Here is a 72089-nt window from a genome sequence, read left to right as displayed (position 1 = left end):
TACATCAGGTGTGATCAAGTGTGATCAATTTTCAATGAATAGCACCATAGCTTGTGGACTCTATAACTTTACAAAGACCAAATAATATACACTCATTTGGGTTATTTTTACCAAAGATAAGTAGCAGTATAAATTTTGGCCAAAATTTGTGAAGAAAAATTACTAATTTGCTAAATTTTATGACAGAAACAAAGAAAAATGCGTTTTTTCACAATATTTTCAGTCTTTTTTTATTTATAGCACAAAAAAAAAATCCAGTAGTGATTAAATACCATCAAAAGAAAGCTCTATTTGTGTGAAGAAAAGGACACTAATTTTTTATGGGTACAGTGTTGCATGACTGAGTAATTGTCATTCAAAGTGTGAGAGCGCTGAAAGCTGAAAATCGGTCTGGGCAGGAAGGGGGTGAAAGTGCATTGTAGGCAAGTGGTTAAACATGTAAAAAATCACAATACACGCCCAAAAGGGGCAACTATTAAAATACATGTCACACATGAGTGATATTATAGGAAATATCACTATGACATTTGTAGCAATTGACGCAGATATTATCCTAATTGCTGGTCACTAGCTGGTTGACCAGCAATTATAGGTGTATAGGTGTTCATGGTGATATTTCCTAAATAAATCAAGTCTGACATTTATTTTAATACTTGCCCCTTTTGGGTGTGTATTGTGATTTTTGACATGTTTAAATAAAGACAATTCTTTATACATTGTCTGTCTCATGTTAGTGCCAATAAAGTCCATCATAGCAGGACTATGTCTTGTTAATTTTGTTAGTATACACTCTACTAGGATGCGGCATTGGTAAAGGTCTCCCTTTTTTTACTTTTCTAAGGTGAAAGCAAGTTCTCGCTAAAGGTGCTTAAAATACTGAATGAACCCTCTCCACACTGCTATACACCCTTCTAGAAAACTTTACATAAAAACAGGGATTTTTAGTTCACATGAATTGTAATGCATTGCAATACATGTTTAAGCTGGCCAACTGCGTCAAAGTAATCCCTCTCTGGCCAGACCTACACTACACTATACTACTCTACACTACACTACTTTGCAATAAGCTAATCCCCTCCACCCTGCCATAATCCCTCTCTCTGTGCGGCCCTGACGGGCTTGCAACTCTCTCTCTGTTTCTTTGGCCTCACCAGGCTCATAGCTCTCTCTCTGTCTCTTTTGCCTCGCCAGGCTCACAGCTCTCTCTTTCTGTCTGCAGCCCAGCCGGGCTTACAGCTCTCTCTCTGTCTCTTTGGCCTCACCAGGCTCACGGCTCTCTCTCTCTCTCTGTCTCTCTGTCTCTTTGGCCTCACCGGGCCCACGGCTCTCTCTCTGTCTCTTTAGCCTCACAGCTCTCTCTCTGTCTCTTTGGCCTCACCGGGCTCACGGCTCTCTGTCTCTTTGGCCTCACCGGGCTCATGGCTCTCTCTCTGTCTCTTTGGCCTCACCGGGCTCACGGCTCTCTCTGTCTCTTTGGCCTCACCGGGCTCACGGCTCTCTCTCTGTCTCTTTGGCCTCACCGGGCTCACGGCTCTCTCTCTCTCTGTCTCTTTGGCCTCACCGGGCTCACGGTTCACTCTGTCTCTTTGGCCTCACCAGGCTCATAGCTCTCTCTCTCTGTCTCTTTGGCCTCACCGGGCTCACGGCTCTCTCTCTGTCTCTTTGGCCTCACTGGGCTCACAGCTCTCTCTCTGTCGCCTCGCCGGGCTCACAGCTCTCTCTCTGTCTCTTTTGCCTCTTCGGCTCACAGCTCTCTTTCTGTCTGCAGCCCCGCCGGGCTTACAGCTCTCTCTCTCTCTGTGGCCGTACCAGGCTCGCAGTTCTCTCTCATCGGCCCTGATATTTGCAGGAATGTAGATATTTATTGTAAACTTCAGTATACCTGTCGGGATTCGAACCCGTGACCAGCCACATCCCATGCAGTAGCCCTGCTTACTAGGCTACAGTCCTCTCTGCACATTCCTCCCTGAAGCCTATTATTCCACCCTAGTCTTGCCAAGCCTTGCTCATCACCCTTGATTCCCCACACCTGGTACTTCCCTATATAAGTCCAGCCCCTTGCACTCCAGCTTGCTGATTATTGAGCTCCTGAGCCTTGATCAAGCTTCTCCTCACCTGCTGCTCTTGCCTATTACCAGAAATCCACTGCTGACCAGGAATTGACTACTGACTACTCTTCTGCTTTGTCCCTACCTACTGAACCCTTCCGATCCCTATTGTCTGACCACGCTTACTGCTGCCCCCCCCCGACCTTTGGCCCGTCTGACTTCTCTCTGGTTATCCCTTGTCTGCTCCTCCACCTCCGGACCGAACCTGCACTCTGCCTGGCTGGGTGATCCTGGGGACCGCGACCTGGTGTTAGCTTGCAGCGCAGTCTATCCCCACCATCAGGGGCTCTAGTGAAAACCAGCTAGCACTTAGTTTCCGCACTTCAGGTGAACCTGTGTCCTCATCAAAGTACTAGGAATAAATCCTGCGAGCGACCCTGAGGCTCTAAATCAATCAGTTATTTGCCGCAGACGCTCCACTTCTCATAATAAAATATATAAATATATAGTGTTGCGCAAATAAAAAATTATTAAATTAATTAAAACAAAGTAAAGGAGAGTGAACCCCTACAACCAAAAGGTTGCACAATGGGTATGTGAAAGTGAAAAATCTTAATTAGATAATAGATGATAAATGAAAATCGAGTAAGTGCCCTCTGAAGCGTGAATCCCAACAACCAAGCAGGCTGTACAACGGGTATATGAAATAAAGTTGATAATGTCTGCTTGGTTGTAGGGGTTCACTCTTCAGAGGGCACTCACTTGCGTTTTTCACATCACTTCATCTATTATCTCATTAAGACGTTTTCTTTTTTATCTTAATTATTTATCTATAGGAGCACTTTTGTATATCATTTTAAAAGTAGTTTTATCATCAACTTTTATTTCACAAATAAGCACTTGATTTTTTACGGCTGCACATCATTTACATTTTTAGGATTATAGAAGATTTTAAGAAGTATTTATCTTTCTATTAGTTTTACTCTTATATTTATGGTTCATCCAGTAGGGACATATTGCGCTGATTCTTCCTTTTCTCTTTGACTTACTTTGTATGTGGTGACACTAAGGAATTAGCTGCGGAGTCCGGGTGCTCCATTTTGCTATCAGCCCCCTCCTTATCCCCGCTCTTTTTTCTAGTGGTAGCACATAGGTTTATTCTCCTATATATTTGTGTATTAAATTAATTAATTTTGTGCTTAAATAATTAAAAATCTAAAATATTCATATGTGTCCATATTTGGACTTTATTTATTGGCTTTTTTGCACTTTGCACACTGGACTTTTATATCTATATATTTTCTCTTTTCTATGAATATTATATTATATATTATATTTTACTTCTTTATTAGCACTACTGGCACTTTAATATTATGTCACTTCATCATTATGAATATTTTGGATTTTTAATTATTTAACCACTTGCCGACCAGTCACGTTGACCGTACTGCGGCAAAGTGGTTCGTTATCGTCCAGCGACGTAGTACTACGTCGCTGGACTCCTCCCCCTGTGGGCGCGCTCCCGCTGTTTTCATTCACAGCGGGAGTTGGGCCAGGGGAGGAGCGGCGGCAATCGCCGCTGCTCTTCCCCGATCGTCGGGGAATCTAGTTTGGAGATCCGCCCGCCTGTGTAAACAGAGCGGGCGGATCTCCTCAGTGACAGGGAGTGACAGATCGCAGTGTTCAGCATAGCTGAATATCCGATCTGTCCCTGACTCACTCAGTCACCTCCCCCCACACACATCAGTAAGCACCAGGCATACATTAACCCCTCCCTCTCCAATAAAATTAACCCCTTCCCTGCCAGTGTCATTTTTACAGTAACAGTGTATATGTATAGCACTGATTACTGCAGTAATGTCACTGGTAACCCAAAAAGTGTCAAAAATGTCAGTCAAGGGTCCGATCTGTCCACCGCAATGTCGCAGTCCCGCAAAAAAAATCGCAGATCGCCGCCATTACTCGTTAAAAAAAAACACCAAAAATGACAGAAATCTTTCCCTTAGTTAGTAAACGCAACAACTTTTGCGCAAACCAATCAAAATACGCTTATTGTGATTTTTTTTACCAAACATAGGTAGCAGAAAACAAATTGGCCAAAAATTTAAAAAAAAATTTGATTTTTACATTTTTTTGGGGGGGAATTTCATATAAAAAAATGTTAAAAATATTGTTATTTTTTCAAAATAAACGTTCTTTTTTTGTTTATAGTGCAAAAAGTAAAAATCAAATACCACCAAAAGAAAGCTCTGTTTGTGGGAAAAAAAAGGACGTAAATTTCGTTTGGGTACGGTGTCGCACGACCGCGCAATTGTCAGTTAAAGTCGCACAGCGCCGAATCGCAAAAAGTGGCCTGTATGTAAGAAAGCAAAATCCTCCGGTGGTAAAGTGGTTAAGCACAAAATTAATTAATTTAATAATTTTTTATTTGCGCAACACTATATTTATCTAATTAAAGTACTACCTGGTGTCCATCCTGTATCCAGTACAGCTACCACCGTAGCCAACCCGGATTGTCTGACCACGCCTCTGCCAGATTTCCTGCACCTACTACCAGGCTGCGGTCCTTGCCACTGGGCTCCACTCCTACCTCCGGCCAGCAGTCCTCTGACTCAGGTGAGCCTGTAGGATTGTAACAATACCACAGCACAGACCTGTAAGGGCAGGGAAGTAGGTGGTCCTGTCTTCCTGTTTCTTAATAACTCACCAGATGTCCTCTGATTTCAGGGATCTAAATAAACAGAAAAGATGTTAAAGATAGAAGACCACATTTGGATTTCGACGGTCAAAGTAAAAAATAAAACCTGGATTTCCAAATTCATCATATTCAAAGTGAAAAAGAAAGTTGTCGACGTCTTCTCCACGGGGCATGTCCCAGAAATCGACCCTCCGGTACACCCTTCTGGGTCCATCCTGTGGAAGAACAACATTAATCACTGCTCTGCAAAGGGGACATGAATTTCTTTGCTCCCTCCATGTTCCAATGCAGCTTGAATGAAATACATGGGAGCAGGGTAGGGTTGTAGTGTCCTCTCCTGCTTCCATTTCACTCAAGCAGATTGTACATGTGGGCAGCTCTTGATACTCCCTGGCCGGTGGTCTGGCTGGTGCTGGCTGGTCCTCAGCAATGATGCGCTCCCTTGGAGATCTACTCCTGTTGGACCTGGCGTTCTCCCGTTGCTGTCGTAGAGCAGTTCTTGACCGTGTGCGATGGGCAATTGGTGAATCCATGCCTGTAATAATAATGGATAGATTTCAGCATTTCTGTCATATAACCTTTTCTATCAGAATTATAAACCTTAAATGACTAGTGCAAATGTCTAATTTTTAACAGATTTCAAGTGTGATAGGTGGCTGTCTCATAGGTAAACCTGAAAATAGGAGATAATTTAACTACTTCAGCCACCGTGATGTACCCGTACGTAGCCAGATTGAAGTGGTTATACCGGGATAGGACCTGCAGCTACAGGCAACATTCCAGTATCTATTTTTTTAACCAGCAATGCTCTTTAATGTAAAAGTGATCCTAGTGGCTAATTTAGTGATAGCTAATTAGCCGCTGGATCGCGTTTACTGGCAGCGGAAGGGGCAATGTGGATTCTCCTGTTCCACTGGGGAGCCCTGGACTGAATCCAGCAGTTCCGCCAGCTAACCATAGGGATGATTGAAGATCGGAACATCCCCAGATCTCTATAAAGAGGACCTGGCACTGCTCCAGCTATCACAAGGGATATTGTTCATCCCTTCTGAGTAGCCATAAAAGTAAACAAAAAAATTGTAAAAAAAATTATTAAAATAAAAAAAAAAAATGGAAATCCCCCCTGTCCCCCCCTGGTCATGCGCAAAGGCAAATGCATATGTAGGTCACACACACACATATATCAATGGCGTTCCCACCGCACATCACACATGAGTTATTGCCTCAAACGTTGTAGCAAGAATATTATATGCAATGATTATAGCGCTAAGTGTCCTGTGTAACACTAAACTGGTAAACTGTAAAGGCTTTTAAAGCATCGTCTATGGATAATTTATTGTGTCGTTCCATTTGTTTGCTCAATTTTAAAGCTTGACATGTTAGGTGTCTATTTACGTGGCTTAACATCATTTATATTTGACCAAACCATTAGGTATTCTACGGTGTTTTTGTGCATTAAAATGCATTATTGCCCTCCAAATAGATTAGCAATTGAAAAACAGCTGCGCAAATACCGTGTGATATAAAAAAACTGCAACACCCACAATTTAATCCTCTCATGCCCCTGCTTTAAAAAAAATGTTTTGGGGTTCTAAGTAATTTTCTAGCAAAAAATGCTGATTTTACATATTTGCATCTGCCAATTTATAACTTACTACATAGTTATGACTACATAGATGGCAGAATTGATACTCGTGCCATTCAAGATATTGGCAGAGGCTCTTTATATACTTGATTATGTTTCTATATTGTATTTTTTAGAGCAATTAAAGTATTGTGTTTACGCCTATGTGCCCGCCTTTACAGGTGATTACATTAACTTGGTACACACCCTCTATTTGTCTTGTAGCACCCTACAGGTAGGTGCTAAGTAAGTATATAGTGGGCCTTGTCTGCCTAACAGCAGGGCTGTGATTTGTTAGGTAGGGTGTCAGGGCTTCCAGATGTGCCTGCTGAAGGGGAAGTATCCCCACTGGCTTCTGTTAGAGGCTTCTCATAGGGCAGTGTGGGAAGCCCAATCAGGGGACACATCCCAGCTTGTAACTACCCCAGAAGGCAGATTAGGCTGTGAATGATTCTGGGAGTGGGTATAAGTTTGGGGGAAGTGCATGACAGGGTGTCTTTGGGGGGAGCAGAGTCCCAGGAAGGAGAGTGCGGCTGTCTCTCCTCCTGTCTGAGGAAGGAGGATGTCGCGGGTTGTCGCCCGAGTATCCAGAGAGTGCTGAGTTGAGCTGAGGGGATCCGGTGTGCTGAGAACCTACGGAGAGAGAGGGGGGGGGGTCCAGTCCCAGGAAAGCCTACACAGGTTGTGAGTACTGCGGATTGTCCCTGGGGGTCTGCCTAGAGTGAGAGGGGACCACTCCGGGAGAGGTTCTGGGATCCAGTGTCAGCTAGTTGTAAAGGGGGTACCTAGGTAGAGGACCCTGAATTTGCAAAGGCAGTACATAGTCAGTGGACCCTGAAGAGTTCAAGGTCAAAGGGGGCACCTGCAGTTTGGGCCCTGAATTGTACAGTGCGTGCCAGTTACAGTGACAGTTATACAGAGTTCTACAATATACTACCTCAAGCTGTGCCAGGCGGGGGAAAGTATTCAGTGACTTTTACTGCACAACAGTATCAGGAGTTCTATGGTTCTCAGTCTTGGATCTACTGGACTATAAGTCAGGGATTCAACACTTCTTCTGCTATACAGAGTGTTCTCAGAGTCAGTGAGCGTTGGCTGGCGCCGGCTGGCGTCAAGGAGGCGCCAACGGGCATTTTCAGGATCAAAGTCCCAATTGTAATTAGTTTGAGCCTAAAGGAGTATCCCACTCATTCCCTTCTCTCATCCCCTTTAATTTATAATAAAAACCCAAAAACAAAGATGCTGGAGTTGTCGCTGCTTCAGTTGTCACACCCAGGGACTCAGCTCACATGGGCTGGAGAGGATTCCGCTACTAATGGCAGACCCACATCAGGCCAGAGGCCTGGAAACCAAGTTGCTACGGTCTAAAGAGTGCTTATGTCCTTTTTCTTTTTTTACTAAATGCACCAGCATTCTCTTTGTATCTCCTGTAATGTACCTGTGGTGAAAAGTGCATTCTTTGTGATATACAGTTTCTCTATAGGTTTTTTTTTTTTTCTTGTGTAAAATTTAGCGGCCTCTCGGCCCCTGGGCCTTAGCGCAGAGAGGCCGCATATTTGCGTGAATTGCAGTCAATATCGCTTTGCAGACAACGGATGTTTGGATGACATGACAGCCAACTACGGTGGTCATGTGATCTTAAGCTATGCCCCACCTCTGGGCATCTTAACCCTTTCATTCCTAAGCCTTTTTTGACACTTGTTGCTTACAAGTTAAAGCCAGTATCTTTTGCTAGAAAATTACCTAGAACCCCCAAACATTTTATATATATATTTCTCTATCATCCATTGACAGACGCAGCTCCATATAATTCTTCACCATTGGGTTATGCTATAATACATCATACTGTATATTTTCTTGAAAACTACACACAAACTAATTTTAGTGCACAAAATTAGACCCAGTTTTTCTGGTAAAATATAAAAGATGGCGCTGTGTCCGGTAATACGTCACCAACACCAAGACTGAAAATTGCGCACTCCTGTGAAATGGCAACAACTGCGGTACCTGAGATTGTCCATTGGCAACACTTTAAAAGCCTTTATAGGTTATCCGTGGGCTCTGGCACTAGAATGTTTTCTCTCACTATGAGGTTCATAGCGATACCTTACATGTGTGATGCAATCATTCTTTACATATGCATGCCAGACCTAAGCACACAATTGCATTTGGCATGATCATGGGGGCAGGCGGGAGTCATTTAAATTGTTCATTTTTAATAATAATTTTTTTATTCACATTTTTTTTTGTTACACTCTTTTAACCACTTCCTTACCGCTGGGCGTCATATGACATCCAGGGGTTTAGGTGGGGATATCTGAATGATGGGTGCAGATGCAGGCATCATTCAGATAATATTTTTTTCAGCCTGCGATTCCCTTCACCATAAGAACAATCATAGTGGCTGTTCAGTCGTTTGATTGTTCTTATAGGTGGCGGGAGAGGACATCTCCCCCTTCCGCCACCCTCCGGTGCTTCTACTGACTCTCCCGTGCCATCGGCTTGCCGGGGAAGGAATCGGCCGCCGGCGGAAGTACACCATAGAGACTGCTGAGGACCAGATGGTCCCCTGCAGTCTCTTTGACTTTTGAAGGCCAGGGCATGAGGTGATGACGTCACGCCTGGCCTGTCAGTTGTTAATACTGCTGTGACCTCGGTTGTATAGCCGAGATCGTTTTTTTTTATTTCAGGCTTTCCAGCCTGTAGGAGGAATCTGAGGTCTTATTGACCCCAGATCACTCCATAAAGAGAACCTGTCATGCACTATTCCTATTACAAGGGATGTTTACAGTCCTTGTAATAGGAATAAAAGTGATAAAAAAAATAAAATATAAAAAAAAAATTAAAAAATTAAAGTGCCCTTATCCCCGCCTGCTCACATGCATAAGAGAACGTAAGCGTTTGTCATGGCCACATATGTAATATGTAAATGGCGTTCAATCCATACATGTGAGGTATTGCCGCAAACGTTAGAGTGAGAGCAACAATTCTAGCACAAGACCTCCCCAGTAACTCTAAACTGGTAACCTGTAAACTTTTTTAAAGCATTGCCTATAGAGATTTTTAGGTACCAAGGTTTGGCGTCATTCCACAAGTGTGCGCAATTTTAAAGCCTGACATGTTAGGTATCTATTTACTCGACATAACATAATCTTTCACATTATACAACAAAATTGGGCTAACTGTAGTGTTTTTTTTTTTTTTTTATTTATGAAAGTTTGTTTTTTCCCATAAGAGCGCATCTGAAAAATTTCTGTGCAAATACCGTGTCGTGTGACATAAAAAGTTGCAATGACCACCATTTTATTCCCTAGGGTCTCTGCTAAAAAAAAAATATATAATGTTTGCGGGTTACAAGTAATTTTCTAGCAAAAAAATGATGAATTTTACATGTAGGAGCGGAGTGCCAGAAATGGCCTGGTATGGAAGTGGTTAAAATATATTTTTTCATTCAACTTTATTGCTATTACAAGGGGTGAACAAGACCCCCTGTGATAGCTTTGGCCGGTGACAGGCACTCCTCGTGGAGAAATCAAGGGTCTGTTAGATCGTCGATCCCTCCCCTGCCCTACAAGACAGCTGATCAGACAAAGGACTGATTTTTTTTTTTTTAATACACATTTGTTTTTTTTTGCTAAAATATATTAGATAATGTTGCATCAGGTAAATAGATACCAAACTTGTCATGTGCATGCTTGTGAAATGGTGACAAACTGCGCTACCTAAAATTGTCCATAGGCAATGCTTTAAAAGCCTTTAAGTGCCGGTTCACATTTCTGCGATGTGGGAACGCTGGGAATATACAGCGTGTTCCCGCATCGCATCCGCACCCCTGGCAGTTCACACTGCCATATGCGACAGGCTGGGGGTGTCAATTAACAGTTAACAACACCCCCAGATCAGATTGCATATCGCAGTGCAATCTGAAAGTTCGCACAGAATCGGATCGCACTAGTGTGAACCACCATGCGATCCGATTCTGCTGCGGACCAAAAAAGGGTCCTGTGCGAGTTAGGTGCGATTGCGGTGCAAATTCAGCCATACAAACTGTACCGCACAGAGATGGCATGTAATTTTAGGAGCAGTGCGCTCCGAATTACATGCGATCTCGGTGATCGCACAAATGTGAACCGGCACTTACAAAAAAAAAAAACAATATTTTTCATTTTCTTCTATATAACATTTCCAAAAAAAGAATAAAACATCAATTTTTTCATCATTTTAGGCCAATTTGTATTCTGTTACATATTCTTGGTAAAAAAAAAAATCCCAATAAGTGCATTTTGATTGCTTTGCGCAAAAGTTATTGCGTCTACAAACCAGGGGAAAGATTTATGTCATTTTTTTTCTACTAGTAATGGCGGTGATCTGCGATTTTTAGCGGGACTGCGACATTGCGGCAGACAGATTGGACCCCTAACTGTCATTTTTGACACTTTTGGGGGGACCAGTGACATTACTACAGTAATCAGTGCTAAAAATATGCACTGTTACTGTAATAATGACAAGGGCAGGGAAGGGGTTAACCCAGGGGCGATCAAAGGGTTAAGTGTGAGCCTAGGGTAGTGTTTTCTAACTGTATGGGGGATGGGCTTGTGAAATAAACTCAGAGACCTTTGATCCTATATGGGAGAATCACAGGCACTCTGTGAAAATTTCAGAGAGAAGAACGGTCTACTGTCTTTACAACAGCTGACTGGTGTTCTCTATCAGCGGGGAGCCATCGCGGGTGCACAGCAGCAATCGCGGCCGCCGGCCCTGTTGATCGGCATCCCTGCTGCCTAGTGGGGGTGGGTGTGTGCCGGCGGCGGCATGGGCTCTCCCCCCAGGAGTGCTCCCGCAAACCGCTGTACAGGTACGGCGATTGGCGCAGCTGAGCCTGCCTGCCGCAGTATATATGCGATGGGCGGTCGGCAAGTGGTTAAGCAAGCTTTGGGCAGGGCAAACCTAAATCCTAATGAAAATGTCATTTAAACAAGTTGCTAGCAAGCTTCAGCAAGCAACCACCATTTTCCTACACAGCAAGAAGTGCTGAAGCTCCCCCAATTCTACTAGAAGCATGTTTAACCTCTCTGGCGGTCTAATTATGTACAGATTACTGTGCTAAAAGCGCTACATTGTTTTGCATGCAAATCTGTTCTTTTATATTTTAAAACTCACCTTCCCCTGCGATCCCCTGCTGTCCTCCCCTGCCGTCCTCCCCCCGCTGTCCTCCCACTGTCCTCCCGCTGTGTGCTCGGCCGATTGCTGACACCTGTCTTTCCGTTCCCTTCCCTGTGAGTGTTGCGACGCAGGGGGGTGGAACCGGCGGCAAATTCAAAAATGTAAATACACTAAATGAAATGATACAAAGTTGTGATCCTAACGGATTACACTGTATCATGCCATTTCACCACAGGATTTCACCTGGTGACTTTTCCAGTGCCCTGCCTGTGCTTTTCCAGTTCTTTGTGCCTGGAAAATAGAGAACGACCATGGCGTCCAAAAAGTTTTCTTTTTGCGCAAAAGCACTTTTAGACGAACTGGAAAACAGCAACAGCGAAACTGAGTTACTTGAAGAACAGAGCGATAGCGATTCATGGGAAAATTCGTCATCAGGTACGGAAAGTGACGACAGCGACGATTCTGATGTCTCTTTCTGGCGCAAAACTCTGTTGAAAATTCTGAAGAATCATTTGATATACTTCCCAAATTCCACAAGCTATGTGCTAGGAAGAGACATCAGAATCGTCGCTGTCGTCACTTTCCGTACCCGATGACGAATTTTCCCACAAATCGCTATCGCTTAGTTCTTCAAGTAACTCCGTTTCGCTGTCGCTGTTTTCCAGTTCGTCTAAAAGTGCTTTTGCGCAAAAAGAACACTTTTTGGACGCCATGGTCGTTCTCTATTTTCCAGGTACAAAGAACTGGAAAAGCACAGGCAGGGCACTGGAAAAGTCACCCGGTGAAATTCTGTGGTTAAATGGGATGATACAGTGTAATCCGTTAGGATCACAGCTTTGTATCATGTCATTTGGTGTATTTACACTTGAATTTGCCGCCGGTTCCACCCCCCCCCCCTGCGTCGCAACGAAGAGAACCGGAAGGCAAGTGCCAGCAATCGGCCGAGCACAGAGCGGGGAGAGAGTATGAGGACGACCGGGAGGATGGCAGGGGGGACGGCGGGGGATCGCAGGGAAGGTGAATAACATTCTGTGGTAATCCCAAGTGTGGCTCGGGGTTACTGCTTTTGGTACTGAAAGTTAACCCCGAGCCACACTCGGGAATACCCCCAGGGAGGTTAATGTGACAGTCAGCTCTCTGTGATGTGTGTATCACCTCTCTAAACTGGAGTGCTTTAAATGCATCAATAAAGCTGCTAGAAGTTGGGAAGAAGTTTGCAGCTCATACTGATCTTACTCAAGCTAATGCCTGTGGGAACAAGGCTTAAGCCAAAGGTCCCCAAACTATGGCAAGGTGGTTTCCATAGACCAGCCCCTGTGAGAAGGCCCTACATGCAGAGCTTTCTCATTGCAAGCTACTGTATTCAGAAAGCCTGAGGGTGGAAGGCAGATGGTTCCAGCACCTGGCATTATTTCAGACACCCTTAGGTGGTGTGAACTCCTTTCCAATGGTGCTTATAGGCCTGGTTGTGACCTCCCTATGAGGGAAAGCACAGGGGATGAAGTCTGCAAGTTGAGTCTCATAGAACACCAATGCTGGGCCACCTTTTCCTATTAACACAAGGACCCCATTCCTTCCACTGACATAATGGCATTCATAACTCCTAAAGACCACCGATCTGGTAGTATGCATTTTTTTACCCCCCCCCCACCCCCCCCCCACCTCAAAACAGAGTTGTTTGGAGCCTGTTTACAGAAAATCATTTTTTTGGGCTTTAGCACTTTCTGAGCCACTGACCTAGAAACACATGCAAAGATTTTCTGATGTCACTTGTTGCTCTGAGGCTGTGACTCCCATTGTATAGAAGTCAGAGAACCAACTGGACAGCTAAGTAACTAGCAGGAACCGGCCGAGATCGGAACCATGTATGGGCAGGCTGAATGTACCCTAGTTGATCGATCAACCTGGGTACAACCAGCCTGTCCGAGTTTATAGGTGATTATTGCTAGTGGCTGTTATAGCTGATAGCAAAAATCACTGTGTTCTCTCAGTGCGGCATCTTCCCCCGCCAGGAGAACACAATGGCTCTGTGGGAGTCGGTGTTGATGGGGAAATAGATCGATTTTCTTTATTGCAACCCATGTTTGCAGGAAAGAAGTTCGCTCTGTGTAAGGCTTGGCTTAGAAAATCAGTGCTCCTCATCTGACCCATTGATTCTCACCTTTCTAGTGCAATATCATTTGAAATTTATTATAAGAAGATCTTGGAGTAGCCATATAAGAAGGCAAAAATGACCCAACCCACCAGGATACACCTAGAAGGTAAATGTGACTTTTTAGTGGATTGATCCCTTTAAGTATATGATAGTTATGTCATGAATTACATAGTTGATCCTCAGTTACCAAAAAGAGAAATGGCTTTTCCTGAGTAGGTTGTATTCATCACAAGCATGTGACACCTTGTCCTGAAACCTACAACTCCCCTTTCCCTATTTATATATGTGAGCGATTCCCCATCATACTAGAGCAGAAACGTACTTTATATACAAACCCTGAACAGTGAAACGGTAACGCCATCATTTAACCACTTTACGTCTGCTCACAGTAATACTACTGCGGCAGAGTGGTTCGTTATCGTCTGACGACGTAGTATTAACGTCGTCAGACACTCCCCCTTCTGGGCGGCGCTTGCGCGCCGCCGGAGGCTCGCTCCCGCTGTTTTCATTCACAGCGGGAGTCGGGCCAAGGGAGGAGCAGCGGCGATTGCCGCTGCTCTGCCCCGATCACCGGGGATCTAGTGTGGAGATCCGCCCGCCTGTGTAAACACAAGCGGACGGATCTCCATAGTGACAGGGAGTGACAGATCGGACTGTTCAGCATAGCTGGACATCCGATCTGTCCATGACTCACTCAGTCACCTCCCCCCCTACACGTCAGTAAGCACCAGGCATACATTAACCCCTCCCTCTCCAATAAAATTAACCCCTTCCCTGCCAGTGTCATTTTTACAGTAACAGTGCATATATATAGCACTGATTACTGCAGTAATGTCACTGGTACCCCCAAAAGTGTCAAAAATGTCAGTCAAGGGTCCGATCTGTCCGCCGCAATGTCGCAGTCCCACAAAAAAAAATCGCAGATCGCCGCCATTATGCGTTAAAAAAAAAACACCAAAAATGACCGAAATCTTTCCCTTTGTTAGTAAACGCAATAACTTTTGCGCAAACCAATCAAAATACGCTTATTGCGATTTTTTTTACCAAACATCGGTAGCAGAAAACAAATTGGCCAAAATTTTTTTAAAAAATTGGTTTTTACATCTTTTTTGGGGGGAATTTCATATAAAAAAATTTTAAAAATATTGTTATTTTTTCAAAATAAACGCTCTTTTTTTGTTTATAGCGCAAAAAGTAAAAATCGCACAGGTGATCGAATACCACCAAAAGAAAGCTCTGTTTGTGGGAAAAAAAAGACGTAAATTTCGTTTGGGTACGGCGTCGCACGACCGCGCAATTGTCAGTTGAAGTCGCACAGCGCCGAATCGCAAAAAGTGGCCTGGACGGAAGACAGCAAAATCCTCCGGTGGTAAAGTGGTTAAGGAGGAACTGAACTCTGAAAGGTCTTCCCAAAATCGGCCAGGCAGAGGTGAAAGGAGCATTTACCAGTATTACCTGTGCTCTTCTTTTTCCATACAATGACAATCCTGTGTTTAGGCTCTTATTACTGCTATAGCTGACCTTGGAAGCTGCTACTAGCACAATTGTTCCCCCAAATTATGGCTCTAACAGTTATGTACTAAAGAAAAAAGACTTCACCAGGGGCTGCACTCCCCTCAGAAATAATACTGTGCAAGATTAAAAATCACAGAAATTGTTTGTGCTTAACCGCTTGCCGACCGCCGCAAGTAAATATACTGCGGCGGTCAGCCCCGGCCAGGCAAAGCGACGTATATATACGTCACTAGCCTGTGACCGGCTTGTGAGCCAATCGCGGGCGAGCGCGCGCCCACTAAGGCACGCGCCCCCCGGCTCGTTCACTGAGGAGTCCGTGCGTGTGACCGGCGGACCCGATGTCAGCCGGTCACTCTGCGATCGTCGGTAAAGAGGGAGAAAAGCAGGCGGCTAATGTAAACAAGCCGCCTGTCATTCTTCCCTGTGTAAAAATGGACATCAGACGGTTCTACTATGTAGGACCATTGATCTCTGTTTTTACACTAGTAGCCATGTCCCATCACAGTTAGAAGCACGCCCCTAGGACACACTTAACCCCTCCAATACAGTTAACCCCTTCACTGCCAGTGTCATTTTTACAGTAACAGTGCATATGTATAGCACTGATTGCTGTAGTAATGTCACTGGTACCCCCAAAAGTGTCAAAAATGTCAGTCAAGGATCCGATCTGTCCGCTGCAATGTCGCAGTCCCGCAAAAAAAATCGCAGATCGCCTCCATTACTCGTTAAAATAAAAACACCAAAAATGACAAAAATCTTTCCCTTTGTTAGTAAACACGATAACTTTTGCGCAAACCAATCAAAATACGCTTTTTGCGATTTTTTTTACCAAACATATGTAGCTTAAAACAAATTGGCCGAAAATGTTAAAAAATTTAGATTTTTACATTTTTTTGGGGGGAATTTCATATAAAAAAATGGGAAAAATATTATTTTTGCAAAATTGACGCATTTTTTTGTTTATAGCGCATGATCAAAAAACCGCACAGGTGATCAAATACCACCAAAAGAAAGCTCTGTTTGTGGGAAAAAAAGGACATCAAATTTGTTTAGGTACAGCATCGCACGACCGCGCAATTGTCCGTTAAAGTCACGCAGTGCCGAATCGCAAAATACCCCCTGGTCAGGAAGGGGGTAAAATCTTCCGGGGCTTAAGTGGTTAATAAACCTAAAAAGTTAAAGAAAAACCATTAAGGGCTCTTTCACACGGTCCGCCTCCGTAGGCGGATCCGTGTTGCTCAGTGGGGATCGATCCGCGATCCCCGCTGAGCCGGCGGATGACAGCTCCGTCTCCGCTTGCAGAGCGGAGAGGGAGGTGTCTCAGCCCCCGCTGCCCTCTATGGGGGATCGGATGAGAGAGGACCGCCTGTCCGCTCTCATCAGATCCGATCCGATTACTGAACGGATGGAAAAATAGGGTTTCCATCCGTCCGGATTTCACGGACAGGATCGGATGCGGGTGGCAGCGGGTGTCAGTGGAGGTGTCTCCGCTGACATCCGCTGCCCCATAGAGCTGCATGGAGGATCCGATCAGATCCACCTAAAAAACTGACAGGCGGATCTGATCGGATCGCCCGTGTGAAAGAGTCCTAAACCTTTCACTGCCAAGATTTCTGCTAGGAGGGGGAATTGGAGGGGGGGGGGGGGGAGTGAGTTGGGAAAAAGATTTGAACTGTGGGGGAGGGGGGCCCTGTCAGGTCAGCTGTTTGGGGCCCCTGTCAGGAGGCTGTTCTGGGCCCCTGTGATTTCTAATGGCAGCTCTGATCCTGAGTGTGAAAAAGTGATTTCTCTTCCCTCCAACTAGAAAGGAGGAGAGAAAACATTGACAGATCATTTACAGTACAAATCGGGTCCAGGTCTCTATTGTCCCCCCCCCCCCCCCCCCACACACACACACATATCCAGACACTGGACCCGACCTCACTGGTAAGGTGACATGACAGCTAATGACACTTACCGTCTCTCCTGGATACAGATGATTAGATATAGAAGCTGTAATGTCAGAAAAATCCGCTGTAGGGCGCTGTGACGGCAGTGACAGGAGACACTCCCTCTCCCTGGCAACCACAGTAAAAATGGCGCCGCTCTGCCTGCGCGTGCCATACGTCACATGATCCGCCTGCCCCCTGCACCAATCAGAGGAAGCGCGAGCCCACCTCCGCGCGCTGCCAGAGAGGCCGCTCATCCCCGATGCTTACTGACAGGAGTGAGAGAGCTGGGGAGAGGATTAGACTTTGTCCTCCCTCCAGCCTGCAGGTGGCAATAGAGAGCGCCGCTGTATAGTGAGGGAAGGCTGCCCGTCCTCCCTCTATCACCCTGGTCACATGGCTGGAGGGAGGAAAACAAAACATGCTTCCCGGTGTGGTGGTAAGTACAAGGGGGGAGAACTCAGCCCAAGACCTTCCCCCTCTCCTCCTCATCCTTAGAGCCCTCTCACCTACCCCTCTGCTCTCTTCCCTAGAACCCCATCTCCTCACCTACCCCCCCATCCCCTCACCTACCCCCCCCATCTCCTCACTTACCCCCCCCCCCCATCTCCTCACCTATCCCCCCCTCCATCTCCTCACCTACCCCCACCATCTCCTCACCTACCCCCCCCCCCATCTCCTCACCTACCCCCCCCCATCTCCTCACCTACCCCCCCCCCAACTCCTCACCTACCCCCCCATCTCCTCACCTACCCCCCCCCATCTCCTCACCTACCCCCCCCCCCATCTCCTCACCTCCCCCCCCCATCTCCTCACCTACCCTCCCCATCTCCTCACCTACCCCCCCCCATCTCCTCACCTCCCCCCCCATCTCCCCACCTTCCCCCCCCCCATCTCCTCACCTACCCCCCCATCTCCTCACCTATCCCCCCCATCTCCTCACCTATCCCCCCCCCATCTCCTCACCTACCCCCCCCCCATCTCCTCACCTACCCCTCCCCCCATCTCCTCATCTACCCCCCCATCTCCTCATCTACCCCCCCCCCATCTCCTCACCTCCCCCCCCCCCCATCTCCTCACCTCCCCCCCCCATCTCCTCACCTCCCCCCCCCATCTCCTCACCTACCCCCCCCCATCTCCTCACCTCCCCCCCCCCCATCTCCTCACCTACCCCCCCCCATCTCCTCACCTACCCCCCCTCCCCATCTCCTCACCTACCCCCCCCCCCATCTCCTCACCTACCCCCCCCATCTCCCCACCTCCCCCCCCCCCATCTCCTCACCTACCCCCCACCCATCTCACCTACCCCCCATCTCCTCACCTACCCCCACCATCTCCTCACCTACCCCCCCCCCCATCTCCTCACCTACCCCCCATCTTCTCACCTACCCCCCCCCCCCATCTCCTCACCTACCCCCCCATCTTCTCACCTACCCCCCCCCATCTCCTCACCTACCCCCCCCCCCCAGGCTTATATTATATGGAGACCAGAAAATGTCATTGGTAATCCTTGTTAAAGTCTCCCAGTAAATATATCAGTGCTTTTCCCATCAGCCTGTCAGTCTATTCTCTTTTTATTTATTGATTTATTTTACCATGAAAGCAGACATTTATTTTCTACATTTTCATCTTATTTTTTTATTTCCATGACTTTCTTGCATTTATAAAGCATTTCTCTGCTAAAGCCCCCCTCTGGACGAACCCTTCACCACTTTAGCCAAAACAACAGCAAAACCATAAATGTTGGCTTAGTGCCGCTTCACATTTCTGCCATCACAGAGATGGCATGTAATTCTGAGCGCTCCTAAACTAACATGCCATCTCTGTGCGCTGCAGATTCACCCATACAGATTGTATGACTGAATTCCCACCGCAATCGCACCCATCTCGCACAGGACTCTTTTTTTGGTCAGCAGCAGAATCGGATGGCATGGTGGATCACACTAGTGTGATCCGATTCTGTGCCAACTTATAGATTGCACTCTGATATGCCATCTGATCTGGGGGTGTCGTTAACTTTTAATTGACACCCCCAGTGTATGGCATATGGCAGTGTGAACTGCCAGGGGTGCGGATGCGATGCGGGAACACGCTGTATATTCGCAGCGTTCCCGCATCGCAGAAATGTGAACCGACACTTATACAATAATTTTTAATGTATATTTATGAAAATCCATGAGTAAAAATACATTGTAATTAAAAATAGCCAACAATAAAATGACTTTAAAAATATATTTTATGCATCAATAATAGTGGTGGGGGAGGGGATGTATGCTCAGAAATGAGGACACCCGTTGATTGAAAAGAGGGGGTCTCATGGATTTTGTATGCAGTGAAGTAACAATTGCCACCACAGTCCATGCAGCTGCTATGGTGCCTGGGTGGGGGGGGGCTGTTGGCTCTGACCCTGTACCCCCATTGTGATATTTCCAATAAAAAGAGCTGATGTTAGATATATAGGGGTCTTCAGGATCATTATTGTCCTTTGTCACTAATTCCCCTTTGCAGGCTGTGCAGTAAAAATAATTTATCTGTCTTAGTAGAGAACCCCCTCTCTTCCTCACCCCCTCTCTTCCTCACCCCCTCTCTTCCTCACCCCCTCTCTTCCTCACCCCCTCTCTTCTTTTGACCACCCCCCTTTCCTTAGACCCTCCCTCTTCCTCAGACCCACCCCTCTCCTATACCCCATAGCACACATAACATAGTGATGATGACGCGGAAGGGGGCGGTAACCGTTTCGGTAACCGCACCCCCGCCTCATCACGTTCATGCGGCCGGCCCGCCCTCCAGTGACGCTTCCGCTGCCTCATTGGTTGATAATCTCCCGGCTGTTACTGCTGCTGCTAGCCAGTCACAGTGTCTCCAGGCAAACTGCGGCCGGCCCTCCCCGCTGCCTGATTGGGTCATCTCCTCGGCTGCTGCTGGCCACTGACTGACAGTAAGGGCAAACTGCGGACCCGGAAGGACACCTACCTGTACCAGTGCTATACTCTGAATGTAATAATGCCCCCCCTCAGTGCTTTTTAGCCCCCCCAGTGTTCTTTAGCCGCACCCCCCCCAAGTGTTCTTAGTCCCCCGCAGTGCATTTAGTCCCCCCCGTGCTCTTAGCCCCCCCCGGTGCTCTTCAGCTCTCCACAGTGCTTTTCATCTCTTCCCCCCCCCCCATGCTTTCTGGCTCCCCCAGTGCTCTCCAGCTCCCTGGCTCCCCCCTCAGTGATTTCCAGTTCCCCCCCAGACAGTGCTCTCCAGTCCCCCCCCCCCCCTCTCCCCCTGTGCTCTCCATCCCCCTGGGTAGTCGACGCCGAATTAAAAAAAACTGACTGCATTCAAAACAGCCAAACTTGGTGTTTTGAATGCTTGTCGGTGCTGGGGGGAGGGGGGGGGGTTGGGTCTTTTAGACACCCATATCCCTCCACAAGGAGTACCTGCAGAAAAAAAAAGAATAAAAAAATACCAATATCCGATCACCAAAATATCAGTGTCGGCATTAAAAAAACGATATCCGTCGATCGCCACTAATTTTAACCCACCTCCCCTCTTCTGCATTTGTGGTACTGTCAGTACTAATAACCCCCTCCCCCCACATTGGTGGTCATGGAATGGGTTACATTTCAATGCCATTGACCACCAATGTGGGAAAGGGGGTTAATTATACTGACACCTGTGCTAGGGGTTAATAATGCAGCCTCTGACATCAATACTGGGGGGTTTAATGCATTCACTGACACCAATACTGGGGGGTTTAATGCGTTCACTGACATCAATACTGGGGGGTTTAATGCGTTCGCTGACATCAATACTGGGGGGTTTAATGCGTCCACTGACATCAATACTGGGGGGTTTAATGCTTTCACTGACATCAATACTGGGGGTTTAATGCGTCCACTGACATCAATACTGGGGGGTTTAATGCGTCCACTGACATCAATACTGGGGGGTTTAATGCTTTCACTGACATCAATACTGGGGGTTTAATGCGTTCACTGACATCAATACTGGGGGGTTTAATGCGTTCACTGACATCAATACTGGGGGTTTAATGCGTTCACTGACACCAATACTGGGGGGTTTAATGCGTCCACTGACATCAATACTGGGGGGTTTAATGCGTTCACTGACATCAATACTGGGGGGTTTAATGCTTTCACTGACATCAATACTGGGGGTTTAATGCGTTCACTGACATCAATACTGGGGGATCTTTAATGCGTTCACTGACATCAATACTGGGGGATCTTTAATGCGTTCACTGACATCAATACTGGGGGGTTTAATGCGTTCACTGACACAATACTGGGGGATCTTTAATGCGTTCACTGACATCAATACTGGGGGGTTTAATGCGTTCACTGACATCAATACTGGGGGATCTTTAATGCGTCCACTGACATCAATACTGGGGGGTTTAATGCGTTCACTGACACCAATACTGGGGGGTTTAATGCGTTCACTGACATCAATACTGGGTGATCTTTAATGCGTCCACTGACATCAATACTGGGGGGTTTAATGCGTTCACTGACACCAATACTGGGGGGTTTAATGCGTTCACTGACATCAATACTGGGGGTTTAATGCGTTCACTGACATCAATACTGGGGGATCTTTAATGCGTCCACTGACATCAATACTGGGGGGTTTAATGCGTTCACTGACATCAATACTGGGGGGTTTAATGCGTTCACTGACATCAATACTGGGGGTTTAATGCGTTCACTGACATCAATACTGGGGGATCTTTAATGCGTTCACTGACATCAATACTGGGGGGTTTAATGCGTTCACTGACATCAATACTGGGGGATCTTTAATGCGTCCACTGACATCAATACTGGGGGGTTTAATGCGTCCACCGACATCATTGCTGCGAGTTTTATTGTGCCCACTGAATTCAGTGCTGAGGGTCTTTATTGCATCCACTGACACCAATGCTGGGGGGTCTTTAATGCGTCCACCTGCACCAATGCTGGGGGTTATTAATGTGGGGGAGGAGTTTAATAATACTGACACCTGTGCTAGGGGTTAATAATGCAGCCTCTGACACCAATGCTTGGAGGTCTTTAATGCATCCACCGACATCAATGCTGGGAGTCTTTTTTGCATAGACTGACACTAATACTAGGGGGTCTTTATTGCGTCCACTGACATCAATGCTGGGGGTCTTTATTGCATCCACTGACATCAATGCTGGGGGTCTTTATTGCATCCACTGACATCAATGCTGAGGGGGGTCTTTGTTGCCTTCACTGACATCAATGCTAGGGGTGGTTATTGCCTTCACTGATATCAATGCTGGAGGGTCTTTATTATGTCCACTAATTTCAATGCTGGGGGTCTTCTATGCGTCCACTGACGTCAATGCTATAGGGTTTTTTAATGTATCCACTGTAATCCATGCTGAAGGGGGTCTTTATTGCCTTCACTGACCTCAATGCTGGGGGTCTTTATTGCCTTCACTGACCTCAATGCTGGGGGTCTTTATTGCATCCACTGACATCAATGCTGGGGGTCTTTATTGCATCCACTGACATCAATGCTGGGGGTCTTTATTGCCTTCACTGACATCAATGCTGAGGGTCTTTATTGCATCCACTGACATCAATGCTTGGGGTTTTTTAATGCGTCCACTGACATCAATGCTGGGGGTCTTTATTGCATCCACTGACATCAATGCTGGGGGTCTTTATTGCATCCACCGACATCAATGCTGGGGGATCTTTATTGCCTTCACTGACATCAATGCTGGGGGATCTTTATTGCATCCACTGACATCAATGCTGGGGGTCTTTATTGCATCCACTGACATCAATGCTGAGGGGGGTCTTTATTGCATCCACTGACATCAATGCTGGGGGTCTTTTTTGCCTTCACTGACATCAATGCTGGGGGGGTCTTTATTTCCTTCACTGACATCAATGCTGAGGGGGGTCTTTATTGCCTTCACTGACATCAATGCTAGGCGTCTTTATTGCATCCACTGACATCAATGCTGGGGGTCTTTATTGCCTTCACTGACATCAATGCTGGGGGTCTTTATTGCATCCACTGACATCAATGCTGGGGGTCTTTATTGCATCCACTGACATCAATGCTGAGGGGGGTCTTTATTGCATCCACTGACATCAATGCTGAGGGGGGTCTTTATTGCATCCACTGACATCAATGCTGAGGGGGGTCTTTATTGCATCCACTGACATCAATGCTGGGGGTCTTTTTTGCCTTCACTGACATCAATGCTGGGGGGGTCTTTATTTCCTTCACTGACATCAATGCTGAGGGGGGTCTTTATTGCCTTCACTGACATCAATGCTAGGCGTCTTTATTGCATCCACTGAGATCAATGCTGGGGGTCTTTATTGCCTTCACTGACATCAATACTGGGGGGTTTAATGCGTTCACTGACACCAATACTGGGGGGTTTAATGTGTTCACTGACACCCATACTGGGGGGTTTAATGCGTTCACTGACACCCATACTGGGGGGTTTAATGCGTTCACTGACATCAATACTGGGGGGTTTAATGCGTCCACCGACATCATTGCTGCCAGTTTTGTTGTGCCCACTGAATTCAGTGCTGAGGGTCTTTATTGCATCCACTGACATCATTGCTGGGGGTTTTAATGCGTCCACCTGCACCAATGCTGGGGGTTATTAATGTAGGGGGAGGGGTTTAATAATACTGACACCTGTGCTAGGGGTTAATAATGCATCCACCGACATCAATGCTGGGGGGGGTCTTTTTTGCATTCACTGACATCAATGCTGGGAGTCTTTTTTGCATAGACTGACACTAATACTAGGGGGTCTTTATTGCGTCCACTTTCATTAATTCTGGAGGGTCTTTATTGCATCCACTGACATCAATGCTGGGGGTCTTTATTGCCTTCACTGACATCAATGCTGAGGGGGGGTCTTTATTGCATCCACTGACATCAATGCTGGGGGTCTTTTTTGCCTTCACTGACATCAATGCTAGGGGTCTTTATTGCCTTCACTGACATCAATGCTGGGGGTCTTTATTGCCTTTACTGACATCAATGCTGGGGGTCTTTATTGCATCCACTGACATCAATGCTGGGGGTCTTTATTGCATCCACTGACATCAATACGGGGGGGTCTTGCATCCACTGACATCAATGCTGGGGGTCTTTTTTGCCTTCACTGACATCAATGCTAGGGGTCTTTATTGCCTTCACTGACATCAATGCTGGGGGTCTTTTTTGCCTAAACTGACATCAATGCTGGGGGTCTTTATTGCATCCACTGACATCAATGCTGGGGGTCTTTATTGCATCCACTGACATCAATGCTGGGGGTCTTTATTGCCTTCACTGCTGGGGGTCTTTTTTGCCTTCACTGACATCAATGCTGGGGGTCTTTATTGCATCCACTGACATCAATGCTGGGGGTCTTTATTGCATCCCTTGACATCAATGCTGGGGGTCTTTTTTGCCTTCACTGACATCAATGCTAGGGGTCTTTATTGCCTTCACTGACATCAATGCTGGGGGTCTTTATTGCATCCACTGACATCAGTGCTGGGGGTCTTTATTGCATCCACTGACATCAATGCTGGGGGTCTTTATTGCCTTCACTGACATCAATGCTGGGGGTCTTTATTGCATCCACTGACATCAATGCTGGGGGTCTTTATTGCATCCACTGACATCAATGCTGGGGGTCTTTATTGCATCCACTGACATCAATGCTGGGGGTCTTTATTGCCTTCACTGACATCAATGCTGGGGGTCTTTATTGCATCCACTGACATCAATGCTGGGGGTCTTTATTGCATCCACTGACATCAATGCTGGGGGGGTCTTTATTGCATCCACTGACATCAATGCTGGGGGTCTTTATTGCATCCACTGACATCAATGCTGGGGGGGTCTTTATTGCATCCACTGACATCAATGCTGGGGGTCTTTATTGCATCCACTGACATCAATGCTGAAGGGTGTCTTTATTGCCTTCACTGACATCAATGCTGGGGGTCTTTATTGCATCCACTGATATTAATGCTGAGGGGGGGTTTTATTGCCTTCACTGACCTCAATGCTGGGGGGGGGGGGGGGGGGTCTTTATTATGTCCACTAATATCAATGCTGGGGGTTTTTTAATGCGTCCACTGACATCAATGCCGAGGGGGGTCTTTATTGCATCCACTGACATCAATGCTGGGGGTCTTTATTGCATCCACTGACATCAATGCTGGGGGTCTTTATTGCATCCACTGACATCAATGCTGGGGGGGTCTTTATTTCCTTCACTGACATCAATGCTGGGGGTCTTTATTGCCTTCACTGACATCAATGCTGGGGGTTTTAATGCGTCCACCTGCACCAATGCTGGGGGGGGTCTTTAATGCATCAATAGACATCAATGCTGGGAAATTTGAATGCCTTCCCTGACATCAATGCTGGGGGGGGTTAATGCATCCACTGACATCATTGCTGGGGTTAATTAATGTGGGGGAGGGGTTTAATAATACTGGCACCTGTGCTAGGGGTTAATAATGCAGCCTCTGACACCAATGCTAGGGGATCTTAAATGCGTCCACTGACATTAATTCTGGGGTTTTTTAACCACTTGCCGACCGCCGCACGACTATCTACGTCGGCGGTCAGCCCCTCACAGGCAAACTAACGTAGGGCTACGTTGCTTGCTTGTGAGGGTCTAGGGAGCGAGCGCGCGCGCCCCCGGAGGCGCGCTCCCGGACCCCCCCGCGCGCGTGTGACCAGCGGACCCGGTGTCCGCCGGCCACTCGGCGATCGGCGGGGGAGAGGGAGAATGTCAGGCAGCTTGTGTAAACAAGCGACCTGTCATTCTCCTCGCTGTAAAGACACTGATCACATGGATCTACTATGTAGATTCGTTGATCAGTGTCCTTACAGCTCAAGCCACAGCCAATCACAGTAGAAAGCACGCCCCTAGGGACACACACAGCCCCTCCCTCCCAAATAAAGTTAACCCCTTCACTACCAGTGTATTTTTACAGTAACAGTGCATATATTTAGCACTGATTACTGTAGTAATGTCACTGGTAACCCCAAAAGTGTCAAAAATGTCAGTCAAGGGTCCGATCTGTCCGCCGCAATGTCGCAGTACCGCAAAAAAATCGCAGATCGCCGCCATTACGCGTTAAAAAAAAAAAAACAACAAAAATGACAAAAATCTTTCCCTTTGTTAGTAAACGCGATAACTTTTGTGCAAACCAATCAAAATACGCTTTTTGCGATATTTTTTACCAAACATAGGTAGCATAAAACAAATTGGCCGAAAATTTCGATTTTTACTTTTCTTTGGGAGGGAATTTCATATAAAAAAATGTGAAAAATATTGCTATTTTTGCAAAATTTACGCTCTTTTTTTTTTTTTGTTTATAGCGCGTGATCAAAAAATCGCACAGGTGATCAAATACCACCAAAAGAAAGCTCTGTTTGTGGGAAAAAAAGGACGCCAAATTCGTTTTTGTACAGCGTCGCACGACCGCACAATTGTCCGTTAAAGTCATGCAGTGCCGAATCGCAAAATACCCCCTGGTCGGAATGGGGGTAAAATCTTCCGGGGCTTAAGTGGTAATGCATCCACTGACACCAATGCTGGGGGGGGGGGGGGCTTTTAATGCGTCCACTGAAACCAATTCTGGTCAATTTTAATGCGTCCGCTGACGCCAATACTGGGGGGTTTTAATGCGTCCAGTGACGCCAATGCTGGGGGAGGGGGGGTGTTTACTGAGTCCCTTGACACCAATGCTGAGGGGTTTTAAAGCGTCCACTGACACCAATGCTTGGGGGTCTCTAATGCATCCACTGACATTAATGCTGGAGGTCTTTAATGCATCCGCAGACATCAATGGTGGGGGCTATTAATGTATTCACTGACATCATTGCTGGGGGTTTTAATGCGTCCACTCACTTCAATGCTGGGGGTTTTAATGCGTCCACTGACACCAATGCTGGGGTTATTTAATGCATCCACCGACATCAATGCTGGGGGTCTTTTTTGCATTCACTGACATCAATGCTGGGAGTCTTTTTTGCGTAGACTGACACTAATACTAGGGGGTCTTTATTGCGTCCACTGACATCAATGCTGAGGGTCTTCAATGCGTCCACTGACATCAATGCTGGGGGTCTTTATTGCATCCACTGACATCAATGCTGGGGTCTTTATTGCATCCACTGACATCAATGCTTAGGGGGGTCTTTATTGCCTTCACTGACATCAATGCTGGGGGTCTTTATTGCAGCCACTGACATCAATGCTGGGGGTCTTTATTGCATCCACTGACATCAATGCTGGGGGTCTTTATTGCATCCACTGACCTCAATGCTTAGGGGGGTCTATATTGCATCCACTGACATCAATGCTGGGGGTCTTTATTGCATCCACTGACCTCAATGCTGGGGGTCTTTATTGCATCCACTGACATCAATGCTGGGAGTTTTATTGTGCCCACTAAATTCAGTGCTGAGGGTCTTTATTGCATCCACTGACACCAATGCTGGGGGTTTTAATGCATCCACCTGCACATGAGTGCTGGGGGGGGGGGGGTCTTTAATGCATCAATAGACATCAATGCTGGGAAATTTTAATGCCTTCCCTGACATCAATGCTGGGGGGGGGGGTTTAATGCATCCACTGACATCATTGCTGGGGTTAATGTGGGGGAGGGGTTTAATAATACTGGCACCTGTGCTAGGGGTTAATAATGCAGCCTCTGCCACCAATGCTAGGGGATCTTAAATGCATCCACTGACATTAATTCTGGGGTTTTTTAATGCGTTCACTGACATCAATGCTGGGGGGGTCTTTAATGCATCCACTGACACCAATACTGGGGGATTTTAATGCGTCCAGTAACGCCAATGCTGGGGGAGGGGGGTGTTTACTGAGTCCCTTGACACCAATGCTGAGGGGTTTTAAAGCGTCCACTGACACCAATGCTTGAGGGTCTCTAATGCATCCACTGACATTAATGCTGGAGGTCTTTAATGCATCCGCAGACATCAATGGTGGGGGCTATTAATGTATTCACTGACATTGCTGGGGTTATTTAATGCGTCCACTGACATCAATGCTGGGGGTCTTTATTGCATCCACTGACATCAATGCTTAGGGGGGTCTATATTGCGTTCACTGAACTCAATGCTGGAGGTCTTTAACCACTTTATGACCGCCCGCCTCACGAGCAGGCAGCTAGGGGGCGAGCGCTTGTCAGTGGGAAAGCCGATGCACAGGGCAAGCGGCTCCAATTGCCGCCTGACACCCGCGATCGTTCCCCGCTGAGAGAGCCGGCCTTCCTTCTCCCTGGAATGATCATAGTGCCCCTGTGATCCTGCTATATAGGAACACAGGTCTCTGTGATCATTTCACAAGCAACGCCTCTAGGTACACATTTAACCCCTGATCACTCAGTGTTAACCCCTTCCCTGCCAGTGTCATTAGTACAGTAACAGTGCATATTTTAGCACTGATTACTGTAGTAATGTCACTGGTCCCCCCCAGAAGTGTCAAAAATGTCAGTCAGGGGTCCGATCTGTCCGCCGCAATGTCGTAGTCCCGCTAAAGGAGTAGAAAGTGCAAAAGAAGTTGCCCCGGCGCTACCTCTAAGTGACACCGGCCCCAATTGAAAAGTCCCCCCTTGTGGCACCCCCAATAAATCCTTCACGTTATAATATTTACTAGGGACGTGGTGCTTTATATCTGTTATAAATTTGTAGAGATAGCCTCTTTTCTATATACTTAAAATATATGTGCCATAGTGTGAATGATTGGGAAAACAGTGAGTAAAAATAAATGTATGCACTATTTGTGCACTATTTATTTATATTTATATTTATATTTATTTTTACTCACTGTTTTCCCAATCATTCACACTATGGCACATATATTTTAAGTGACAAGGTGTCACTTAGAGGTAGCGCCGGGGCAACTTCTTTTGCACTTTCTATTATCTTAACCCCTCGGGGTTTTGTTGCTGGCAGCTTACACCTGTCTGTTATATATTATCTATACACTTCCATAGCGCTGGTCACCCTTGCCTTTCTATCATGTCGTAGTCCCGCTAAAAATCGCAGATCGCGACCATTACTAGTAAAAAAATTAAAATGACATAAATCTTTCCCATAGTTAGTAGACGCGATAACGTTTGCGCAAACCAATCAAAATACGCTTATTGTGATTTTTGTTTACCAGAAATATGTAGCAGAAAACAAATTGGCCAAAAATGTAAAAAAAAAAATAGATATTTAAATTTTTTTTGGGGAATGTTATATAGCAGAATGTAAAAAATATTGTGTTTTTTTTTTTCAGAATTGTCGCTCTTTTTTTTTGTTTTAGTCCCCCTTCACACTGGGGCGACCTGTGAGGCGACCTGGTCGCCTCACAGGTCGCCGTAGGTCGCCTTCCATAGAGAAGCTGCGGACCCCTTCTAATAGTCGCTCCGACTTAGAAAAAGGGTCCGGAGCTTCTTTGGGGCGACCCGGAGCGACCTGCATAGACTTCAATATTATAAAGTCCGTGCCGGCCGCTCCGAGGTCGCGGCACGCTGCTCGCACCGCGACCTCGGAGGTCGCCCCTGGAAGTCGGATCGCCCCAGTGTGAACGGGGCCTTATAGCGCAAAAAATAAAAATCGCACAGGTGATCAAATACCACCAAAAGAAAGCTCTATTTGTGGGAAATAAAGGACATCATTTTTACTTATGTACAGCGTCGCAGGACTGCGCAATTCTTCGTTAAATCAACGCAGTGCCGAATCACAAAATATGGCCTGGTTATTAAGGGGGCAAATCCTTCCGGTCCAGAAGTGGTTAATGCATCAATAGACACCATTGCTGGGGGTTTTAATGCATCCATTGACATCAATCCTGGGCATTTTAATGTGTCCACCGGCACCAATGCTGGGGGTTTTAATGCGTCCACTGACATCATTGCTGGGGGTTTTAATGCGTCCACTGACCTCAATGCTGGGGAGTTTTAATGCGTCCACTGACATTAATGCTGGGGGTCCTTAATGCATCCACTGACATCAATGATGGGGGTCTTTACTGCATCCACTGACATCAATGATGGGGGTCTTTACTGCATCCACTGACATCAATGCTGGGGGGTCTTTAATGCGTCCACTGACATCAATGATGGGGGGTCTTTATTATGTCCACTGACATCAATCCTGGGGGTCTTTACTGCGTTCACTGACATCAATAATGGGGGGTTTTAATGCGTCCACTGACATCAATGCTGGGGGGAGGGGTCTTTATTGCCTTCACTGATCTCAGTGCTGGAGGTCTTTAACCAATTTACGTCCGCTTGCCGCAGTTATACTGTGGCAGGCAGCCACTCCTGGGCAAACCGCCGTAGCTATATGTCGCTCAGGCGCAGGCAGCTAGAGGGCGAGCGCTCGTCAGCGGGAAAGCCGATGCACAGGGCAAGCGGCTCCGGTTGCCGTCTTGACACCCGCGATTGTTCCCCGCTGAGAGAGAAGAACGGTCAGCTGTTGTAAACACAGCCGGCCTTCCTTCTCCCTGGAATGATCATAGAGCCCCTGTGATCCTGCTTTATAGGAACACAGGTCTCTGTGATCATTTCACAAGCCACACCCCCCCCCCCCCCCCCACAGTTAGAAACCCATTCCTAGGTACATATTTAACCCCCTGATCACCCACAGTGTTAACTTCTTCCCTGCCAGTGTCATTAGCACAGTAACAGTGCATATTTGTGGCACTGATTACTGAGGTAATGTCACTGGTCCCCCCAAAAATGTCAGTCAGGGGTCCGATCTGTCCACCACAATGTCATAGTCCTGCTAAAAATCTCAGATCGTGACCATTACTAGTAAAAAAAATAAATAAAAATGACATAAATCTTATAGTTAGTAGACGCGATAACTTTTGCGCAAACCAATCAAAATACGCTTATTGTGATTTTTGTTTACCAAAAATATGTAGTAGAAAACAAATTGGCCTAAAATGTTAAAAAATGCTAATGTTATAAAGCAGAATGTGAAAAATATTGTTTTTTTTTTTCTTTATTTTTTTCAGAATTGTCGCTCTTTTTGTGGGAAATAAAGGACATCATTTTTATTCATGTACAGCGTCGCAGGACTGCGCAATTCTTCGTTAAATTAACGCAGTGCCGAATCACAAAATATGGCCTGGTTATTAAGGGGGCAAATCCTTCGGGTCCAGAAGTGGTTAATGCATCAATAGACATCAATGCTGGAGAGTTGTAATGCATCCAATGCTGGGGGTTTTAATATGTCCACTGACATAAATGCTGGGGTTCTTTAATGCGTCCACTGACATCAATGATGGGGGTCTTTTTTATGTCCACTGACCTCAATCCTGGGGGTCTTTAATGTGTCCACTGACCTCAATCCTGGGGGTCTTTAATGCGTCCACTGACATCAATGCTGGGGGTCTTTATTATGTCCACTGACATCAATGCTGGGGGTCTTTATTATGTCCACTGACATCAATCCTGGGGGTCTTTAATGCATCCACTGACATCAATGCTGGGGGGTCATTATGTCCACTGACATCAATCCTGGGGGTCTTTAATGCGTCCACTGACATCATTGCTGGGGTTCTTTAACCACTTACCGCATAGTAACATACCGATACGTCGGTACACTTTGCGGGTTTATACCGGGATGATGCCTCTAGTTAGAGGCATCATCCCGGTACCGTGGTTTGAAGCCGACGGTCGGCTTTCCGTCGGTAACGACCGATGCGGCTCGGGAGCCGCTCGATCGTTACCCGGGGGGGGGGCGGGAGGGGACGCCCCCCCCCCCCCCTCCCGCCGCCTTCCGTGGCTTTGTCTGGGGCTCCCGTCCCACCGGGAGCCCAGAGTTCTCAGCCGGCATGTCCGCCGGCTGGATGGAGTCCCGATGAATGCCGGAAACGGCATCGATCGGGGCTCCAATGACGTAACCCGGAGGCGGCGTCCATGACGTCACTTCCGGGTTACTGTGCTGCAAAAGGCGGCAAATTTAAAAAACGGCTGTATGCAAAAATGCCGTTTTTGGCGTTTTGCATACAGGGAAGTGTAGTGGAGGGGTCTAGAGTCTTTTAGACCCTCGATCCCTCCATAAAGTGTACCTGTCGCACATATTGCTGTCACAAGGGATGTTTACATTGCTTGTGACAGCAATAAAAGTGATCAGATTTATTTATTTATTTTTTTTTTAAAAACCTGTAATAAAGTTTAAAAAAAAAAATAAAAAATAAATAGGAAAAAAAAAAAAATAAATTTGCCGCCCCCGTCACCGTTAGCTCGCGCACAAAAAGAAACGTATACGCAATTTAATCGCTGTTCAAACCCCACATGTGAGGTATTGCCGCGATCGCCGGAGCGTTCGCAATAATTTAAAAAAAAGAGCTACACTCTACCTCTAAACTGGTAACCGTTAAATAAATTTAAAGCGTCGCAGATTGAGATCTCTATTGACCGTAGTTTGTCGCCATCCCACGGGGGGGGGGCGCAATTTTAAACCGTAACATGTTGGGTATCTATTTACTCGGCGTGACATCATCTTTCACAATATACAAAAAAAAATGGGCTAACTTTACTGTTTAGTATTTTTTAAATGCAGTGAAATGTGATTTTTCAATTTTTTTCCAAAAAAATGGCGTTTTAAAGACCGCTGCGCAAATACCGCTTGACAAAAAGTTTTGCAATGACCGACATTCTATTCTCCAGAGTCTTTGCTAAAAAAATATACATAATGTTTGGGGGTTCTAAGTAGTTTTCTAGGAAAAAATTCTGGTTTTAACTTTAAACAAAAAGTGTCCGAAATAGGGCTGGGGCTTAAGTGGTTAATGCGTCCACTGACATTAATGCTGGGGGGTCATTATGTCCACTGACATCAATCCTGGGGGTCTTTAATGCGTCCACTGACATCAATGCTGGGGGTTTGTTTTGTCATGTTTTTGGGGTTGTGTTCAATATGTGCAAAGAGAGATCACACACATACTTAAAAGTATAACATTTATTAAAAGTAATGACAGATAAAGATAAAGAAAATCTAACAAGAATACTTAACTAAAGACGTTTCCTTCCATGGAGTCCCATTTGCTATTATGCAACATGGCACAGGTAATCAGGACCAGACACTTGCCTCATGGCTGTTCTGGGTGAGACTAAAGTCTTACCAGTTTGGGCAGTGGTATTTAGACTTGTAAATGGAAAAAAAACACCCCTGGCCAACACCCTTGTAAGCAACAATATGACATTCACATTCCTGAGGAGAAAGGGCTCGCTTATCCATTGTTTGGACAGTGATTTCACCTTTTAAGGGGAAGGGTGGGCTTGGTCATCCTGCATTCCTCAAGCCTTACATCAGAAAGGTATAAGCTATACATATGACCTTATATGGCTTCTTGACCAGGTTTTTAATGCGTCCGCCGGCACCGATACCGGGGAGTTTTAATGTGTGCACTGATGATCAATGGTGGGGATCTTTTTTGCGTCCACTGACACCAATGCTGGGGGGTCTATAAATACGTCCACTGACATCAATGATGGGGGGGTGATGTTATGCGTCCACTAACATCAATGCTGGGGGTCTATAAATGCATCCACTGACATTAATGCTGGGCATCTTTAATGTGTCCACTGACATCAATGCTGGGGGGTTTTATTGCGTCCACTAACATCAATGATGGGGGGGGGGGGGTTTGCGTCCACTGACATCAATGATGGGGGGGATTTTATTGCGTCCACTGACATCAATGCTCGGGGTTTTTATTGCGTCCACTGACATCAATGCTCGGGGTTTTTATTGCGTCCACTGACATCAATGCTGGGGGTTTTAATGCGTCCACTGACATCAATGCTGGGGGGTTTTATTGCGTCCACTAACATCAATGATGGGGGGGGGGGGTTTGCGTCCACTGACATCAATGATGGGGGGGATTTTATTGCGTCCACTGACATCAATGCTCGGGGTTTTTATTGCGTCCACTGACATCAATGCTCGGGGTTTTTATTGCGTCCACTGACATCAATGCTGGGGGTTTTAATGCGTCCACTGACATCAATGCTGGGAGTTTTAATGCGTTCAATGTCATCCGTGCTGCGGGTTTTAATGAGTCCACTGACACCAATGCTGGGGGTCTTTATTTCATCCACTGACACCAATGCTGGGGGGTCTTTAACCTCTTGCTGACCAGCAACTGCAGTATTACTGCGGCAGTATTACTGGGGCAGGGCGGCTCGGCTGCGCAAAATCACATAGGTCTATGTGATTTTGTGCACGAGGCCGAGGCATGAGGTGTTTAGACACAGCGGAAGGTGGGCCATGGGAGGAGCGGCGGCAATTACCGCTGGCCTCCCGCAGTCGTCTGAGAAACTGATAGAAGACCCGCCTGCTTATGTAAACTAAGCAGGCGAGTCTTCTGTCAGACAGGCAGGGAGAGATCAGGAGTTTCAGCTAAGCTGAAACCCCGATCTCTCTGTGCCTATCACAGAGCCCTTCCCTCCCCCCCCCCCCCCCCCAGTCAATCACTTTTAGGCATACATTAACTCCTTTGATCACCCTCAGTGTCAACCCCTTCCCTGCCAGTGTCATTTTTACAGTAACAGTGCATATGTATAGCACTGATTACTGTAGTAATGTCACTGGTACCCCCAAAAGTGTCAAAAATGTCAGTCAAGGGTCTGATCTGTCCGCCGCAATATCGCAGTCCCGCAAAAAAAATCGCAGATCGCCGCCATTACTCGTTAAAAAAAAAAAAAAAAAACACCAAAAATGACAGAAATCTTTCCCTTAGTTAGTAAACGCAATAACTTTTGCGCAAACCAATCAAAATACACTTATTGTGATTTTTTATTTTTTTTACCAAACATAGGTAGCAGAAAACAAATTGGCCAAAAATTTAAAACAATTTTGATTTTTACATTTTTTGGGGGGGGGGGGGGATTTCATATGAAAAAAATGTGAAAAGTATTGTTTTTTTCAAAATTTACGCTCTTTTTTTGTTTATAGCGCAAAAAGTAAAAATCGCAGAGGTGATCAAATTCCACCAAAAGAAAGCTCTGTTTGTGGGGAAAAAAAGACGTAAATTTTGTTTGGGTACGGCGTCGCACGACCGCGCAATTGTCCGTTAAAGTCGCACGGAGCCGAATCGCAAAAAGTGGCCAGGACGTAAGACAGCAAAATCCTCCGGTGGTAAAGTGGTTAATGCTGGTTTGACACCAAAAGGTAGTCACATCAAATATTGATTTGATTTAGATTTTTCTTCTGTTCTCTTACGTTTTAATTTTGTAAATTGATAAAAAGAAAGATTTGAAAATATACTGTATATTTTTTTTAAAGCGTTCTTACTTAATACAGCATTTCGTCACACTTGCCTATAACTTTTGCACAGTACTGTAACTCTAACACTCTACCTTCTGTCTTAGGGTATTCATGTCTACCTTGCAAAGAAAATGATAGAAGACCAGGGTAGAGATTATATGAATAACAGTGTTGCTAAGGTGAGTCCAGTCCTGTCAGACAGTCATTGTTGACATACACTATATCACCAAAGTATTGGGACGCCTGCCTTTACACGCACATCCTTTACACGCACATGAACTTTAATGTCATCCCAATCTTAGTAAGTAGGGTTCAATATGGAGTTGGCCCACCCTTTGCAGCTATAACAGTTTCAACTCTTCTGGGAAGACTGTCCACAAGGTTTAGTAGTCCCAGTGTGTCTATGGGAATGTTTGACCATTCTTCCAGAAGCGCATTTGTGAGGTCAGGCACTGATGTTGGACAAGAAGGCCTGCCTTACAGTCTCTAATTCATCCCAAAGGTGTCCCTTTGGGTTGAGACCAGGACTCTGTGTACGCCAGTCAAGTTCCTCCACCCCAAACTCTCTCATTCATGCCTTTATGGACCTTGATTGTGCACTGGTCTAAATAATTTGGTGGAGGGGGGGGGGGATTATGGTGTGGGGTTGTTTTTAGGGGTAAGTTTGGTCTTTTAGTTCAAGTGAATGGAACTCAAGACGTCAGCATACCAAGACATTTTGGACAATTTCATGCTTCCAAATTTGTGGGAACAGTTTGGGGATGGCCCCTTCCTGTTCCAACATGACTGCGCATCAGTGCACAAAGCAAGGTCCATAAAGACCAGGGTGAGCGAATCGGAGGTGGAAGAACTTGACGTATTTTTTTTTTTAAACTCCTTTCTTGCCCTTGTAGCCCCCTTTTGGCAGGGCTGGTCGAGAAAGGAGCCCTCCCTTAAAGGGTAACTCCACTTTCGTGGGGGGAATAAAATAGCAAATAAAGAAAAAACAATATAGCGTATACAACTGTGACACATTCATATTGTAATTGAATGTTATTAAAAATGACCTTTCCTTTTCAATCTGCAATCTTCTGAAAATGCAATGCAATATGGCTACCTGAAGCTGTTTTGTACACAGATTGTGTACTGACCACACCCCAAAAAAAAATGTCCTGCTTGTATGATTGGCTCACCAATTTTCCCAGAAGTATGCATAAGATACAAGTCAGATTTCTGGCATCCCCTGCAACAAAATTTCATTTTTGGTGAGATACTCCCAATAGGAACACGTCTAAAGGGATGCAGGTCCAGCGGATTTCCTCATTAGAGCCCTGCAGCTGCCACAGCTGACAGATAATTATGAAACCACTCCCATTTGATCCACTCATCACAGAGGCACAGAAGAACAAACAATGATTTCTTCAGAACAATAAACGTTAGAAATCTGCAACAATGTTTGTTAAAATCCTTGCAATGTACAGAGATTACCATGTACATTGCCATAACCCCGGTAATTAACATCAAAGTAGCTTCGTAAATACACAGTGGGCGGTCCGTAAGTGGTCAAGGATAAATCACCAATCATAACCGTCATCTATAGCATACTTGATCTGGTGAACAATTTTGTCCTTTGTCCTTCCCAATGCGTATCAGGTATACACATACACATGTCCTGGTTTCGTCATCACACGTCATTCCAATTCAATTTTCTGTTTTTTTGTTTTTGCCCTGTGTGTGTGTATATTAATATATTAAGTATCTCACAAAAGTGAGTACACCCCTCACATTTTTTTAAATATTTTATTATATCTTTTTATGTGACAACACTGAAGAAATAACACTTTGCTACAATGTAAAGTATTGAGTGTACAGCTTGTATAACAGTGTAAATTTGCTGTCCCCTCAAAATAACTCAACACACAGCCATTAATGTCTAAACCGCTGGCAACAAAAGGGAGTACACCCCTAAGTCAAAATATCCAACTTGGGCCCAAAGTGTCAATATTTTGTGTAGCCACCAATATTTTCAAGCACTGCCTTAACCCTTTTGGGCATGGGAGTTCACTAGAACTTCACAGGTTGCCACTGGAGTCCTTTTCCACTCCTGTATGATGACATCACGGAGGTGGTGGATGTTAGAGACCTTGTGCTCCTCCACCTTCGAGTTGAGGATGTCCCACAGATGCTCAATAGGGTTTAGGTCTAGAGAAATGCTTGGCCAGTCCATCACTTTTACCCTCAGCTTCTTTAGCAAGGCAGTGGTCATCTTGGAGGTGTGTTTGGGGTCATTATCATGTTGGAATACTGCCCTGCGGCCCAGTCTCCGATAGGAGGGGATCATGCTCTGTTTCAGTATGTCACAGTACATACTTCAGTATGTCATCTGGTACTCAAGGGGTCATCTGGTAAGTGGGCTGTGATTGCGGTGGAGGCAACATAGATGCACTAATCCCACTGGAGCTTATATCAAGTGTTGTTCATGGTCACTTTATTAAAGAGGAAGTAAACCCTCCTCTGACACTTTTACCTATAGGTAAGCCTATATTAAGGAATACCTATAGGTACTGTAAATATCTCCAAAACATGTACCGTTTAGGAGATATTTACCTTACATGCAGCCAGTGACATCACTGGCGCATGCGCTCTGAAGGAACGGCCGCTGGTGCCGTGACTGTCGGCTCCCACGCACGTGCGTGGGAGTGACGTCACCGCGGCATCTGGCCAATCAGATACTGGACATGTCGCCCGTCATACAGGTAAGCGGGCGGCACGGCGGGGCTCATTCTAAGGTAAGTATTTCATAATAGGCTAGTATGCTGTGCATACTAGCTCATTATGTGTTTCTCTTTCAGGTTGCAAAAAAAAAAAGTTGTATGGGTTTACAACCTCTTCAAGCACAAAGAGCACTTTTTTGGATTATCCCACAGAAGTTTACACCAAGTATTGTCACCTATCAAGCATAAGAACACTTTTTAAGTCAATTGAACATTATTGACTCACTTGTGATTAGTCACGATATATGCATGAAGGACTGATATAGTTAATTTGCAGTTTTGCACACAGTGCACAGTCACTTTGGAGTTTTATATATGTATATATCTATTTATAAACAAAAGCTTGGAATAATGATTCCCATAAAGGAACCACAGTGGGACCGCAGAGATGGATGAAGGTGGGTTTAGCTGTTAATGGCACAGTGCTGTAGTCTATTACCCAGCGCCTATGAGGTTTACTGTATGGGAGCAGCATCTGTTTATATGAGAGAGCCCCTGCGAGGCCGCCTGTGTGGATAGTAACAGCTTAACCCACCTTCATCCATCTCTGCGGTCCCACTGTGGTCCCTTTATTCCAAGCTTTCCTTTATGGTTATTTGGTAAGAGGCACGTTTATTTTGTTAACACGTGGTGTCACATTGAGTGTTGGGACGACACTGTGGCTCGTGGACCTTTTTCCAGTGATTTGATATAGACTTATATGCTAATTTTCGCTGGAAAGTCGGTAAGGAGCCATCACACTGCATTGTTTGGGTCACGTTGTGCTACATGGGATATCTGAACCTGCTGACCTTTAAGAAAGGATATATATAATATATGGAACACTTCAGTGAAGATTCACGTGTCACATTTAATTATTTTTGGAATTATTCACCTTATATTATATTTTAGTATAATGCATGTCATCACCCTTTACTTTTGAGGTGTTGCACATTTATTTTTCACCTGTATATTTTTTGTTTTTTTTCAACAATTTTTATTGGATGTGTTGATTTCTATTCCATTTAATTACTGAGCGCACTAGTTTAATTTTTTTCTCAACCAGCTAAATACACTTGTAAAATACAAAAACATGAATGGGTTCACCTGCCACAGTATTTGTATTTCTGCCCAGCCAGTATGTGTATAGCAAGCTGGAAGACAGCCACACATGGATATTTTTTCTCAAATGATCCCATTGTAGTCATTCATCATTCTCTCTTATAGTTGGGCAAAATAGAGATATCTAAAAGAAACACAAACCAGAGCGCTATATGGAAAATGACCACAAGATGGTGCTGTAATGTATCGATATGACAGTTGTCTGTGGTAAGATCTCACAAATCAATCATATGTTCAAATAATCCAAGATTAAATTAAATGTTTATTAGAATTCTAAGACGGCATCATAAGCCTTGTAGGGTAAAATCATTTAAAACTGTAAGCTTGTGTAAGCCTGTATGATGCGGGAAGAGCATAAGAAATTGCATACCAGCCCATAGAGGTGGAGGAAACCCCACCTATGAGGGTAACCTGGTAGCATGCCATCCAAGCCTTGTTTTGGTCCAGTGGGTGTGGCATCCTCCCAACTCTCCAGCAGTTCCTAATTGGTCGCTTCAAGCCCGCTGTGACATCTCCAGCGCTTTGTAGGCCACTGCTCCCCTTATCCATCCATTGGTGGGAACCCCCCCTGGAGCCCCCCTTAAGTTCCCCTGGGCATATCATCGATTGAATCATACAACAGTCCTCCTGGGTTTCCTCCACCTCCATGGGCTGGTATGCAACATCTTATGCTCTTCCCACATCATACAGGCTTACACAAGCTTACCGTTGTAAAATATTTTACCCTACAAGGCTCATGATGTCGTCTTTGAATTTGAAATTAACATTTTATTTATTTTTGAATTATTTGAACATATGATTTATTTATGAGATCTTACCACAGAGAACTGTCATAGCGATACATTATAGCACCATCTTGTGGTCATTTTTCATATAGCGCTCTGAGTTGTGTGTTTCTTTTGGATTGTCATTCCACAACTTCATGTGGAATAGTCTGAGCAGCTGGGTTAGTGACCTTTCTTCGGCTTCACACCCTCAATTACATCCTCTTAGCGCCTGGATGTTGGTAGTTTCAATATAGAGATATATAGAAAGTAACTATCGTCAAGGTCACACTTGCCACGATTTACGCCCCTAATGTTCATCAGGAGGTTTTCCTCCGCAGGTCGCTGAAGTCCTTGTTGGATTTCGCGGAGGGCAAACTCATCCTGGGCGGAGATTGCAATATCCCGCTGGATCCTCGCTTAGACACCTCAACGGGCCTCTCGTCGGTCCCTAGGGGTACGCGCAGACAGATCCATACCCTACTGCACGACCTTCAACTAGTCGACGTGTGGCGGATTCTTCACGCTGGTGAGAGAGATTACTCGTATTTCTCCGCGCCACACCAGGTTTACTCACGCATTGACCTATTCCTCCTTCCGCACAGACTGCTTCAGTCGGTCGTGGGGGTGGAGCTGGGCACTATTACCTGGTCGGACCATGCCCCGGTGACCCTGACGGTCAACCTCAGTGGCACGAACAGGGTTTCAGACTGGCACTGGAGACTAAACGAGAGCCTTCTGCAAGTGCCGGAGGTGCTTGCTGACGTCACTCAAACTCTGCGAATGTATTTTCAGACGAACGTGGAACCGGACAGCGACCCAAGTGTGCTGTGGGAAGCGCATAAGGCGGTGATCCGGGGGGTCCTCATCCGCCATGGAGCGCGCCTCAAGAGGGAGAGGGAAGCCACACTGACAGACCTATTGGCGAAGGTGGCGAGTCTGGAGGCTCGTCACAAGAGGGATCTTGACCCTGTGCTGGGAACGGAACTGACGAGCCTCAGGGATCAGATTGCTGACCTTCTGCGCTATCGGGCCAAGGCGGCGATCCAGCGCGGTGGAAAGATTAGCTATGAATCTGGGGACAAGTGCGGCAAGGTGCTGGCTCGGTCCCTCCGAGAGCGACAGGCTGTGTCGTACGTCCCCCATCTGATTGATGCTACTGGCTCTAGGGTGCACCTGCCTGCAGACATAGCACAGTGCTTCGGGACTTTCTACGCTACTCTTTATGGCTTACCTCAGCAGCCGTCCCGCCTGATCCCGCTCTCCTCCTATTTGGATGAGATTTCCCTGCCGCAACTCTCCTCTTCGGACAGAGAGGCACTGGACTCCCCTTTCACTCAAGAAGAACTGGTGGCGGTCATATCCTCGGCGAAAAAGGGCAAGGCGCCTGGACCGGACGGCTTTACAGTCGCCTACTACCAGACACTTCATCCCTTGTTGGCGCCCCACCTGTTACGGCTTTTTAACGCGGTGGGACGCACCTGTGCGTTCCGTGAGGAAACGTTGAGTGCTCACATCTCGGTCATTCCCAAAGAAGGGAAGGACCCCTCGGCGTGCGGCAGCTACCGCCCGATCTCGCTGCTCAATGCGGACTTGAAGTTTTTCACAAAACTTCTTGCCCTCCGCCTCCAGTCCTTTTTGCCGAGCCTGATTCACTGGGACCAAGTGGGCTTTGTTCCCACCCGTGAGGCGAGGGACAACACGACCAAGGTCATTGACCTGATCCATCGAGCCCGTGTTAGCCACACGCCTTCTATTTTTCTAAGTACCGACGCCGAGAAGGCGTTCGATAGGGTTAGTTGGCCCTACATGTTCGAGGTCCTGCGCCGTTTCGGCATTGGTCAGCAGATGATGGCCTGGATTCGGGGGGTCTATACCAATCCGGGGGCGAGGGTAAAGGCGAACGGGATCCTTTCGGATCCGATCCGCATCTTCAATGGTACCCGTCAGGGTTGTCCCCTTTCACCCTTGCTATTTGCCCTCTCCCTTGAGCCCTTCCTGGCTCGGGTGCGCGCAAACCCGAACATCTCCGGGATACGGGTTGGAACCTCCACTTGCAAGGTATCCGCCTACGCGGATGACCTCCTCTTCTCTCTCACCCAACCCTTGATTTCGTTGCCCTGTCTCCTGAAGGAATTTGAGACGTACGGGGCCTTGTCCAACTTGAAAATCAATTTTTCCAAGTCAGAGATCATGGGGGTGGCCCTGCCACCGGATCTACGGGATTTGTTAGCCAAAGACTTTCCATTCCGCTGGGCCTCGGAGGGACTCCGGTACTTGGGCACCTGGCTCTCCCCGGATCCGGCGGATTTGTTCAGATTGAACTTCCCGCCTCTCCTTTCGATGATTCGCTCTCTGCTCGACACATGGTCTAAGGGTCTCCATTCGTGGTTTGGCCGGTGCAACGTCTTGAAAATGTCAGTCCTACCGAAACTCCTCTACTTATTTCAGACACTCCCGGTTCACATCCCGGCGTCCTTCTTCGGCAAGGTCGACTCCGCCTTCACGCGTTTTGTCTGGGCCGGTAAGAGGCCCCGATTGGCCCGCAGACTCCTGGTCCTTCCCAAGAGGCACGGCGGTGTTGCCCTCCCCGATGTCCGCCGCTATTATCAGGCGGCACATCTGGCACGGTGGGTGGACTGGGCAAGACACGCCGACCTGAAACAGTGGGTGAGTCTGGAGGCCTCCTTGTTTCCATTATGTCTGTCCAGGGCTCCCCTGATTCTGAAGGACCTCCCGGCCGAAGTTAGACGACATCCCACCTTGGGCCCGACTCTTCGGTCGTGTGCCGTGGTGGTGGCCTCCAGGGGTCTGGTGAACAGTCACTCCCAGCTGTTCCCGGTGTTGGGAAACCCGCGGTTCCCCCCGGGCTGCGCAGGGGATAGATTTGCTGCACTACTGGCGGAGGGAGTCTTCCAGGTCTCCCACTTCAGGGAGGGCGAGTGGATGTCTCTCTCCCAGCTGACGTCGATGACGGGACGCTATCGCTTGACTCGGTGGCAGGCGTTACAACTTCTGCACTTTCTGCGGGAACTGGGGCCCCCGACGCGGTTCGGGGGGGACCTTACCTCGTTGGAACATCTACTGGTAACTGCGGGAGCTCTGCCCCATGCCCTCTCCCAGATGTATGAACTTCTCTCCGTGCCGCCGGAGGGCTTTGTCCTCCCGGGCATTTCCAAATGGGAAAGAGAGCTTCAGAAGACATTTACTGAATCGGAGAGGCGCAACATTATCAGGTTTTCTCTCAAGTCATCAATCTGCACCCGCATCCAGGAATGCAACTACAAAGTTCTCATGCACTGGTACTATACTCCAGACAAACTGTACCGCATCTTCCCGGAGGCGACGGATAGGTGTTGGCGTTGTCTACAGGACAGGGGCACCCTATACCACGTTTTCTGGAACTGCCCCCTGATACGGGGTTTCTGGTCGGAGGTCCGTAGGATCTCCCAGCTGATGACGGAACGCACCATCCCAGATGATCCGGCCTTTTTCCTGCTGCACTGCACTGGCATTGCCCCTAAGCGCTATAAGCGCTCAGTACTTAGACACCTGGCAGATGCAGCTAAATCCTGTGTAGCCCTCTGCTGGAAGAGCACGTCCCCTCCTACGATCCCTCTCTGGCTGCGTAGAGTCAAATGGCTTAATGAATTAGAGGATCTGGTCCTTACGGCTCAGGGCAGGAAGGAGCAATACTCCAAAACCTGGGCTTGCTGGAATTCTTTTATCATGTCTGCGGAGGGCATGGCCCTGGGCGGGGATGCAGGTCCGCCCGCGGACTGACCGGTGCGGTGGTCACCTGCGCGGGACGACTCTACCCGTTTCCTACAGGCCGCGCTTCCTCCTCCTCCTTTACCACCACCCTCTACTACATCTGTTTACTACTCCATTCTCTCCTCTGCTCCTCTGTCTCCTCCCACCCCTTCGTGAGCCCCCTCCCTCCTGTCTCCCCCCCCCCCTTGTCCCACCCGCCTCCCCTATCTGACCTGGGTTTTACTTAAGCGTCTCTGTCTGGTACTTATGAAGTGGTTAGCCCTATTGCATAAGTGTGCATTACTCCTTTTTTCTTTTTATGTGTCACTTACCTTGTGGTTGGCCATCATGGGACTTATAGTTATACCAGTTTACACCAAGTCATTGTTATGGAGCTCTACTTATGTATGTGTGTTTTGATGATGTGGTTGTTGATGTTAACCTCTGATCCTTCATGTAACCTACATATTGGACTTGTGTTCTAATGCATACTTTGTATGATGGTTATATTACATTTGATCAATAAAAGAAATTTGAAAAAAAAAAGAAAGTAACTATCAAGTATCAAATGTTCTCATTACTTCTCCTAAATGTTTTTTAACAGTTGGGGTTCATACACCTCTGCCAGACAGCACAGCAGACTGTATAGCAGGCTTTTATTATGCATTGGTAAGGCTTTAACCACTTTTGGATCGGAAAGGATTTCCCCCTTAATGACCAGGCCATTTTCTGTAATTCACCACTGCGTTATTTTACCGGACAATTGCGCGTACCTTAATAAAATCAATGTCCTATTTTTCCCACAAATAGAGATTTCTTTTGGTGGTATTTGATCACCTGTGCGATTTTTTTTTTTTTTTTTTTTTGCGCTATAAACAAAAAAAGAGCGATAATTCTGGGGGAAAAAAAACTATTTTCTCTTACGTCCTCCGACAGTCACTGCCTCTTCATATTCGTCACTATTGGGGTTATTGACCTTTGCTCCGTAGGAGTAACTAGGCAACAGAATATGTTAATATCAAAGCTTTTAGCATATCCCACCCCTAGGGGGTGGTCCCCTCAGTCAATACCCTCCTGCTTCCTGCATTCCTACCTCAGTTTCAATTTGCCTAGCTTAGGAGTTAGCTGGGTTCCTGTGCTGGGGCTTTTCAGTCTCAGCCTTCTATCCTTTTTTTTGATTTTATTTCAAGTATTTCTCTCTTTCTTTTACTTAGCTGTTATTTTTCAGCATTAGTTAGTTCTTCGGATGAAGATGATCGTGCGGTGCTGGGTCTCGGGCTGGCTTTCCAGGATCCTCAGGGTTCTCAGGGCCAGTGGCTTCCCAGCCTGCCATCGAGCGTTCAGCTCAGGTTTCCCTGGCATATTGAACGACCCATCCCTGTTTGCTGCAGGGATGCTGCGGTGAGGTGGCTACCTCACCGGACGCCATTTGCGGTTTCGCACCGCAGTTCCACTGCGTCCTGGCTGCTACTCTCCCTGTCCTTAGTGCTCCCCACGTCATCCGGATGGTAAGTGTATTCTGTGTGGGGACCTGTCTATTTTGGGTGTCAGTCTGGGACTGTGGGACCCTGCATGTCTGTGTAATATGTTGAGCTCCCTGTCAGGTATAGCTGCCTTTCTGTGGGCTGCAGGGGGGGGGGCTCTCCTGCTCTGCTCTGTGTGACAGGCTGTGTTATCTGTGAGACATGCGGTATGCTGTGTGGGACATGCTTGTGAGACATGTTTTGGGCATACTGTGCGGCGACCGCTGCTGCGGTCCGCCATTTTTTTGCAGCAAGCTTAGGTGGCCGGTCCTGTGTGGTAAGCGCGGCGATCGCTCAGGCCACATGTCAGCGCTGTTCTCTATCTACCTGTGAAGTCCCCTGCCGGCGGCCATGTTTGTGTAGCCTTACATAGGCTTTATAGGGGCGGTCAGTCTTGCATCACTTCCTTTTGCTCTGGGACAGCGATCGGTGCTGCAGCCTGTGTGATCTCTCCAGGTTTTACCTTTCCATATTCCTGTATTCCTTGCCTAGTATTCTTCTCCCTGTGGGGGTCAGTGTGTTCGGTGGGTGCGGTGGGCTACGCTCGCCGCGATCTTAAAGGGGCAGTACTCCTTTTTTTCCTAAAACACTGGGGCATGGATTCTCAGGAAAGCAAGTTTCCTCCCACCCTGGTGGGGGGCCAAGGGGCTGCTGCTTCCCCCGAGGGGGCTGATTTGGCTGCTATTGTGGCAAACCTAGCTGCTCAGGTGCAGATGCTTGTGGCTGATCGATCCACAAAACGGCCCAGAGTGTCAATTTCCTCTGATTCAGAGGGCGATGGGGCTGCTATGGCTGGTGGACCCTTCTCAGGGTCCCGTTCATCTCTAGACCTTGTGGGGTCTGAGGGGGAGGCTGAGGTAGAAAGGGTTGATAATTCCCCCCCTGGCTCGTCTGAAGAGCTTGCACTCATGGATGAGTTGGTTGCTTCTATCAAGCACACGCTGCATTTGGAGGAGGAACCATGTCCTCCTGCTTTGCTGTCCTCTTATGGGACGCAGAGGAAACGTAAAACATTGCAGGTTTTTTCCTTGCTCTGCGGAATTTCAGCGCGCTGTTGATGAGCAATGGCGCAATTTAAAGAAGCCTTTTGCTGTGCCGAGTAGGTTCAAGCTGCGTTACCCCTTTACGCCCGCTACTGATGAGCGTTGGTGTGTACCACCTCAGGTGGATCACGCGGTGGCTATTTTGAATAAGTCTACTGCTATTCCGGCGGAGGATACCCCGGTGTTCCGGGACCCCACGGACAGGAGATTAGAATCTCTTGCCCGTCATACTTGTACGGTTACTGGTTCCATGCTGAAACCTATTTTTGCTTCCCTTATGGCAGCCCAGGCTGTCGCGGATTGGATGCAGGTGCTCAGGCGCATCCTGGTGGCTGACTCTGCCCCGCCGACAACTTTGGCTATGGTGGATCAAATTCATCAGGGTGTCATGTATTTGTGTGATGCGGACTTGGATTTAGTCGCTTTGGCTGCATGCGTCTAAAGTGTGGTGGTGTTGACACGCCGTCTGATATGGCTAAAGTGTTGGTCTGTTGACCAAGCTTCTCGCAAGACTTTAGCTAATTTGCCCTATGCGGGATCTCGCCTTTTTGGCGATTCTTTGGATACTCTGATAAAGGGAATTACCGGGGGTAAGAGCACGCTCTTACCCCAGACTCGCAAGTCTAAAGTTGTTCGTGGTAAGAAGACTACCTCATTTAGACCCTCTCAGGGGTCCTTTCGTGCCTTTCGGTCGTACTATAAGGGCAAGCCCTTCAAAGGCCAAGGCTCCCAGAAGAAGCCGTGGGCAGGTAAGCAGAAGTCGGGCCAGTCCGGGTCCACTGCCCATAACAATGCGGCCTGAAGGGGCGCCCTCACCCAGTTCTGGGGTGGGGGGACGTTTGCTCGGTTTTCTTCAACCCTGGTTGGCCCGTGTTCGGGACAGGTGGGTTCAGGAAATCGTTCGATCTGGATACAAGATCGAGTTTCTCTCTCGGCCGGCGAGCAGATTTTTTCCCTCGAATCTTCAGCTATCTCCGGAGCGCTTGCAGGATCTGCACCTGGCGGTGCGGGACTTGCGGGCCCAGGGAGTGGTGGTTCCGGTGCCTCTTCGGGACAGGTTCCGGGGGTTTTATTCAAATCTGTTCACTGTGCCCAGAAAGGAGGGCAAGGTACGTCCAATTCTGGACTTGAAAGCTCTGAACCGCTTTGTGCGGGTTCGCAAGTTCCGCATGGAATCCCTGCGCTCGGTGGTGGCTGCCCTGGTTCCGGGGGAATTCATGGCGTCCATCGATCTGAAGGATGTGTATCTTCATATCCTCATTTTCGAGGGTCACCAGAGGTACCTTCGATTCGCCATTGCGGAGGATCACTACCAGTTCGTGGCGTTACCCTTTGGTCTCGCTTCGGCTCCGCGGGTGTTTACCAAGGTGCTTGCGCCGGTTCTGGCTTTGTTGAGAGCTCAGGGCATCTCTGTCCTGGGGTATCTGGACGACATTCTGGTTCGGTCTGCGACCAGTCAGGGTCTGGTGAACGACCTGTCCGTCACGATGCAGACTCTACAGGAGTTTGGTTGGACGATAAATTTTCCGAAGTCGATGCTGTGTCCGTCGGTTCGTCTTCCCTACCTGGGAATGATCCTGGACTCTGTTCAGGTGAAGGTCTTCCTGCCGGAAGACAAGCTCAGGACGCTTCAGGAAGAAGTCAGGCCCCTCAGGGACCGTCAGTGCTCGTCCCTCCGGACGTGTATGAGGTGTCTGGGGTTGATGGTCTCGGCTTTCGAGGCGATTCCCTTCGCCCAGTTTCACACGCGGGGTCTCCAAGCGGAGATTCTGTCCAGCTGGGACGGGCGACCGCAATCTCTGGATCTCCAGGTTTCATTGAGCCATCGCACCAGAAGGGATCTTCTGTGGTGGCTGCAGTCCCCGGCGGTGTCGGGGGGCAAGTCTTTTCGCCCTTTCTCGTGGACGGTGATCACCACGGATGCCAGCCTGTCGGGCTGGGCTGGGGTGGTGTTCTGGGCGTTCTGTCCGCCCAGGGAACTTGGTCGGAGGAGGAATCCTCCCTTCCGATCAACATTCTGGAATTGCGAGCGATAAATCTCTGCCTTCGGCATTGGACGGACAGACTGCAGGGCTGTCCGGTTTGGGTGCAGACAGACAATGCCACTGCGGTGGCCTACATCAACCACCAAGGGGGCACCAGGAGTGCCCGCGCGGCTCGGGAAGTGGCCGACATTCTGTCTTGGGCCGAGACACACGTCCCGGCGATAACGGCAGTTCACATTCCGGGGGTGGAGAACTGGCAGGCGGATTATCTGAGTCGCCAGACCCTGGACCAGGGGGAATGGTCCCTTCACCCGGATGTCTTCCAGATGTTGTGCGCGAAGTGGGGTTCACCAGATGTGGACCTGTTCGCGTCTCGTCTAAACTACAAGTTGGAAAGGTTCGTGGCAAGGACGCGCGATCCTCGAGCAGACGCGTTAGTGGCTCCCTGGCATCAGTATCGTCTGAAGTATGCCTTTCCGCCGATTCAGCTGCTGTCCAGGTTCCTTCGCAGGTTAGCCTCGGAACCGCACACGGTGATTCTGGTGGCGCCAGACTGGCCTCGCCGGTCTTGGTACGCAGATCTCGTGAATCTGGCGATCGACGCTCTGTGGCGTCTGCCTCTTCGAGAAGATCTCCTGTCTCAAGGGCCGATATTCCATCCTGCTTTACAGTCGCTGGCTTTGACGGCCTGGCTGTTGAAAGCGAGGTCCTGAAGGATAGGGGTCTCTCCCCTGAGGTCATTCACACTTTGATCAAGGCTAGAAAGACCTCTTTCGGGGAAGGTTTACTACCGTACTTGGAAGGCCTATTTTGCCTGGTGTGAGTCCAGGGGGTATTCCCCTCGCTCGTATTCGGTATCAAGAGTGTTGGCTTTCCTTCAAACGGGTGTGGACCAGCGTTTGGCGTTGGCCACGATTAAGGGTCAGATTTCTGCGCTGGCCGTTCTCTTTCAACGCCCTGTGGCGTCTAATTCCTTGGTTAGCACTTTTGTTCAAGGGGTGCGACATCTGGTCCCTCCTAGGAGGGAGCCTTTGCCTCCATGGGACTTGAACCTTGTTCTGTCCGTGTTGCAACATGCTCCTTTTGAAAGGATCAGGGAGATCTCGTTGTCTATGTTGTCCAAGAAGGTCGCTTTTTTGGTGGCGATCACTTCGGCTCGCAGAGTGTCGGAGCTGGCAGCTTTGTCTTGCAGATCTCCGTATTTGGTGGTTCATTTGGATAAGGTGGTCTTGCGACCTAACCCGTCTTTTCTTCCGAAAAGGATTTCGGAATTTCACCTTAATGAGGACATTGTCTTGCCTTCGCTTTGCGCGAAGCCTAAACATCCAAAGGAGGTGGCTTTGCACTCCTTGGATGTTGTTCGGGCGATCAGGGTTTATCTGTCGTCGACTGAGTCTTTTCGCAAAACGTATTTTCTATTTGTCCTTCCAGAGGGACCTCGGAAGGGCATGGCGGCGTCGGCTTCTACCATCGCCAAATGGATCAGACAGACCATTGAACAGGCCTATGCTTTGAAGGGGAAAGTTCCCCCCGTGCCTGTGAAGGCGGACTCTACCAGATCTCTGAGTAGGTCTTGGGCCTGTCATCATCGAGCTTCTGTGGCCCAGGTGTGTAAGGCGGCGACTTGGTCGTCCGTTCACACCTTCTCAAAATTCTACAAAGTGGATGTTCAGGCATCGGCAGATGCTTCCTTTGGCCGCAAGGTTCTTAGTGCGGCAGTGCCTTAGGGTCCCTTATTTTTGGGTCCTTGGCTGTTGGGATGTTTTTATCCCTAGGTTACTTGTTCTTCCTGGGTTGTTGCTCCTGTTGAGCAAGTTTTTTTCCTGTTGCCCTGTTGGTTTCCTTCCTTTGGTAAGGTTCCTTTTTTTCTGATGTGGGTACTGCGTTGCCTTAGGCGCGGCTGCGTTTTTTTCCCACCCCTCAGGTCTACACTGCTTTGGGACGTCCCCAATAGTGACGAATATGAAGAGGCGGCGACTGTCGGAGGACGTAAGAGAAAACTGAATTTTTGTAAAATCTTACCTGTAAAATTCCTTTCTCTGAGTCCTCCGACAGTCGCCGCCCCCGCCCCTCTTTTGGGGTTTGTTTATGTACTCTACTGCTATGCTACTGAAACTGAGGTAGGAATGCAGGAAGCAGGAGGGTATTGACTGAGGGGACCACCCCCTAGGGGGGGGATATGCTAAGAGCTTTGATATTAACATATTCTGTTGCCTAGCTACTCCTACGGAGCAAAGGTCAATAACCCCAATAGTGACGAATATGAAGAGGCGGCGACTGTCGGAGGACTCAGAGAAAGGAATTTTACAGGTAAGATTTTACAAAAATTCAGTTTTTCATTTTCTGCTATATAACATCCCCCCCCCCCCCCCCCAAATGTAAAAATCAATTTTTTTCATCATTTTAGGCCAATTTGTACTCTGTTACATATTTTTGGTAAAAAAAATCCCAATAAGTGCATTTTGATTAGTTTGCGCAAAAGTTATCGAGTCTACAAACTAGGGGAAAGATTTATGTCATTCTTTTTTTTTTACTAGTAATGGCGGCGATTTTTAGCGGGACTGCCACATTGCGGCGGACAGATCGGACCCCTAACTGACATTTTTGACACTTTTGGGGGGACCAGTGACATTACTACAGTAATCAGTGCTAAAAATATGCACTGTTACTGTACTAATGACACTAGCAGGGAAGGGGCTAACCCAGGGGCGATCAAAGGGTTAAGTGTGAGCCTAGGTGAGTGTTTTCTAACTGTATGGGGGAGGGACTTGTGAAATGAACTCAGAGACCTGTGATCCTATATAGGAGGATCACAGGCGCTCTGTGATCATTTCAGAGAGAAGAACGGTCTGCTGTGTTTACAACAGCTGACCAGTGTTCTCTCTCAGCGGGGAGCGATCACGGGTGCACAGCAGCAATCGCAGCCGCCGGCCTCGTGGATTGGCATCCCTGCTGCGTAGTGGGGGCCGATGCAAGGAGGCGGGGACACGCGCTCTTCCCCCAGGAGTTCTCCCACAAACTGCTGTACAGGTACGGCGATTCGCGCAGCTGAGCCTGCCTGCCCCAGTATATATGCGGCGGGCGGTCGGCAAGTGGTTAAGCAAGCTGTGGGCAGGGAAAACCTAAATCCTAATGAAAGTGTAATTTAAACAAGCTGCATGACCCAGAACCCTAGGCACTTTTTAGGGGCATTTATTGGGTTTTAGGGCTTCAAAATGGTGTCTTTTGATTCCATATATATATCTACATTACGGTCACCTTGGCATAGCAGAGTCAATTTACCCTAAACTACATTACGGTCACCTTGGCATGGAAGAGTTTGGTCACCCTGGCATAGTAGAGTCAGTTCACTCTAAACTACATTACGGTCACCCTGAGTTCGGTCACCCTGGCATAGCAGAGTCAGTTCACCCTAAACTACATTATGGTCACCCTGAGTTCGGTCACCCTGGTATGGCAGCAGGCTAAGTCAGCTAAACTTCATTAGGGTCACCTTGGTATGGCAGGGTCTGGTCACTACGGTCACCCTAACACTTTTACTGTCCCTACAGAAACGAAATTATTAAATCTAACTATAATGTTATACAGAACACTAACTACACTGCATATCCCTTTCCTCGCACTAAAAGAACAGCAGGAGTAACACTAATGCTTGCACTCTATTCCACAGCCCCTGTATTACTGTGCTAGAGATTTGGCGGGGCTAGGTTATATACTGGGGGGCGTATTCACTAATGATTGGCCTCTGGACCCCCTAGTCACTCCAATCAGCTTTTCCTAATGTTTCTGGGCCAATCACAGGCTTTTTAAGCCCATTTCCTGACCCAGGCATTTTGGGCCATTCTGGTCGCCGAATTCCGAACTTTTCCGGCAAAAAGTTTGAAATTCGGCCGATGTTCGGGTCGAACTGATGGTCGACTCAAACCGTTCGATCATCCCTACTGGCAACAGTGGACCATACCTGCACAAAGTGTGTGGGCACCACCACTTGTAGTCTCTACCAGGGGAGCATGTGACACTGATATTGCAGTATACAGGGATGTTATCACCCTATAACAGGTCCAAATAAGCGCCTTCATGGCAGGATCAATGGGAGTTATGTTAATGAAAGTTGCAGAATAAAATAAATGAAAACAAAATAAAAGCAATTTTTAAAACTACTGGAACGTGAAGGCTCTGAGGAAGAGGCTAAGCCTCGAAACGCGTAAGCCTTTCCAGCTTCAGGGGTTTGGCCTTTGATCTTGATGCGGATGACAACGTATCTATTTGATGTGCTTTTACCAAGAACTCGTTTGTGAGTATTTTTATACCTTTTATTTGAACAAATCTTTGTAGAGGATAATGCACTAGGCCAGTGCGCCCTTGTGTTTGTTTTTAGTTTTTAAAGCTTTGGTATTGTAAGAGGGCCACTTTGAGAGAAATAGGACACATTTTTGGGATTTATATGAATTTTGTGTCTTAGTACTTAGTGTTTAAATGAGAGTGCCCTTCCTTACTTAACTATTTATATGGCTGGATACCTGTCACAGGGTTCTTGCAAGCGTCACTCATCTCCATGTGCCTCTAGAGAGAGGAGGCTCCGCGTCATCACTCACAGCGTAATACAGTGGTCCGCACTGCAGGCGACTGCTGTCATCTGTAATCCCGCAAGGGTGACCGAAAGCGTGTATTGTCTTCATGCATGTAAGTGCAATTTTACTCTTCAATAAATGGTATCTATGATAATGCACTATTGGCGGTCCCTCTTCTTTCCCATTTTTATTGAGGACAAGAGCAGCGATTACCCATCAGGGATCCATCCATTGTCACATTCTAGTAAGGAGAGGAGTGTTCGTTTGATTACAGCCCTACACATATTTAAATCTGGTAAGAGGCTTACCTCCTCCCACCTCACCCGGGAGGCATTAGTGGATATCCCTTTTGCTTGCTTTTGGTGTGTGTTCTCTGGAGTGGATCTTCTCATTTACATGCCCTTATTATTCATCTTTCTGGTAAGAAGCTATGCTGGTGGTGGGATACTGAACACTATTCACTTGGCTTCCTCATCTTAACTCAGCGGTCTCATCACGGACATTGTCAATTGGATTTCATTTTGTATATTATTTGGGACTGTTTCTGTCACGATTTCATTTGTGTTGTCACCCAAATTTTTTGATATTCACTGGTGAATTCACGGCAATATTTGTGTATCAATGTTATTTGTACCAGCAGTTTTTTATTTTATTCACTGTTATGTATGACCCTTAAGCACATTTGGTCGGTTTTATTCCAGACCCTTCTTTCATGTTTGATATCATTCATGTGATTTCATTTGAACTTTTACACAATTTGATTGATTAGCGCACCTAAACTAACAGATCTGTCTCTCCTGAGAAGCAGAACAGAGCCACAAATGTGTTTTCCTAGCACCTATTTAGGAAGGTGCTACATCATTATAACACTTAATTATTCTTTGTTTTTTAACAGCACATCATTGCTGGATCTTTCACAATAGCGGCATCTAAGAACTCCAGTGGTGGCAAGGTGACTTACTGACCTCTGAGAATAGCAGAAAATATTCCATTATAACAAATATATAATGGTCAGGGGAGTGAACCTGGTTATCACTATCAAGAAGCTTAAAAAAGGCCTTCATTTGAGGGTGGTTTATCAATACGTATGCTTCCAATACCTGACGCGGTTTGACCCGCACCTCAATGGGGCAGCCCCTTCATGGCGACTTTGTGGGCACATTTTTTTGGCCAGTCATCTTGGTCGGGGGCCACAGGCCCCACTGCCACATTTACAGTTAAGCGGCGGTGTCGGGGTTGGGCTGTCCCCACCTGGTCATGACCTTTTCATTAAAGCAACTTGGAGCTTTATTTTCTTCAGCATACTGGATAATAGTTTAACTGTGAAGCTGTTTGAATATTTGTGGTTCACGACAAATGTTGCACCATTTTTTTTTTTTTTCCCTATGAATGTTCATTTTTTTTTGTTTTATTTCTGGATGTAATTAATAAATAAATAAAGATTGAAAATAAAAAAGGCCTTCATTTTGCATGGCATTTTGTAGAAGCTACATTTATTTTTTACATCCCAGTGTGTAAAGGCTAATTAAACTCCTCTACCCCCTAGACATGACAATGGAAGGGGAGGGGCCGCTTACAGTTAATTTTATTTATAAAACCGTCACAGTCTATATGGCAATCCTGCCCCATACCAGCATGCTCTAGAGAAGGACCCTTGCTGTCTGTGTGAAAGCAGTGGACTTTCTGCAGAGGTCCCACACACTCCCTGCTGAGCCAGAGTTGGAGCTCTCCAATCCATAGGGAGAGCTCTAGTTAAGTAGGGGGTAAGCTAGACCTTTTCAGAGAGAGCACCGCTTCCACACAGAGAGCAAGGCTCCTTCTTCTTCCCAGCATGCTGGCAGAGGACCAGCCTTTCTACTCAGGCTGTGGCTGCTTTGTAAAGAAAACAAAGGGTAAGCCCTTCCACATCTTTTGTTTTAATGCACCTCAAACATATTTAGCTGGTTAAGGCCCCTTTCAGATGGAGCGGATCTGTCCAAGCGGAATCCACCTGCCCAGCGGGAGATCTCTCCACTGATCCCTTCTGAGCGGGCGGATGACAGGTCCATGTCCACTCCACTATGCAGAGTGTACACAGACACATGGGCTCTAAGAAAGGGAGCATGTCTCCCGAAACGAGTCAGCTTTCCAACTGCAGTGATCTCATTTCCCCAATGCTGGAGTTGTGACTGATATGCTTTTTATCTTCTCATGTTTATAGGTATGTTTTTGGCATTTCCAATAAATCTTTTATGGTGTTAAAGGTAATACACTAGGCGTTTGCACCATCCTTTTTTTGTTTTTGGCGTAAACGGACAAAGCTCGCTCTCCTCTATGGGGCTGTCAGATGGAAATGGACTGCATGTCCATTTCCATCTGATTGTCATCCAATCCGCTGGACGGATGGCTAATGTATCGCCATATGTCTATTTTTAGGGAGCTTTATCGGATCAGATGCCTGGCGAGTGTCACCAGACACATGTCCACTGACATCCGCTGCCCCATAGAGAACAATGGGTGGTCTGATTGGGTCTGCCTGAAAAACTGACAGGCAGACTTGATGGTGTGAAAGGGGCCTTAACCACTTAAGCCCCGGAAGATTTTACCCCCTTCCTGACCAGGGCCTATTTTGCGATTCGGCACTGCGTGACTTTAACGGACAATTGCGCGGTCGTACGACGCTGTACCGAAATGAAATTTACATCCTTTTTTTCCCCACAAACAGAGCTTTCTTTCTGTGGTTTTTGATCACCTGTGCGATTTTTTTTTTTTTTATTTTTGATCATGCGCTTTAAACAAAAAAAGAGCGACAATTTTGCAAAAATAACAATATTTTTCACATTTTTTTATATGAAATTTCCCCTCCCCCCCAAAAAAATGTAAAAATCAAAATTTTTTAACATTTTTGGCCAATTTGTTTTCTGCTACATATGTTTGGTAAAAAAAAATTCGCAAAAAGCGTATTTTGATTGGTTTGCGCAAAAGTTATTGCGTTTACTAACTAAGGGAAAGATTTTTTTCTTTTTTTTTTTTTTTTTTTTTGCACGACTGCAACATTGCGGCGGACAGATCGGACCCTTGACTGACATTTTTGACACTTTTGGGGGTACCCGTGACATTACTACAGTAATCAGTGCTATACATATGCACTGTTACTGTAAAAATGACACTGGCAGGGAAGGGGTTAACTCTATTGGAGAAGGGGGGGTTAAGTGTGTCCCTAGGGGCGTGATTCTAACTGTGATTGGATGTGGCTTTTCATGTAACAGCAGAGATCTACGGTCCTACATAGCAGGACTGTATGATCTCTGCTGTTACACAGGGGAGAATGACAGGCGGCTTTGTTTACATTAGCCACCTGCCTTTCTCCCGGTGTAACCGACGATCGCGAGTGACCGGCGGACATCGGGTCCGCCGCTCACACGCGCGGGGGGGTCCGTGAGCGAGCGGGAACGCGCCTCCGGCGGCGCACGCTTGCTCCCTAGAGCCTCACAGGCTAGTGACATACCCCTACGTCACTTTGCCTGTGAGGGGCTGAATGCTGACGTAAATAGTCGTTAGGCAGTCGGCAAGTGGTTAAACTGAATGTTCAGTTCTGGCTTTAACCCTTATACTTCTGCAGTCATAAAGATTATAAAAATTCAAACTCCGGGCTGTTATACTTTTGTGTGACGATGTACCCAAATAACATTGATGTGCTTTTTTTCCCCCACAAATAGTTTTCTTTTGGTGGTATTTGATCACCTCTGTAATTTAAATTTTTTGCGCTATACACAAAAAAAGAGCGACAATTCTGGAAAAAAAAAAAAGAAAACTATATTTTTTACATTCTGCTATAAAACATTCCCAATACAAAAAAAATGTAAAAATCCCCTTTTTCTTTTATCATTTTATGCCAATATGTCATCTGCTTCATATTTTTGGTAAAAAAAAAAAAAAATCCCAATACGAGTATATTGATTGGCTTGGACAAAAGTTATTGTGTCTACAAACCAGGGCAAAGATTTATGTCATTTTTATTATTTTTTTTTTTTTTTTTTGCTAGTAATGGCTGCGTTCAGCGATTTGTAGCAGAACTGCGACATTGCGGCAGACAGATCGGACCCCTAACTGACATTTTTTACACTTTTGGGGGGACCTGTGACATTACTACAGTAATCAGTGCTAAAAATTTGTACTGTTACTGTACTAATGACACTGGCAGGGAAGGGGTTAACACCAGGGGCGATCAGAGGGTTAAATGTGTCCCTAGGGGGTGCTTTCTAACTGTGTGTGGGGTGGGCTTGCTGAATAACCACAGAGACCTGTGTTCCTAAATAAGAGGAACACAGGATCCCTGTGTTCATTATTGACAGAACAGCGGTCTGCTGTGTTTACAACGGCAGACCGCCGCTCTGTCTCCATGGGAAACGATCGCGGGTGCCTACTGGACATCGCAGCCACCGGACCCACTGCTTGGCTCCCTCTGTAGTCAACTGGCGTGTGTGCGCCCCCACTAGCGGTCCCGCAAAACGACGTACAGCTATGTCATTTCGCGGGACAGGGCCAACCTGCCGCAAGTGATTAAATAGCCTCTCCCATGATCGCCCTTAGCAGCTTGTGAGAGACTCAGGAGTCCAGTTATGGCTGAACACAGGACTACAAATCCCACAGTCCTTTGCTTCTTGGCTCAGAAATGTGATGCAAACAATCTAAGTGCAGAACTAGAGGGAAACAGGAGCAGACTGCAGCAATGAGGTCATGTCCACTGTATTCATACTATGATAGCCGGCACCTGACTACATTTATATGGCCATGTCCATATTTGGTCACTGACATCACAGGGTGACCACACCCCTTTGTTTACTTTATCAGTGGGGATTACCAGAGACGTCACGCGACACGCAGAAAGCGTCTGGATCAGTCAGGTGTGAGTTTATGCGGGTTGGCAGCCGTCAAACATTGTGATTGACGTGGACCTACATTCTTAGACGACATGATTGATAATAGTTATACATTGAGGGACAATTAAAAAAAAAAAAACATTAAAAGGTGTGTGTTCCTTAAGCCGGCCATAGACGAATCAAAATAATTTCTATTATTATTATTTTTTTATTTATGTTGGTTGAACTGGATGGACAAGTGTCTTTTTCAACCAGATTATCTATGTAACTATGAAATTCAGCCAGTTCAGCAGGCACCAGTCGAATTTCGATTCATCCATGGGCAAGCTGGTTATACTGAGGTTGATCTATCTATCGATCGACTTCAGCACAACCAGCCTGTCAGTTTTATTTTAGTGCGATCACTGCTGATGGCTATAGCCCGTTGTTGAATGATCATAGAGTGCCTGTGATCCTTCTATATAGGATCACAGGTCTCTATGGTCATTCCACAAGCCACGCCCCCCCCCGCAGTTGTTCCCCGCTGAGAGAGAGAAGAACGGTCAGCTGTTGTATGTAAACACAGCCAACCGTTCTTCTCCCTGGAATGATCACAGAACCTTTTAGATAGGATCACAGGTCTCTATGGTCATTCCACAAGCCACGCCCCTAGGTACACATTTAACCCCTTGATCACCCACACTGTTAACCCCTTCCCTGCCAGTGTCATTATTATAGTAACAGTGCATATTTTTAGCACAGATTACTGTAGTAATGTCACTGGTCCCCCTAAAAATGTAAAAAATGTCAGTTAGGGGTCTGATCTGTCCGACGCAATGTCGCAGTCCCGCAAAAAAAATTGCATCGCCGCCATTACTAGTTAAAAAAAAAAATAAAAATGACATAAATCTTTCCTGTAGTTGGTAAACGCAATAACTTTTGAGCAAACCAATCAAAATACGCTTATTGCAATTTTTTTACCAAAAATATGTAGCAATAAACAAATTGGCCTAAAATGTTAGAAAATTTAGATTTTTACTTTTTCTTTTTTTTTTTTTTTTTTTGAGAATTTCATATAAAAAAAATGTGAAAAATATTGTTATTTTTTCAAAATTGTCGGCCTTTTTTTGTTTATAGCGCAAAAAATAAAAATCGCACAGGTGATCAAATACCACCAAAAGAAAGCTCTGTTTGTGGGAAAAAAGGACATCAATTTCATTTGGGTACAGCGTCGCACGACCGCGCAATTGTCCGTTAAATTCACGCAGTGCCAAATCGAAAAATAGGGCCTGGTCATTGAGCAGCCAAATCCTACGGGGCTTAAGTGGTTAAGTGATGTTAAACACACACTATTTAATTGACATTTTCCCATCTCTTTCTGTATGTGGATGATGGCACTGTAATTATTTTAATAAGAAAAACATCTAAGTACCCTTTTCCTAATACAGCAGTCACATGACCCAACTCTCTCCTAGCCTGTCTAGACCCGGGCAGAGCCGCGGAAAGCGGCAGGAGGGGGGCGTCTCCTCCCACTCACTGGGGTAACAACCGAGCAGCTCCTGAGCCGCATCAGTTGTTACCACCTGAAAGCCGACTCTAAATAATGGTACCAGGATGATGCCTCTAGCTGTAGGCATCACCCACTTATTGCAGCCGACATAGAGCTACATCGATTTGCAGTAAGTGGTTAAAGATTGTCATACAAATCTTTATTATTTTTTGGCAATATAATGGTGTAGTCTGATTTCCACCAGTCACAATCTGTGTCACGCCCCTCCAGCCTGTGTCTTAGAATAAAAAGCAAGGTGAAGCCTCCATCAATCTACATATAGTATCCTGCCCCCATTGTGTTTAGCTGGTTAGTGGGCGTGAAGGTAAAGGGAGGGAGTGGGCTGTCATTTACCACTGTGTATAATACGCCCATATGTGTGACTCTATAGTCACATTGGCTGCTCTGATGTCATAGGGAGGAAATTCTCAGCATAGAAGCTCACTGAAAACTGAGCATGTGCAGAGTTGCCACCGCAGGTGCAAAATCTGAAATTGGTAATGTTCCGCACTACAGTGTGAACAAAATGGCTGCAGCAAACCTCACATATCCCACCTAGTGGGGTATGGAAATGAAAATAAAGAAGAGGTATAGGTGGCTCTAGCTGTATAATGTGTGCAATCCCTATGAAAATAAAACAGAAACAAGTGAAAAAAGTTATATAAGGGATAAACTAAATGTAAAAATGTGTATGTGTGGTCCTATTGCACAACCCCCACATGAAAACACTGATAAAGTGCAAACATGAAAAATGCTTATATGCTATAATAGTGATCCACACTTATAAATTACTAGACACACTCTGTAATAATAAATACAGTGCTACAGGAAAGTGCTCTCCATGCAGAAATGTGCAAAAAAAAGTGCAATGCTCAAATGAGTCCATAAAACAATCCAATAGGTAAAAAAACTCATAAAAAATGATAAAATTATATGGTGCGAAAAATATATTCTCCATGGTGCGAAAAATATATTCTCCAAGGTGCAGCATCAGTCTCTTGGTGATAAAAACAGGAGGTGAATCCCCTCGTGCTCCCCCCTCAGCTCCACACTCACCAGAGGACTGAACCCCTGCAGGGGTCAGATGCACTAACACACCTACAGTGGTACAAGGAATACAAGCAGTCTGCAAAGTACACTATGTCCTGAACGCTGTGCGTTCCATGGATCAGAAACTCAGAAATGTAAGTGACCAAGTGTACTTTGCAGACCGCTTATATTCCTTGAACTGCTGTAAATGTGTTTTCTGGTTTTAAAATAAATGCATTTGTTACGGACTCACATGATGAGTTGCCTCTCTTGACCATATACCCTGTGAGGGGAATTCCCATTGAACAGACCCGGTGAGACGGAGGAGGAGATACAGGATCGTGTATTATACCATTTGTTGGGCAGGGGTTCAGTCCTCTGGTGAGTGTGAAGCTGAGGGGGGAGCACGAGGGGATTCACCTCCTGTTTTTATCACCAAGAGACTGATGCTGCACCTTGGAGAACATATTTTTTGCACCATAGCACGTTACCAATTTTTTTGAATTTTTTTACTTATTAGATTGTTTTATGGACTCATTTGAACATTGCACTTTTTTGGCACATTTCTGCATGGAGAGCACTCTTCTGTAGCACTGTATTTATTATTACAGAGTGTGTCTAGTAATTTATAAGTGTGGATCACTATTATAGTATTTAAGCTTTTTTTATGTTTGTACCTTATCATTGTTTTCATATGGGGTTTGTGCAATAGGACCACACATACACATTTTTACATTTAGTTTATCCCTTGTATAACTTTTTTTCACTAGTGTCTGATTTTTTTTTTTTAAGGATTGCACATATTATACAGAAAACGCCACCTATACCTCCTCTTTATATACAGGTGCAAAATGCTCAGGGGCGTAACTACAGGGGTTGGAATTGCAACCGGGCCCCATGCTCCAGGGGGCCTATGCGGCACCCCTGTAACCTGGATAGGAGGGGTGGCGGGGGCAGCATGTAGAGAAATCACTGTCCTCCTTTTACCTCCTGTAGCTGCAAGAGGAAAATGGAGGAGATTGGTTCCTCTGTATGCTGCCCCTGCCACTCCTCCTATCCAGTTCACTTGTCTTCTTCTGTCTCTGGGCCCCTGTGTGCTCCCCTGCCCCCCCCCCCCCCACACACTGTGCTCCCTCTCCTGCTGGCTGCTGCAGGGGATGTGACACAATAGAGAACCAGGAAGGGGTCGGTAAATATGTAATTTACCAGCTCCTTCTTTTTCTAAATGGACAGAGTCATAGTCAGTGACACTGTAAAAAAAAATTAAATAAAATAACAAATAATACAATTAAAATACCAAAAAATAAAAACTACTGACACCATTGGGTGAATTTCCAGGATCGCAAAGGTCACACTTGCGGCCCGGCCCTGGCATTTCACCACCGTGGGGAGGCCCCTAGATGGCAGTAAGGGGCCCACTCTTGTGAAAGGGCCCCACAACAAGAGTAAAGGGCCCCAGGATCAGTGGGAAGAGCCCCAGGCTTGATGGCCAGGGGCCCGGGGGGGGGGGGCCCTCATGGTTTTTTGCACTGGGGCCCTGAAGGTTCTAGTTACGCCTCTGGCAAAATCCCTAGCTGAACTGGGGACTTGGACAGAAGGGGGAGATAGTGAGCAGCGGGATCAACCAGGTTTTTTGCAGAATACTGAAAATTAATCTCATAGTGACTGAGTGAGTATGAAGAGCATGTGATACACCATTTATTATAATTATAGTTTATGATGTGGGTTTAGTGAGACGTTAAGTAAATGAGACACAGATACTGTATGTTGTCATTATCATAAGCCTATTGGTCTTTTTAATGTGTCAATTTTCAAATACGCTATAGCTAAGGTATAATGATGTTTAAAACAGTTTGATGTCTGTATTATAGCTTCTGTATTTGTGTCATTCTTCCAGGTGTTCCTAATTCAGAAAAATGCCATGGCCTCAGCACTGCTATCATACCCAACTTCTGAAGTCCCCACTAATCAGCCTCCCCCTTATACTGCCCAATAAGGGAAGAAGAAGAAGCCACAAAGACAGAATACAATAGAATTGAATACAATGAAAGATAACACAGGAAAAAGTAATCAAGCCTGTTTTAACACAATGCTTAATAAATGCTTATGAGTCACAATGTTAATAATGACACAATATCACCTTCATACCAGATAAAACGACTGGAGTGAATTAGTTGGTATTGGCTGGGGGAAAGGGGTCAATGTCATTGCTTTCAGTGCAAACTATGATAATGTCCAGCATTTTAGAATAAAGTTACAGTTTATTTAGGGGTACATTCACACTGGCCATTGTGTTACAAAGCACCGGCTGGTGTGTGGTGGAAATACGCCAAAGTGCCAATCACAGTACAGCGCACTGTTCACTTTTTCTTTGTATATAAAATCCATGGAAATGTCACTCACAAGGTGCCATTTCACAAAGTTCTATTGGCCGCCATGCAGTGCGAGGAGGTGGTTTGTCTTGATGATCTGGAAAAAAGTATGGCTTGCTACACTTTTCTTAAGTGCACACCACTGCAATGTGGTGGTATGAACCAGCCAGGTAGGGAACACCGAATCTTTTGATGACACTGCAATAGAATAACCACTCAATGCAGTCCTACAAAACTTGGTGTGAATTTAGCCTGAACCCAAGTGCAAAAATGTAATATATTGCAGCTAACCAGTTCTTAGCTGTAGTGACTGCATTTGTTTTCTCTCTGTCCTTTATTTTTACCTGGTGTTTCTGCCAGAAACGCATTTTCTGTCCTTTGGTGACAACTAGGTATGGATCCAAACGTGGTTCAAACCCAATTTTCTCCAATATGTGGGAAGCTGCCTCATGATTGCCTGTCAGCTTGCCCAATGAGTTGCGTGATGGAGATGCCCCATAGTTGCACGTAACAAAGGGGAGGGAACACTCATGACATCATTGACGTATGAGCCGTCTGGGGATTTGAATGCCCATCTCTTCTCCTTTCCTTATTGCTTCCAGGATGGATCAAAGCAATTTTGATTAGACCGGGTTCACACATATGCAGCTGTGAGTTCGTGCCTGGGGTACAGTGCGTCCCTGTTCACCGGTCCAGGTGCGAATTAGGTCTGAATTTTTGCCTGAATTCACACCTGAATCGGAGCTAAAGACGCACAGGACCATTTTTGAATGCAGACCGCAGCCGTCCCGGACCTGTGTAAACCAGCTTCTTTGAGAGCCGGTCACGCTCGCCTGCCATGCGAATTGGATGCAGGGAAACCCACATTCAGTTTGCATACATGTGAACCCAGCTTAATTCAAAATGATCACGTCCCTGGTGACAACAGGAAAATGGTCACGTCCCTGGTGACAACGGGAAAATGATCACGTCCCTGGTGACAACAGGAAGCCCTAAAATAAAAAAGGGAAGAAGAGCGGGGCTTTCAAATCCCTGGACCACTGTACCAGCTGTTTTGGCAGGTACAGCCAATCACCCACGGAGTTGAGTGCACCGGAGACCAGTGAGTTTGGAAAGTTTAGGGTGTTAATTCACCTTTTTATTTTTTGTACAAACGTGAATTGACACTGTATCAAACTCACTCAGGACAGGGGCTTTTGGAGGGGACTGCAGGCTAGCCTCTTGCCTACTGACTATGGGCCCTGGCTTGTGAGGGAACATTGCTCTTTGTGGGGTGTATGCTGGGGGGACCCTTGGAGTAAAGTTACTTTTGATTCAAGTCCACATCTCCTCAGGACACACAGACTCTGCGACTCTAGTCTTAGGATCCATGTTAAAGGCCTATCTGTCAATTGCCAATAGGGGACTGCTGAGTCAGACTCATGGCAGATGCTAATGTCATCAGCTCAACCACCTGTCTTCCACACTTTTGCATCCCCATAGTATAAGGAGCAAGTTGCCAACTGCACCGCACTGTCTCCAACATTCTGGTTGTGTGGCCGGGAATATTCAAGATAATTTAAAAGGGGTTAGGTAACTCCTATGTAAGGTTTTCAGATAATTGTCCCAGTGGTTGACACACTTGGATTTAAATGTGAAGGCAATAGCCTTACGCCATTCCTCACCATCAAGAGTTTTGTTTAGATCCAACTCCCAAGCTAGCATTGAGGAGGATTTAATAAAGTCTTTCCCACCATGTATATGGGCAAAAATCTAGAAATGTTCTTTTTTTTTTTTTAAAAGGACGTTCTGTAAGTACCGTATATTCCATATAGTGTTGGCGACTAATGTTTTTCTGTACGCAATTTCATATGCATAGGATAATGTAATCAGGCACCTGACCTGGTGGTGTATATATTCGGTGTGAGTTTGTTCAATTAAAGTTCCAGATATTATACAAGCTATTATTGGCTAGTTTTGTATGGGGGGCAGGTAGAATATCTGATATCTCTGTTCAAAACTGAAGGAAGCGGTATTCTGACCGAAGCACACAAGCACATTGTGGGGTCGCGGTTCCATTACAGACACTTTAAATTGTTTGTAAACCCTAACAATGAAATTCTCTTAGTGGTTTATTTATTAGAGTTTCGCAAAACTTCACAGGACTTTCACCCAAGAGAGATATGGTTTTTCTAATTAAACCTGATGTGAAAAATGGGTGAATCTTGGGTGAAAATAATATAACCTCTACAACCACACTATCCAACAAATCAACAATTTTTATAAACCCTTAACAATATATTTATTTACAGCTGCTTTTCATATTGTATTTCCTTGTACAAAATTATTGCTAAGGTTCAAAAAGGTGCTAAAAATAATATGCAATGGGGTTTATTTACTAAAACTGGGGGGTGCAAAATCTGGTGCAGCATGGTAGCCAATCAGCTTCTAACTTCAGCTTGTTCAATTAAGCTTTGATAAAAAATAAAAAAAACTGGAAGCTGATTGGTTTCTGTGCAGAGATGCACCAGATTTAGCATTCTCCAGCAGAGGTGCACCAGTTTTAGCATTCTCCTGTTTTGGTAAATTAATGGCATAGAGTTTTTTTTATCAGGCCCATGCTTACTCCACAAATAAAAAGTGATTCCTCCACAAATAAAAAGTGTTTGAGTTGAGTTGAATTGTTACTGAGATATCTGTTTTATGCCTATGACATGACGTGTGACCTGTATCAGTTTGAAATGTTTAGAGCAATGGTGAGTCAATGGCTGATTTTGGACATGCTGTAAATATCAGATGCACTATATTCTTGTACTGCAAAAAAATGTGATTTTTTAAATAAAGTTAATTCTTGATTAAAAATTATTTTTTTTTTTTTGGGAAAGACATCAATTCACTTTCTGGCCTTGAGACACAACAAGAAGTCAGAGGAAATTTCTTCAAAATAAAGGAAAAACTTCACATTGAACAATCAGGTGTCCCAATTTGAAGATTTACCCTCACCTTCTGTTATGGCCCGTAAGCACGATCAGAAAATCGTACGAAAAATACCGCTTTCTATTCATCGTACAATAATCTGATCGTTGGTACACAGCTTTCGAGAGTCGATCACAACAGTTCATCCGGAATTATCCGAAGGGACATGCACGGAAATTTTTCTTGTACAATACCAGATCATACGATTTTTGTTTAATCAGTACAGTTGTCGTCCGAAAATACATCACTTTCAAATTTTTATTCTGTCGTACAAGATTTTTCGTAACTTTAGTAACCTCTTTAATTTTTGATATGAGACTAGTATGCAAAAAAAAAAAAAAGGTCATGCGGGCGATAATCTTATTGTGTACCAGGCATTATGGTGGCAGCTTGGCAATGTTAGATTTCTCATTATTTTCTGCCCTTTTGACAGTGGTCATTAGGAAAACAGGAAATAAATCCCCCATTGGCTAAACAGACAACATATTAGGAGCACCAGACCAAATATTGAAAGGATCCAAATAGCCTAAATACTGTAATTATTCATATGTTTACATAAAACTTCCATTGCGTTTTGGGGGCTTAAGACACTTGTACCTATTCAGAGTTTGAATATTGCATGTGGTTAAAGGAGTCAAAGAGGATTTCCAGGATACGTTAATTAGACAGTGATGTATAAGATACAAGGGCTGTACCGGAATTAAAAAGGGGACATGTTTTTTATTAACATACTGTACATACAGCTGGTCATTCTAATTTCACACGTTGGTAGAGTAACCCTTTCTCCATAGTAACTTTTTTCTTTTTCATTGCAGATAAATAATGGATTCCAAGCAGAGGCAATGACATGCTGTCACTGAGTTCTTGACGAAGGAGAGGTGCAGACTGTCCAACATCCACAGAAGGCTACAGAATGTTTATGGAGATGACATCATTGACATAAGCAATGTCTTGTCATTGGGGACTGTTGTCAATGGTGTCATCTCTGTTAACATTCAGACTGGCCTACCGCGATACCGGGAAATTTCCCTGGGGCTGCCTGAACATCACTGGCACCTGTAAAAAAAAAAAATGGCTGCGGCCGGCCCAACATGTACACTGTGCATCCAGTGCTGCGGCCATTCTCGGGCAGAGGGCACATGCGCAGTGACGTAAAGGCGCCGGGCGGTGCCATTTTTAAATGTACGGCACCTCACCGATGGGTAAGACCACTCCGCAGCCCTGCATCTCCTTAGGAGATTTGCTTGTACCATGCCCGCAGCCCCTGCATCTCCTGCACCATGCCCTCAGCCCCTGCATCTCCTGCACCATGCCCTCAGCCCCGCATCTCCTGCACCATGCCCTCAGCCCCGCATCTCCTGCACCATGCCCACAGCCTCTGCATCTCCTGTACCATGTCCGCAGCCCCACATCTTCTGGACCATGCCCGCATCTCCTGCACTATGCCCGCAGCCCCGCATCTCCTGCACTATGCCCGCAGCCCCGCATCTCCTGCACTATGCCCGCAGCCTCTGCATGTCCTGTACCTTGTCCGCAGCCTCTGCATGTCCTGTACCTTGTCCGCAGCCTCTGCATGTCCTGTACCATGCCCGCAGCCTCTGCATGTCCTGTACCATGCCCACAGCCTCTGCATCTCCTGCCTCAGCCTCTGCATCTCCTGCCCCATGTCCGCAGCCCCTGCATCATCTGTACCATGCCCACAGCCCCTGCATCTCCTGTACCATGTCTGCATCCTCGGCATCTTCTGTACTGTGCCACAGCCTCTGCATCTTCTGTACCATGTCCACAGCCCTTGCATCTCCTGTACCATGCCTGCAGCCCCTGCATCTCCTGTACCATGTCCAGAGCCCCTGCATCTCCTGTACCATGCCCACAGCCCCTGCATCTCCTGTACCATGCTCGCAACCTGACATCTCTGTACCATGCCCGCAGCCCTTGCATCTCCTGTACCATGCCTGCAGCCCCTGCATCTCCTGCCCCATGTCCGCAGCCCCTGCATCATCTGTACCATGCCCACAGCCCCTGCATCTCCTGTACCATGTCTGCATCCTCGGCATCTTCTGTACTGTGCCGCAGCCTCTGCATCTTCTGTACCATGTCCACAGCCCTTGCATCTCCTGTACCATGCCTGCAGCCCCTGCATCTCCTGTACCATGTCCAGAGCCCCTGCATCTCCTGTACCATGCCCACAGCCCCTGCATCTCCTGTACCATGCTCGCAACCTGACATCTCTGTACCATGCCCGCAGCCCCTGCATCTCCTGTACTATGCCCCCAGCCTCTGACATATCCTCCTGTACAATGCTCGCAGCCTCTGACATATCCTCCTGTACAATGCTCGCAGCCTCTGATATCTCCTGTGCCATGTCCAGACAGCCTATGACCACCTCCTGTACCATGTATGGCACTTTTTCCACTTTGAACCGGAGTTAATATATATAAAGCCCTATATGCTTTCATATCTGTCTTATCTATAATACACTCTTCAGATGTGCTTAAAAATGCATGGTTTTCCTTTTTATGAACAAGAATATAATGACATGCTGTTGAGCTGGTATAATAATGCTATGGGGCTGGTATGAAAATATTTCCAGGGCTGAATTTTATTCCCAGTCCGGCCCTGTCTGTAGCCTTCTGTGGATGTCAGACAGCCTGCATCCCTCCTTCATCAAGAACTCAATGACTGCACCTTGTTTCTGCTTGGAATCCAAACACAAAATCTTATGCCTTATTTTATACCAGCCTATCTGGCCTACTTTATACGTGTTACCGAGCATGCCTCCAGGAGGGCACTATGCCACATATCTGGTGTCCAAAGGTAAACGGATTATGGATCCGGGTCAACAATCTCCTACATACATTACTTTACTCTAACATTCAGGAAAAACCATTGCAAAGCTTTTCTTCATAAAACCTTTGACTCACTTCTTCATACTGAACAGTTGCTGGTCACTCATTTCTTTATATATTCCACAAGTACTTTATTTGAATAAAAAAAAAGTGCGAATACAGTACATGGGCCCAAAGGCCTGAGAATGAATACAAGTGCAGTAACAACAGTCAACTGTATTGTCCATTTTTAAGAACAAAGTGCAGCAACATGAAGGCAAATAAAGTCCATCGTATTGCAAAGACTTCAAAAAGAAAATGGGTGCTTCATCTCTATGGCCAGGGATTCATAGGCACTCATATCTTTATGATCCAATAATTGTTATTGAATTTTTACAAAGAAAGAAAATAAAATACACCAGACACAACTGGACATCGCATTTGACAATGTGTCACACCATTGGATTACATAATGAGCACACCGCTCTCAGGTAAGGAAAATAAGGCATACATAATACAATATATACTATATTGTAAAAAAGTATTTACATGCAGATGAACTTTATTAGCATCCCAGTCTTAGTCCATAGGGTTCGATATTGAGTTAGCCCACCCTTTGCAGCTGTAACAGCTTCAACTCTTCTGGGAAGGCTGTCCACAAGGTTTAGGAGTGTGTCTATGGGAACGTTTGACCATTCTTCCAGAAGCGCATTTGTGTGGTCAGGCACTTATGATGGACGAGAAGGCCTGGCTCGGACTAATTCATCCCAAAGGTGTGCTATCAGGTTGAGGTTAGGACTCTGTGCAGGCCAGTCAAGTTCCTCCACCCCAAACTCGCTCATCCATGTCTTTATGGACCTTGCTTTGTGCACCTCAACTCGATAGAAGACCTTTGGGATGAATAAGAGCGCAGACTGTGAGCCAGGCCTTCTTTCCACCATCAGTGCCTGACCTCACAAATGTGCTTCTGAAAGAATGGTCAAACATTCCCATAGACACTCCTAAACCTTATGGGCAGCCTTCCCAAAAGGGTTGAATCTGTTATAGCTGCAAAGGATGGGCCAATACTGACTCCTACGGACTAAGGCTGGGATGCCATGAAAGTTCATGTGCCTGTATAGGCAGGTGTCACAATACTTTTGACAATATAGTGTATTAAGAACCAAGCCCACTCATAATCTCTCTCAACTGGACAGAGGGGCTTTCAAAAGAGAAAAACATCCAAGAACAGACATTCCCCAGACATTCCCCATTACTAGGGAAAACAAAGACTGAAACAGAAGAGAAGGAAAAGAAGAAGAAGAAAAGAAAGGAGAAACAACAAGGAAAGCATGCCATGTACACCACAACACCATACAGTATTCATGAACTGTCCACTTTACCACTTTACCACCGGAGGATTTTGCTGTCTTACGTCCAGGCCACTTTTTGCGATTCGGCACTGTGCGACTTTAACTGACAATTGCGCGGTCGTGCGACGCCGTACCCAAACAAAATTTACGTCCTTTTTTTCCCACAAACAGAGCTTTTTTTTGGTGGTATTTGATCACCAGTGCGATTTTTACTTTTTGCGCTATAAAAAAAAAGAGCGTTTATTTTGAAAAAAGAACAATATTTTTAACATTTTTTTATATGAAATTCCCCCCCCCCCCCCCCCCCCCAAAAAAAAAATGTAAAAATCAAATTTTTTAAAAAATTTTGGCCAATTTGTTTTCTGCTACCTATGTTTGGTAAAAAAAAATTAGCAAAAAGCGTATTTTGATTGGTTTGCGCAAAAGTTATTGCGTTTACTAACTAAGGGAAAGATTTCTGTCATTTTTGGTGTTTTTTTTTTAACACGTAATGGCGGCAATCTGCGATTTTTTTTGCGGGACTGCGACATTGCGGCGGCCAGATCGGACCCTTGACTGACATTTTTGGGGGTACCAGTGACATTACTGCAGTAATCAGTGCTATATATATGCACTGTTACTGTAAAAAATGACACTGGCAGGGAAGGGGTTAATTTTATTGGAGAGGGAGGGGTTAATGTATGCCTGGTGCTTACTAACGTGTGGGGGGGGGGTGACTGAGTGACACAAGGACAGATCGGATGTTCAGCTATGCTGAACACTGCGATCTGTCCCTGCCTGTCACTTAGGAGATCCGCTCGCTCTGTTTACACAAGCGGGCGGATCTCCTCACTCGATTCCCCGACGATCGGGGAAGAGCGGCGGCGGCGACCGCTCCTCCCCTGGCCCGACTCCCGCTGTGACTGAGCGCACGAGCGCCGCCTACAGGGGGAGGAGTCCAGCGACGTAGGTCTACGTCACTGGACGATAACGAGTCACATTGCTGCAGTAGCAGCAATGTGAGCAGTGGGAAAGTGGTTAAATCAAACATAGATTTGGGCTCAACTCAAGTAGACCATAAAAAAATTAAAGGATTTCAGAAGAGGTAATAGGTGCATTCAGTTTGGCTTACACGGTGGGGTCTACTATGGGAAGTTGTATGTATCTAGAAATGCAGAGATAGCAGCATCCGTAGGCTGGGCAGTGGTAGGATAATCCTTTAATTTGTATAATGTGGAGTAGTACTTCTGGAAAGCATTAGCAATATCAGTTGGATGGGAGACTTGTGAATTCCTTACCAAATCCACTACAAAGGGAAGCCAGGACTTTGGATGCCTTGTCCTCAGCATGCTGGCCAAGAGTTTGCTTGCTCTGTTACCTTGGGCATAACATATCGCTTTTGCAGTCTTTAATGCTTTCTCCTGTTCATTCAACAGAAGTAGCAGGAGTTGTTGCCTACACCACAAAAGATTTTCAGTAAGGGTAGAAGTGGGTGAAGTTTTAGATTGTACTGTACCTCTAAGGATTTAATTTGTGACAGCAATGAGTCGACACCTTGCATCCTCCTCCTCTCTCCTGCCGCTAACTGTAGCAACACGCCTCTACTGTACACTTTATGAGCACACCAGACATTGAAAACAATAGTGTCCACACTGGTTAGAAAATTCTTGCAAGAACGGTTCCAGTTGATCTCGAGTTTGTTTCAAGGATAAGAAGTATGTGCTATTGCGCCAAAGAATAGAAGGAGACACGTTGAGATCTTCTTTGAAGTCTCCGCTACACAAATAGACGCCCACGTTGCAACCGCCGGACCTTTTTGAATAGAGTGTTAAGGAATTTCTGTTGACCCATATTAGGCGCATAGAGATTAACTGTGGTAAATGTAGTATTGTTCAGATCACATACTAATACAAGAAATCTTCTTGTGCAGGGGTGTCAAACTCAGTTTCTTCTCGGGCCGCATCAGCATTATGATTGCCCCCAAAGGGCTGGTTGAATCTGTAAGATTAGATGTCCAGAGCACCCCACCCCCTCTTACATCAAATGTCAAGAGCCCCCCCCACCATCAGAATTTAAGAGTTTCCCACCCTCCCTTACCTTGTGCTGCTGCTGGGAAGAAGCTGGGGAGTTGCTGGGAAGAAGAAAGTGCAGGGTCTAGAGGAGGACCAAAGGAGGGTTAGAACTCTCCTGTAGCTGCAGGAGAGGTGCGAGGGCCACATAAAATAGCCTGGAGGGGTGGATTCAGCCCACGGGC

This window comes from Pelophylax lessonae (assembly GCF_965119305.1).
Source record: "Pelophylax lessonae genome assembly, chromosome: 9".
In the NCBI taxonomy this organism is placed as follows: domain Eukaryota; kingdom Metazoa; phylum Chordata; class Amphibia; order Anura; family Ranidae; genus Pelophylax; species Pelophylax lessonae.
This window is presented reverse-complemented; position numbering follows the sequence as displayed.